This window comes from Oryzias melastigma, linkage group LG12 (genome assembly GCF_002922805.2).
Source record: "Oryzias melastigma strain HK-1 linkage group LG12, ASM292280v2, whole genome shotgun sequence".
Lineage (NCBI taxonomy): Eukaryota > Metazoa > Chordata > Actinopteri > Beloniformes > Adrianichthyidae > Oryzias > Oryzias melastigma.
The window spans coordinates 25,316,952-25,389,040 of record NC_050523.1 but is presented as its reverse complement, the minus strand read 5'-3'; the positions used below and the strand labels follow the sequence as shown (position 1 = coordinate 25,389,040).

The 72,089-nt window shown below is 40.4% G+C and overlaps 1 protein-coding gene across 3 annotated transcripts; it reads left to right on the top strand.

The window, feature by feature from the left end:
- Nucleotides 1–23,859: 23,859 nt before the first annotated feature.
- rab27b (RAB27B, member RAS oncogene family) lies at nucleotides 23,860–55,410 on the top strand. Of its 3 annotated transcripts, none has more exons than XM_024268496.2 (7): nucleotides 23,907–23,986; nucleotides 30,229–30,357; nucleotides 42,484–42,655; nucleotides 47,256–47,344; nucleotides 50,664–50,767; nucleotides 51,009–51,132; nucleotides 52,199–55,410. In XM_024268496.2, the coding sequence occupies exons 3-7, from the start codon at nucleotides 42,503–42,505 to the stop codon at nucleotides 52,383–52,385; spliced, it is 657 nt and encodes a 218-aa protein (XP_024124264.1). In that variant the 5' UTR covers nucleotides 23,907–23,986; nucleotides 30,229–30,357; nucleotides 42,484–42,502; the 3' UTR covers nucleotides 52,386–55,410. The 3 variants fall into 3 exon arrangements, with proteins under 3 accessions (XP_024124263.1, XP_024124264.1, XP_024124265.2); XM_024268497.2 differs by lacking the exon at nucleotides 23,907–23,986 and adding an exon at nucleotides 28,299–28,807; XM_024268495.2 differs by lacking the exon at nucleotides 30,229–30,357 and having other exon boundaries at nucleotides 23,860–23,986.
- Nucleotides 55,411–72,089: the final 16,679 nt, after the last annotated feature.

Sequence of the window (72,089 nt, the reverse complement as noted above, 5' to 3'; positions counted from 1 at the left end):
TAAAATTTGTTCTTTCCATTCACAGTACTTTACATCATCATCAATCCCCTTGAATTTCGGGAGCCAAGGGGCCCCGGGATACACCGGCATCATCATGATCTGTTCTCTAGTTAATTGTGGGCACTCTTGAAACCTGGGTCCTGCCAACAACGCCAAAATTATGTCGGGCCCCCACCGTTGCCAAATGGGGGGGTCCTAGCAAGTGAATGCGGGGAAATTATAGATTCAGGACCAGGGGAAGAGCACCACACAAAAACTAGGGAAGAGAGTGTTGTTAGTCCACTTAAGATTTAATAAAACGTGCAAATCACAGCAAGCCAAAGTTAAAATCAGAACAGGTAAAATTAGTAAAAGATAAAAAGATAAAAGCTGTCAGAGGGGAACCCCATAAAATCTTGTATAAATAACTAAAAGAAAATTGTCCATAAAAAGGCAAAGAAGAGATCTTGCAGGCCGCCACAGTCCAGTCTTTATCCTCTCTTCATGTCTGTCCTCCTGCCCTCAGAAGCGTGGCAGGTAGCTCCTCCAAACGCCCACCTGCAACATAAAGTTCTTGCCAGTATCCAAGGTTTGGAGGAGTAGACAGGACTGACTCTTTGCAGAGTGAGGGGGGCACTGTACAGGACAAGGGTACTCACACACTGGCAGGGCTCCTCACCCTTCCGCTGTGTGTACGTCGCAGTCCCTTGTCTCAGAGAGGACTCTGTCTCTGCTGCAATCCCTCCAGCCACAGCAAACCACTGGGTGACGTCGCCTCCTCCAGTCGCTCTCAGCTGCCCCTTCTCTTCTGCTCGCTCCTCACTGCCGGTTCCAGCTTTATAGGCCGGGCTGTCACCTTGCTGATTGAGCACCAGGTGTGTAATTGAGCACCAGGTGTGTCCAATCTGGGATTCAGTCTCAGAGGTGAAACAACATAAAACCCAAACAAAAACATGCAAATACAACCACAAAAAAAGTAATGTTTCACCTCACAACATATATAGCGCTTTCTACCTTCCTTCGAGGACCCAAAGCTCTGCACGATCACAGACCCATTCACATACTGATGGTGGTTCTGCTGCTGAACACTGGCGCCAACCTTCCACCAGAGGCAATTTGGGGTTAGGTGTCTTGCCCAAAGACACTTCGCAGCGAGGGCGGCACAGATTATAAATTTACAATATAACTGAATAGCTCATTCAAGACTTCATTCATATTCCACACCGCGATCACGTTGTTCGTTTTTAGAGCGCAGATTTTGACATGTTCACTGCCCAGACAGAGAGGCTGTGTGTCGGTATGGATCTGCAGCTGAGTTATGGAACGGTGTGAAAACTATTTACGAGTCCCAGAAGTGAAGTAGCTTGCCTAAAAGTCCAGAAGTAAGTTGACAAATGTAGCATTACATCAGTTCCATTAAGCTACAATTAAATGTAACCTGAAGTCACAAAAAAATCTCACATAATAACCACAACATTAAAGAGGGAACACAGATTTATGGGTAGTAAGTCAAACTGAAAAATAGTCAGTCTGCGCATGTGCAGTAGGAGTACCTAGGAAGGATTTAAAGATCACCATGATTGGAGCTTTTATTGCAGCAGGGAGCACAGTAAAAATATAAAATAGTACATTCGAACATCCCCTGCTTCTCCTCTCTTTTTTAAAATATGCATTTTCCCTTTTTTTTAAAGATGCCATGTTTCAAATCACTGTTTATATGGGCATTCTCAGGAGTTTTTATGTTTAGATATATCTTGAGTTCAAAGATGTTATTTGAGTTTTGCTTATATATATATATATATATATATATATATATATATATATATATATATATATATATATTAACTTGTCCTGTCCAACAGCTGAGCAAACAGATACGGGCTGAAAACCTCTAGTGTTGGGCAGATTTTACTTCACAACAGGAGTTTATTGTGAATAAACCCCTGCTGTATTTAATGCTAAACTTTATTTATATTGATTATGTTTTGTTTTTGATTAGTTGGAATGGACGGAAAAGAAGAAAGAGGGGTGGTTTAGAGAAAAAAGAAGATGGCAACAGAAGGAAACAACATCATAAAACATCCAGGTCTAAATAGTAAACTAGAATGGGCGGGGCCTGTCTAAACACAGTTTTGCTTTTAAAAATTGGCCACAGTGAGCGAAAATTTTAAGTGTGTTTATATGTGTCTATACGTTTTGAAATATTTTATACAATACTTTAAATACATGTTTTAGAGTTTAAACAAATATTTGCAGACTTTTATTTAGTTTTTTGTTGTTGATTCAGATTTCCAACTTCATTTGATTTAATCGTGTTTTAATGCCAGAAACAAATGAAGGAGAAAAGCTGTATGATTCATTAAAGGCTTAATAAACTATTGTCTTTATTTTAGATAGAATATAGCTTAACACTTCAAGTTTAAAGCTAATGATGGTTAAGACTTATGTTTTACATTCAGACGATGTGTGACCCAATTAGTCGACTAATTGAAAAAATCAATCTGAGATTAGTGGAACATTAAAAAGGTTTGTGGCAGCTCTGCATCCAGAGGGTTTTACGAACAGCCACACGTCAAAAAATGAGGAGTTGAGGACATCCAAAACATCAAAAAGTGACACGGAAGGATCCTTAGACAAACGTTAATATATGATGAGTTGAGGATGAGAATGTGTTGAGAAAACAATGTGGGTGTGAGCATTTTCCTCTCTTATGCTAAGGAAGATGGAGAAGATTTTTCCATGTGTGCTTAATGAATGTTTTTGAATTGGTTGATGGTATTTTTTTGTACTCTTTCACAGGACTTTCACTTTTGCTGTTCCCTCTCATATCAATGTGTTGGAGTGGATCCCAGCGGTTGTTGTGAGGGAGCAGCAGCTCAGTTGCACTGTAGCCAAGTCGCCCCCTGAATGGCAAAGGAGAGGGGCTCACGGGGCAGGGCTCCTTCACATCTGTAACTACTCCAAAAGTCATTCAGGAGCTCAGACACATCACCAGTAAAGTGAGATCGTAGTTCATTTCATGCAACTATTCCCAACTTTTACTACTTCTTCTTAGCTCTCAGATCCAGGAGCCCTGCACCGTTCCTGCTCTTTTTGTTACATACTTGTCTTCCATCTGTTTTTCTTTATCCCATGCTACTCCCATCACCTCTTCATCAGCCTCCCTCGGGCTCTTCTGTCACATTTTCTGCTCTATGTGCTCCGTCTCCATTTCTCTCTGCCTGTCTGCTTTGTTCTCTTCCTCCACTTCATCCTTTTCTCTCCTCTGTCGTGTTTCCTCCTCCTCATTTGAAAACTCGTGACTCATTCTCAAAGAATCAGCTGACTGGAGTTTATTCAATGTTAAACAGAGGCGCCTCTTTGTGTCACATACCAACAGCAGCAGTTTGAAAAACGCAATCAACAGGCAAATGCAGCACACTGTGTGATCGCTGTGAGACCTGTGGTCTTTCGGCAGCTCAGCCAGGAACACCTGAGCTGCTTCATCCAAAACTGTTTCTTCTCTTTGTACTCTCCATTCTCTAAATGCCAGCGGTTCACACTCACATTCCCAGCTCTCTGCTTGAGGCTAGAGCCTCATCCATTTTTAAAAAGCCCGAGTGCCTGCAGCCTGCTCTTCCTCTCCTCACTTTCTTTCATCGTCCTTAAGTATCTTCTTCCACCTGAAAGGTCACATGGTGTCATTTGGATTGATGAGTCGATGGAAATGAACTGGGGACAAATTACATCAGTATAGTCTGTAAAGAGGCCAGAAAAATGTCCTCAGTGTTTCCTTAAGTGAGGACGAGGCAGTCAGACTGGTCAACCGCCTTGGTCCTGTCGGTGGCTGACCAGAGCTCTCATTGTGGCGGTGCTTGGCTCCTCTCTTGTGCAGGCTGAAGAGACTTCAGGCCCAATGCTGGGGGGTGGTGTGGGGCTGTTTCATCAACCAGGGGTTAGTCTTGAAGCTGTCCCCAGACTTCCCTCCTTCCTCAAACAACAACTTCTTATGGTGGTGTGGGTGGGGGTGTAGTAGTAATCAGCTCTTGGTTTAAATGTACGTTAAACATGTGGGGTCGCTTGGTGAGGGGGTGCGGACGTCACTGTGAGCAACCAGGAGAAATCCTCACAGTGCCCTACCCACCAATTTTAACTGCTCCCTCTATTACACACATCCTTTTACCTCACAACATTACACATTAGAACACACACAAACATGTTACGCAAGGGAGGTGGTGTCTTTGATCTACCCCATCCCTGGTGGGGGACCAGGCCCTCAGCGGTGGTGGAAGTGTCCCTTGGATGCTGCCTTTTCAAAATTTCAACACTGGTTGGCCCGTGTTTACCACACTCGTCGGGTTCCCCCACCTCCTGGGTGGTGCTGTCTTCCTTGGGGGGCTGTGGTTTTTACCTGGGCTCACGATTCCTGGGTGGTGGTGGTGGGATGTTTGTCTAAGGCTGGGGAGGGATGAGACCTCGCGCTTGACCCCCCTGGCGTGGCAAGAGAGTTATACTTATGGCTTGGCTGGAGCTTGCACTGCAGATGCAAAAGTACCCCCCCCTTGCGTTCTTTGGTTTAAGAACCTGTTTTTTGCACCTTCTTAAACAGGGATCAGATGTCCAGTGTGTATGGAACTGAACAGAACAAAAGAGGAACTCTAAAATAAGATACTCTGAAAACCTAAGAAAGAAGCAGTTTTCTATCTTGAATAAGAGCTTGCATAGAAACAAAATCAATCCTTTTTTTTTCTAAATGCAGGGTTCCTGCGGGGTCTTAAAAAGTCTTAAAGGGGGCAAACCATGAAAATTCTACTTTTCGAGGTTTTAAGTGTAATATACTGTTCACTCCTCTCTTTAAAGAACCTCAAAGCTGTATTTTGATCTGTTCATGTATTTAAGAGTAATCCTCTAAAAACTTGCGCTCTCAGCAGCAGCCCCTCCCATACCCATGAAAACGAACATGTCCTATTGTGCTGACGTCAGCATGTTAACCGCCCCCTCCATATAGAGTCTGTGCTGCTAGCTCCGCTCTTTGGGAGCGTGCTACAGCAACTCTTTGTCTGTGACCGCCACTTCACAGATGACTGTTTGATAAGGTTGGCGTGTTTCAAAGGGGATTGGTCAAGAGACTGAATCTCAGAACTGGCGCCATTCCTACAATCAAACCGGATGAAGAGGCCAGACCCGTAGGTAAATTATGCAGTATAGCGTAAGAATATAATGCTCCAGCTAACGCTACAACTTCCAAGCACGTTGTGCCTCGCTTATGGACGGTCTTGTATTATTTTGTTAACTATGAAAGTGTGTGGATGCATGATAACAATATCAACGTTTTCTGAAGTGTCATTTGCCCTGCGTGTAAATACAACTACTCAATGTGTCTTCCGGATCGGATTGTGGGTCAACAGTGTAAAGCTCCACAATCTGCAGATCCAGCTTTTTTTTTAGTGTTTTGAAGGTAATATATGATCATATATACAGATATAGTTTAATCTGAAAGGTTGAAGAAAATCATGGTATAACCCCTTTAAAAGCCTTGAATTTGAAAATTTGGCAATATGGCGTTAAATAATTTTAAAAAGTCTTACATTTTGATATCTTGGTCTTAAAAATCTTGCAGTTTGAAACTTTCTCCATAGGACTTTTCTGGTCTAAAGTTTATGATGCCAATGTGACAATCGGGCCTAATCATAAACTGAAAATAAATAAATAAAATGTTTTGCTTGGAAATACATGAATGATTTTTCATAAATTTCTAAGTGAAAAATTTGTCCAGTAGAGTCCAGATTTGGCTGGTAGACTTTGAATGTTGCCCCCCACGGGCCAGTAGCAGTTCACTTAGAGCCCTGCATACATGTATAAGATGTGGTGGAGATACGCACGGGTGTGTCCGGTATTTGCTGCTTTAACTCTTGAGATTACAGAAGCAACTACAGGCTGATGCTGCTAAAGCTGAACCAGACTGCACTTTATCTCATCATGTTAGCGTCCCTGTGGGTTTAAAGCCTTAAAATTGCTACAAAATGGTATTTACGTCTCTGTCTCCTCTAACATTAACCATTACTTCTGTCTCTTCCCTAAGCAAACACATCACACTCGTGTGTGGTATGGGGTACGTTTGATTTGTTCTCCAGGGACGCTTAATCCATTCAAAGTCAAGTAGGCATATTTCTATGCAAATTGGAAGTTGGTTTGTTTTTGTTTGTTGGTTAGTTTGCAATGGAAAAAGAACACACAATACATAATTCATACAGTTTCTGAACACTATTGTGTTTTATAGTTCGAGATAAAACAATAATGCAATGTTAAAAGTAAAACATGTAGGTAACAAATAAAATTTTATCAGTAAAAGTCCTTGATAAAAGACAAATGCAAGAAAGATTGTTCAAGAGGAAGATTGGAAGTGAGGATGAAGATGTATAAGCTAAAATTAGAAGAGAGGAAAATAAGTAAGTAAGTAAGTTTTATTTGTATAGCACCTTTCACAGACAAAAGTCACAAGGTGCTTCTCAAGTTAAAAGTATAAAAACAAATACTTCAAAAGAACACATAAAAGTCAAAACATAGCTAAGAAACAGCTAAGAAAAACAGCTAAGAAACATAAAAGACAGGAGCAAGGACAGCATAAAACAATCGTTACAAGCCCAATTAAAACAGACTCAGTTAAAATGAGAAAGGAGGAGCATTCCCTGCATTTATCAAGTTCTTTAGTACAACAATCAATTAAATATTTGCCTTTGTTTTCAACTAATTGGAATAATCAGATATATTCCGTTGCTGAATGCCCCTAAAAATGTGTCCTTGTTTATAATCTGTTAATCTTTGACCAATCTCAAACTCTGGACTAGTATACACGCATCATCACTCTTTTATTTTTAAATATTATTGCTTTTATTATTTTTATTAATATCTGTTTTGTTGCATTTAACCAAAAGGCAACATTAGAGCCCACTATTTACACAAATTTGGTTTATTAGTGACCAATGATTTTACTTCACCAAAATGTGATGAAGTAATGAAATGATGTAATGAAGGTTTTCTCTAGTCTAGTAATTGTAATTTAATTACTGAAATTTGAAGTGTTGTGTTATGTTACTCCGTTACTGACAATAATTTCGTTTTTTTCTTTGTCCACAGTGCTGGGAATGAGGCAGAGAAATTGTTCTTAATTTTTCATATACAAGGTCTTAAAAAGTTTAACTCGAAGAAATGTGTAGGGACCCTGTTAATAAACAAAACACGGCTATCTGCTGCAGTTCTTTTAAATATAAAAACACTTCGGAAGGGTTTATGTTGACCTCCAAAAAAGGGTAGAATCCTTTTATTCCTTCTATTTATCTATGACGTGCACAGACCTGGTTAATGTAGTTCAAGTGATACGTGTGTTTGAGGTTTTCAGCACCGAGTTTTCATCCTCAAACTGTCACTAAACCAGGCTTTGCTTCTTACATCCTCAGTATGTTTTGTCCAACAACAAAGGGAAACACACTGTAATGTTGCATGAAGTTTAATTTGTTAAAAGAAACTAGAGGTTTTGAACAGATGAAGATGGAGGAATTAAATCTACAGTTCTGCCAAATATGGGGAATAAATTACACTTTTGAAAGCTTAAATTATCCTTTACCCACAATGCATAGCGCTGGTTAGACGGATTGACTTGGATGGAAAGGAAATGTTAGCTTTTTTTGTTCAGTTTGATTATTTCAGGATGAGCTGGAGTTCTGTAGTGATATTTTTAGAAATCCCTCAGATCCAAAGAACATTTTCCTTAAATACATTTGGCTGGCAGAGTGATGTAACAGCTGGAAAAACCAGAAGATATATTCAGTCAAGCATATTCTCTTAATTTGTTTTTTGCTTTGTGATCCAGACAAGACGATTTGATCTAAATCCTCTTTAAAATCAGACTGTGGCAATTTATTCTCATGCAAATACATTCATTCCATTTCTGAAGGTGAAACTGCAGATATGAATCAAAGTCTCTTATACATTTAACTTGAAGAGCAACATTCAGAATAGTAGTAAAGTGAGTTATGGACCTGTGGAACTCACTGGCTGTTTTCTTCTCTTTGACACACCTGGTGTTTAGCTCTTCAGCTGTAGATTGAAGTGGAAATCTTAGAAAAATAAATGTCATCTTTGAAGTCTTGATGAAAAAGCAGACGTAAAACTGATTTGAAGATGAACTTCAAATTAGGAATAATAATGTTGACAAAAACGGCTCCATCTTTTTGTGAATGTAATGATATTTCGTCTACTTTAAACACTTTATGTTGTAACTCTCACAACCTCCTTCTTGGTGTGTTGACATCAGAAAGTAAATAAGGAAAAAGGCAGGTTTTTATTCTGGAGGGACTTTCACGCACAGGCCAGAGAAGAGTCCCTGTTTTGAACTTATGAATGACTGATTTTAACTAGAAAATTATGAAAAACACCACTTCATCGGGAGGAGCTACTGGTTTAAATCCCTCCGGGTTCTCTCTGTGTGGAGTTTGTGTGTTCTTCTTGTGCTTGTGTGGGTTTTCTTCAGGTACTCCAGTTTCCTCCCACAGTCCAAAAACCCGCTCCATAGCTTAACTGATGATTCTCAATTGTTAGTTGTGAATGTGAGACAGAGTGTGGTTGTATAGCCCTGTGATGGACTGGCATCTTTACCCATCAGTGGCTGGAATCAGTTCCAACAACCATTTGCCAGCATAAACGATTCAGTGGGTTTGAAAATCTTGTTGATCTTTGCAGATGTGACATAACTCTACACATGGACGGTGACTGTCTGTGTCGTTAGGCTTGCACAATAAATCAAAAATGTATCGACATCAAGATATCAGCTTTTGCAATATGCATAAGACTGCATAAACAACAATAAACAGTTAGCTTAAATGTTCACACGCATTCATAAACAGAGACCCTCTCCAGTTTGCGTACAGAGCTGCACGCAGTACGGAGGATGCCAGCCTCACACTCCTAGACAGAGTCACCAAATAACAGGACTCCAAGCTCCCAAACACAAGGATTTTATTCATGGACTTCTCATCTGCTTTTAACACTGTTAACAATAATACACTGCTGGAACATCTTTCTTCACTGCAGGTTCATAAAACACTGATTTTATGGATCAGAGAGTTTTTATCTGACAGGCCTCAGAATGTGGTGATGAACAATGTTAGGTCCAGCCAAATGATTTTGAAAACGGGACTTCCCCAGGGCTGTGTATTGTCCCCAATTCTTTTTTCTGTGTAAACAAACGGCATCTCCTGCGACACAGAAGGCCTGACCCTCCTGAAGTATGCAGACGATATGGCCCTTGTAGCACACGTGACAGACTCCCATGCCCTGGAAAAATACCAACAGCAGGTCAACACTCTGGTCTGCATGTTCACGCAGAACATTGCAGAGCTTTAGCTCGGCAATGTAAGTGGATTTTCGGCAGGATCTGGGAGGGTGCTGTGGGTGGTGGTGAACACTGCCTACAGCTTTCATGTATTCTATTTTGAAATGTAATTCTTAAATCAATATTTGTTGTGTATAGGTTTCCCTGAATTTAATTGCAATACTTTAAGTTTGGAAGAATTAAGGTTAAATATATTAAATGTGCCAGCATTTTTCACTCTGTGTTGTTTTGGTTCTGTTGATTATTACTGTGGCTTTTGATATTTTATTTTTTATATACTCAACATGTGGTTTCCAACTAAGCGGATGGTCAATAATGACTGCATTTATGAAACAAACATTTCTATTCCATCTAAATTAAGTCTTATATTGTCATTTACTTTATCTGGAACAAAAACCATGCATTATGTTTTATTTTCATCTTTTCATTTAAAAATAACTTGTTGATCCTAAACCAATTTTTAAATTCAATTATTTCCCCTTTTTATTTCTATAATTAATGTTTTGACCTGAACAATGTAGATTTGTATCATCTTCTAAAATAACAACTTCTAATGTTGATACCTTGGAAATATCATTTAAGTAAAGTATAAACAATTATGGTCCTAAAACAGAGCCTTGGGGAATTCCGCATGTTATAATCCTTTGTTTTGAGACCTTACCGCCAAATTCAGTATGCAGAAATCTATCCTTTGGGTTAGGGTTTGCAACCAGTTCTTAACCACCCATCTAATACTGCAATGCTCACATTTTTGTAGTAGTAGTAGTAACCTTTATTTAACCAGATAAAAACCCGTTGAGATCAGGATCTCTTTTTCAAGGGTGACCTGGCCAAGAGGTCGGCAGCACACGTCTCATAAATATGGTTACAGTGTATAACAAATTAGCACAGATATGTAAAAGTAGTGAATTATTATTTTTTTTCACAAGCTTTGTTTTAAACAATAAAAGCACCCAAAGCATTCTCTTCATCAATTGCTGTTGCAGTATACTCTGTGAAATCAATCACTGTTTACAGGGGCCACACCATGACTGATTCTTGTCATACCCAGAAGTAAATCGACTCAATCTATGAAGCTCCGCCTTTCATGACGTCATTCTAGAGCCAGCCTCATTGGTATGTCACCCAAAAAAAAACAAAAAAAAATCTAATTTAAAAAAAATATATCAATGTACCTACAGTGTAGCTCAGGCATCTATTCCTAAAGTTTGGCACAGACAGAATGCTGATGGCTGATGGTTCATTTTGAAATTTGGTCGAATGATTTAGACAACAACACCAGAGGAACATTTCAGGATATACTGAAATGATGAGAACATTGTTCTGATTAGCACTGGCTGTGAATGTTTCCTTTCTCTTTGAAGCTTCATTAATCTCCCTATCAAAAATTATTTTCAAGCACACTTTCCTGCCTTTGATCAGTAGTCCATGTTCAAACCAGTTCTCCCAACTCTGGTTTCTCCACCAGGAAATAGTCTGCTCCCTTTTTCCTGCTGTTTTCCTAATATCTCATGTCTGCTTGTGCTATTCTCAGATTTTTTCAGGATCCATCATCATGTGGTGCAGATTCCTCACCAGAAGTTTCTTCACAAAGTTTGAATGCTAACCGAATGAGCGTTTCTTTGCCATCATTAAACTGCCTCACAACACAGACAGCTGTCTCCACATCTGTGCCGGCGGTGGGGGTGGGGGCAAAACTAACTGATCACCACTAGATTTGCGGAGACGGTTTTTGTGTTAGCCTGGGGGTGGAGCAGACTCTTCCTGGAGAGGCGGTTCTCAACCTGTGATGTAAGCATGTGAGGACCCGCTCGCTTTCATGGGTATGGGAGGGGCTGGTGTTGAGATTGCAGGTTTTTTTGAGGATTACTCAGAAATGCCTGAAGAGGTCAAAATACAGAGTTAGGGTTCTTAATAGTGAGGAATGAACAGTAGAATACAATTAAAAGCTCAAAAAGTCGATTTTTCACGTTATGGCCCCTTTAAGATGCTGACCTATTCTCCTGAAAGCTGTACTCCTGATCACTTAATATGTTGTGTTTTTCAATCAAATTGTCAAGTTGCTGAAGAAACCGTTTTTTCTAATACTATTAGTTGTGGTAGCAGTGATACCGGTCCGTAGTTGCTCACCACCTTTTTGTCGCCATCTTTATGAAGTGGAATCATTTGAGCGAGTTTCATTCTGCCTGGAAATGTCCCTATTGCGAAAGACGTGTTACCATGTATGTGAGAGGTTTAACTGTACAACCAATGTGTGACATGTCAATGAGGAGAATGTATTTAATCACTGCGTGTGCCCTTTGATTTTTTTCACCTAAATTTGTCACAACATTGACAACAAATTATTTACAACTCATTTACAACTCCATGACTTTCTTCAACTGCTGAGCCATCGTTTCTGACGATATGTGATGGTAAATATTTCGATATACGGTGATGGATCACTTTCTTGATCACATTCCAAGTTTTTCTGGTATCAGATTTGTACTTCTCAAGCAATAACCTATAATTCTGCATTTGCACTATTAGAATTGTTGTCAACCTATTTTTATATATTTTTTTATTTCTCCTCTTTATCTTTGGTGGTCAGACAATCATCACTAATGTCAACGTTAATGACCGTTTGACCGCACGATTAACCAGCAAAGGTTTCTGGTTCATGTGTCCATGTTGGGAACCGCATTATTCCTCGCTGTCATGTCTGCCTCTGTGGAGTTTGCATGCTCACCTTATGCATCCGTGGGTTTTTTCCAGGCACTCTGGTTTACAGCTGGCTGTTTTTGTCCTAGACCTCTAGTCTGTCCAGTATCTTATAAATTCAATTATATGATCTTTAGTCCGGGTCTTTGGGAATTGTTGTGACTGTTTTATCCCTAGTTAGCACTCTGATCTCACCAGTTCAGCTGCCTTTGACAAGACTGCCTTTTTATACTTGAAACATAAGTATACCTACACGAGTAAACACGTGAATTCTCCATAAGGATGCAGACAAAAACAGAAAGGCTGCATTGATTGCAGGGATGTGAGAGCTCTCGTTGCCCCGGCAACCATTGTTGGGTCCGGTGGCCTTTGGTGGGTCCTCGGAGGGTTTTCTTGTTAAACACATCATGTGGAGCAGAGAGAGGCGCGGATGTCAGGATCCTGCTGCTTCTGCTGTCTTCAAACACAATGAGAAGGGAGACACTGTCATAACCTCTACTTACAGGAAGAACAGGGAGGAATAAACATGTTTTTTGAAGGAGCAAAGTGTTATATATGAATCACAACATTATTGAGTTTGTTGAAAAAAAAAATGTATTTTTATATAGATAAATTAATTTAAAAACAATGTCCTCCACAATACTTGATGTTACCATTTGGTGGCAAGAAGATTAATGATTACCGGAAAATAAAAACTTTAGTTTATTCTTAAAATCTTCTTTTCATTTTTTTCTTAGAAATGGGAAAAAATATATGTATTCCCCTTTAAATCACATCATAAATAATGTGCTAAAAAACATTGCAATTTTTATTTTCTAAAAAGTAATGTGATAAAGAGACTGAGACATTAGGATCCATCTGCAAATGGTTTAATTGGACAGAGCAAAGGCAGAACATAGGCAGTGTCAAAAAGGCAGGCAATGTTCAAAAACACAGAGGCGAGGCAGAGGAACGAGTAAACAGACGTGGGTCAAGAACACAGAATCAAACTAGGGAAAACTGCTCAGACTGAGAGGTAAACACGATCAAGACTTCGCACTGATGGTACGGCTGGCAAGGGTATATATACTGGTGGTTCTGATGAGGACGATGATGATCCGCTGTGAATGGAGAAGACTGAAGTGGTGGCTGACGGGAGTTGTAGTGAGGAGGGGCTGAATGTTGTTGGTACTCAGGAGAGGGGTCCCTCTGGTGGCCAGACGAGGACATGGCTGAGTGAGTCCTGACAAATATCTTGTCTCTTTAAAGTTTTTTTTTATTGGTTTTATTCCGATAGAAGATCTCTCACACACAATGTTTACTTTTGCAAATAAATGAGAAATTGCTGCTAAAATGTATAAACAGCCCCTTTTTACAATAGATCTATTCTCCAACGTATGGACCAATCACGCAGCTCTGTATGCTGAAAAATACCAAGAAAACTGCTCGTCATTTACCATGAGAAAAAGACGGACAGATCTCCTCTTCCAGTTAGCCTAAGTCGTCTAAATTCAACCAACTTTGTGAGTAGATCCCAAACGGCTCGTTGTTCATCTGATTGGTCATTTGCCTCATGAACTGCCTTAAAAACGCTTCAGTAAAAACATACACTTTTACAATTTTCCAGATCAGATATCATCCGTGTTTCCTGTACTGAAAGCAAATGTTTGATGAAATAAAGGTCTTCTGCCAAGGTTTCAGTGGAAATAAAAACACAGATGATGGGGTTCTCCTGAGAGCTGCTGACAGGCCGTGTTTGTCATGGTAACTGTCTGTGTTGTGGTTAGTTGGCCTTTAGTGCTGATTAAATGTCACCAACAGGAGCCGCAAGCTTCCTCCCTGTCTGGATGTGGCCAGGCTTCCGGTTGGAGACAGAAGGAGCTTTTCCAGCTGGTTTCCCCTCTGTCCTGTTAAAGACCACTGCTGCCTCCTCCCGATGAGACCTGCTGTAAGATTGAAAATTAAAATATTTAGTGTTATAAAGTTTAAAAATTGTCCTAAAAATTTAGATATTTTCTCTCCTGCAGTGCTGCTGCTGTTGCTCTAGTTGTCATAATTAGGTGTCACATTTCCCAGTGATTGGGGCGATTCAGTTTCATTGGCCGAGCAATATATGCAACCCAAGCGATTTCAAATCGTTCTGAAGTCTAAACCTGTCCTAAGAGGTTTACCAGAGCAGTAGCAGGGATTTTGGCCGGTTTTGGGTTGAAAGTCAGTGATTTCATGGTTACCACTCACTTCATGAAGGTCGGCTCTGTAGGTTTTAGACCAGCGATCAAGAATGATCTAAAGTGATTCCAGGCTTCTGGTATTTGGGTAAAACAAGGATATTTTTTCCAGATAATTTTCTGATATTAAAAATTAAGTCTTTACATAAGGTTTGCAAAGAAGGAAAGGCCTTAAATGGTTTAAGGGTGTTGAGGGAGCAGAAAGGCAGGCTGGACTAGAGGTGTGCCAAAATATCGATACTCCACTTTATCACAATGTTTAGTTATACAAAATATCAATTTGGCAAAGTCTCGCAATATTTCAACTCTTGAATGATTACCAGTAATCTCTTTTCCTCAGTTTCTTAGAATATTACCAAAAAAGCACACCAGGGTGGGCTATAGGCTAAATGCCTGAAAACATGATGGTGCGGATACACCGCGAACATGGAGTTCACTTTCTGCTTTTCTACGTGCAGCTGGGAAGGTAGGGGCTCCTCAGCTCTCTCACCACCTGACAGGAAAACGCACATGGATGGCAGAGCGGCTGCGAGCAAAAAGGTCCGAGCTGTGTCTGTATTTTTCTAAAGTAGATGCAGACAGCGCTTGCTGTTTCTAATGTAACAAAAACATGGATTGTAAGAGCGATAACAGCAGTAACCAGTCCAAACACCGCATTAAAATCCATCAGACTTAGAAGGAGAGGTGTGCAGCATCTGACCGTCTTAATGAGACGTCTAAAGGTGTTATTGATCCATCAGGTGTTTATGCTGGCGGTACACACGTGGAGCATGTTACTAAAGTGTTACAAGAAAAGTGCAGGAAATTTGAATAAAAGGGGGGGAAAGTGAATATGGATACCGGCACTGTAAAAAAACAATCATATAACTTTAACAGGCGGAACATTAATAATTTGCCTCAATAATAATACATTATCTGACATAAAATTAATTAAAATGCACCAGTATGATTTTTTTTTATTTCCACATTTGTTGCTCTGTGAAGTGAGAAGGTTATTTGATATATTCTGCATTTTGGTTCTTAAATGGAGCTTTGTTTATTAGTCACCTTAAAATGTATGTTACTATTGTAAAGACACGTTAATAATTATTGATTATTTATTTTAATGTTGGAAAGGGCGTTAAACTGACATACTGTGTTTTAAATTGATCTAAAAAAGGTTTTGAAAAAAACAAAAAGATATATTTGTTTTAAAAATAGTTATTTATCATACATTACCACGGTAATATATTGATTACTACAATGTTTGCCATATCAAGATACTGTTTGTGAGCCATGTATCGTGAGTTACCCTGAGATTCCTAGCTCTACTGGTAAATAAGAAATGAGATTTTGTGGCGTTTAAAAAAAAAAACAGAGCTCCCAATTGTGTAAAATTAAACATTACAAATCATCTGTAAGAGGCGAAACAGGAAAAGTTAAGACTTGAAACCTAAACTAAGAAATGAAAACCATCTGAATTTTGTTTAATTTTAGCTGCCCTCTTTTGTTGCATTGAAGCCATCACATGGTCTGGTCGTTTGCACTGGAGAGTCATTTATACTCACAGAATCTTAGTCTTTGCTGAAGCCAGACAGTAACCTGATGCTTTGAGGTCTTGGTCTCATTCATGGTGTCTTTAGGCTGCATGTGAACCTGCTAAAGATCCAAACTGTATCTGGTGAATCACAAAAGCTGTGACTGTTTTACAGCAGCGCTGCCACCTTGTGTTCACTTTGCTAAAAAAGCCTTTAGATGAGATCGTTACCTGGGCTTGAGTGTGCTCAAAGGTCCAGTCCTAACCGGACCGGGTTAGGAAGCAGACAGACACCCTGTGGCTTGAAATCAAATAGAAATCAATGAGATCAAAACAGAACAACTACATAAGGACTTTCTTCTAAAGCAGGGGTCACCAACACGGTGCCGGCAGGCATCAGGGTGCCCTCAAGGACCACACGAGCAGGTCTCCTCTAAAAATAACACGACTCACTTGTGAGCTGCATCTAAAATTCTATTTTATTTTGTTGCTATTTTTTTAAATAACACTTTCAGTTACATAGATTTAAAAATGAAAACATCTAAAAAATATGTTGATGATACATAAACTGTAGATAAATTTAGGTGACCTCTGACCTACTTCAGTTTATAGATCATTAATTTAGATAAAAATGCTGCAGATTTGGTGATTAGTTCAAAATGTGACAAGATTTGATTAGAAATGTGTAAGTTGATTTTTGTTTAACATTACATAGTTGAGAAATTTGGTACAACATAGTGAAAATGGGACGTTTTCCCATGAAATGTTGTAATGTAAGTGTTCAACTAAAAATATGAAAATTACTAAGATTAATAAGGTGTTGAATATTGATATATGTTTCCTAGTTTGTTGTCATTATTGATAATTATGGTGAGAAATCAGAGTCTTTACATAGAGGAGTAACATTATTCATTATTAATAATGTATAACTAAAGGCAAACTGAGCGAATTTGATATTTCAAACTAGTAGCCCTTCGTACAGGATGACTCAGTTCCCAATGAAGTAGCTTTCAGTTTCAAAAAGGTTGGTGACCCCGTGCTCTAAACTCCTTTCAACTGCAAACGATAACATGAATAATGAGGAAATCATTTAAAAGATTTAGAAGCATCTGATTTTTATATCCCTACGAACTGAAGTTATAAATAAACCAACTTGAACAATTATTTACACTGCAGAGTATGTATCTTCTTCTTTTCCTTTCGGCTTTTCCCTTCAGGGGTCGCCACAGCGAATCAGTTTCCTCCATCTAAGCCTGTCTTCTGCATCCTCCACTCTAACACCAGCCACCTTCATGTCTTCATTCACTGCATCCATAAACCTCCTCTTTGGTCTTCCTCTAGACCTCTTTCCTGGCAGCTCTAGACTCAGCATCCTTCTACCAATATATTCACTGTCTCTCCTCTGAACATGTCCAAACCATCTCAGTCTGGCCTCTCTGACTTTATCTCCAAAACCTCTAACATGTGCTGTCCCTCTGATGTATTCATTCCTGATCCTATCCATCCTGGTCACTCCCAAAGAGAACCTCAGCATCTTCATCTCTGCTACCTCCAGCTCTGCTTCCTGTCTTTTCTTCAGTCCCACTGTTTCTAGTCCAAACAACATGGCTGGTCTCACCACAGTCTTGTACACCTTTCCTTTCATTTGTGCTGAAACTCTTCTGTCACACATCACACCTGACACTTTTCTCCACCCATTCCAACCTGCTTGCACTCTCCTCTTCACTTCTTTTCCACACTCTCCATTACTCTGTACTGTTGACCCTAAATACTTAAACTCCTCCACCTTCTTTATCTCTTCTCCCTGTAACCTCACTCTTCCACTCTGGTTCCTCTCATTCACACACATGTACTCCGTCTTACTGCGGCTAACCTTCATTCCTCTCCTTTCCAGGGCAAACCTCCACCTCTCTAACTCCACCTCCACCTGTTCCCTGCTCTCACTACAAATCACAATATCATCTGCAAACATCATAGTCCATGGTGATTCCTGTCTAACCTCATCCGTCAGTCTGTCCATCACCATTGCAAACAGGAAGGGGCTCAGAGCTGATCCCTGATGTAATCCCACCTCCACCTTGAACTCCTCTGTCACCCCTACAGCACACCTCACCACTGTCTTACAGCCCTCATACATGTCCTGCACTGCTCGGACATACTTCTCTGTCACTCCAGACTTCCTCATACAATACCATAGTTCCTCTCTGGGCACTCTCTCATAAGCTTTCTCCAGATCTACAAAGACACAGTGGAGCTCTCTCTGACCTTCTCTGTACTTCTCTATCAACATCCTCAAAGCAAATGTTGCATCTGTAGTGCTCTTTCTTGGCATGAAACCATACTGCTGCTCACAAATGTTCACTTCTGCTCTTAGTCTGGCTTCCACTACTCTTTCCCACACCTTCATTGTATGGCTCATCAGCTTTATTCCTCTGTAGTTACCACAACTCTGCACATCTCCCTTATTCTTAAAAATGGGCACCATCACACTTCTCCTCCATTCCTCAGGCATCTTCTCACCACCTAAGATCCTGTTGAACAACCCGGTCAAAAACTCCACTGCCATCTCTCCTAGACACTTCCATACCTCCACAGGTATATCATCAGGACCAAGAGCCTTTCCACTCTTCATCCTCTTCAAAGCCCCTCTCACTTCACCTTTACTAATCTTTCTTACTTCCTGCTCCACAACCGTCACCTCTTCTACTCTTTGTTCTCTCTCATTCTCTTCATTCATCAACTCTTCAAAGTATTCTTTCCATCTTTCCATTACACCACTGACACCTGTCACCACATTACCATTCCTATCCTTGATCACCCTAACCTGCTGCATGTCCTTCCCATCTCGATCTCTCTGCCTTGCTAGTCTGTACAGGTCAGTCTCTCCCTCCTTACTACCCAACCTAGCGTACAAGTCATCATAAGCTCTTTGTTTGGCCTTTGACACCTCTACTTTCACCTTACGCTGCATCTCCCTGTACTCCTGTCTACTCTCCTCAGTCCTCTCAGTGTCCCACTTCTTCTTAGCTAGTCTCTTACTCCGTATACACTCCTGCACCTCCTCATTCCACCACCAAGTCTCCTTATCAACTCTCTTTCCTGATGACACACCAAGTACACTCCTACCTGTCTCCCTGATCACATTAGCTGTAGTTATCCAGTCATCTGGGAGTACCTCCTGACCACCCAGAGCCTGTTTCAACTGTTTCTTAAAAGTCATGCAACAATCTTCTTTTTTCAGCTTCCACCAGTTTGTCCTCTTCTCTGCCTTTGCCCTCTCTTTCTTCATCTTCTTCACCACCAGAGTCATTCTACACACCACCATCCTGTGCTGTCTGGAAACACTCTCACCAACCACTACTTTACAGTCACTGATCTCCTTCAGATTACACCGTCTACACAAGATGTAGTCTATCTGTGTGCTTCTACCTCCGCTCTTATAGGTCACTCTATGTTCCTGTCTCTTCTCAAAGAATGTATTCACTATCGCCATTTCCATCTTTTTTGCAAAATCAACCACCATCTGTCCTTCTATATTCCTCTCCTGGATACCAAACCTGCCCATCACCTCCTCATTACCTTGGTTTCCTGCACTAACGTGTCCATTGAAATCGCTGCAGAGTATTTATAGTTTCTTTATTCACCTGTTGTTAAGGAGAGACTGACGCACACAATGAAGATCTAAATGTTTGGTTTTGCTTTAAGGTTCAGAATGAGGTATGAGTTTGGTGGAGTCATGCAGAGCAGATCAAAAATGTCCCGCTGAAAGTCTGTCTTTGTGCAGCTGCTTTCATCCCGCATGAAGTCCTGACCTGCATTCACACTGGGGCTCAAGTCTCACATGCAATGAACCAGGATTTGTCTGTAAAACTGGAAGCTTGTTTTCTTAAACATAGTTTCTGCAGAGCAGCAGGAGATCATTTGAAATTCACCTCTGAGTTGGTGTGGAATTAGTCATTCATCCTCCCATCATCCTTCTATTACACTTTCTCCTGTTAGCTTTTTGTACCTCACAATCCAAAGCTAACATTACCAGAAATGGTAAGCAATATCAGAGCTTTTCAGTCGTACAGTTCTGATCCAGATTCCAGCTCAGACAAGGAAAACAAAGACGTTCATGAATCTATTTGTCTGCAAGTGGATGAATCAGAATGGAGCTGGGCGGAAAGCTTGTGGCTTCCCATTATAACTTGTACATCCCACTTGGAGCTATACAAGTATACGCCATTTACTTACAAATGTTTTCCAACTGCATTTTTTGTCTGCTCCTGATTCACCACAATTTGATCAAGCAAATACTCAGAATTGCAATTTTATGTGTATTTTCTTTATAAATGATCTACATCATAAAAACGCCACAAGAACATGTTGAAAACACCAAAATCCTTTTCACTGGAGGGGGTCTTTAAAACACAAAGCTCTTAATAAAAATAGCACTGTCATTGTTGAAAGAACCCCCATATGGAAGCGTTTGTGACTCAAAAATAAAAATAAAAGTCAATACTGGAAATGTTTTTTCCTTTTCAAAATGTACCTGCATCATTTGTCTCTTAAATGAAATTAAAAAGCAATTATCAAAACTGCTTTTTCATTTTCTTCTTCAACTCCACTCATTCTGTGACAGAATCAAAATGACAAAGCCAATTAACATTGCTTTTTCTTTTTTCACATTCTGGCGCACAATAAGTGTCTCAAAAATCTATAGGAGGTCTGGAACGTCCCAAGGGCGCACAATGATGACGTCAGAGCTCCTCCTGCTCTGGTTTAGTTTGTTCTGTTGGGAATCTACATGCCGTTCTCATTGATTTATATAGAGAAAATGGGGGAAAAGGGAAGCAAGAGGGGAAAAACGAGTTCAAAGCTGAGATTTATAATTTCCAATTAACTTGTGTTTTTTTTTTAAACACAGAAAAGCGGGATACTCTGTGGATAGTTTGACAGTCTGTTACTGACGCCGCGTTCTCTGGCTGCAGCTCGATGGAGCGACGTGTCCAGCGGAGCTCACGCCATGAATATGCCGGCAGACAGACCGCTATGCTGGGGCTGGATCACGCTTAAACCTCCAGAACTTTGGGATATTTTGCATATTTTCATGCGAAAGAGGGACGGGCCACACACTCAAAGCTGAGATTTATCTTTTCATCTACAAATAACTGGCGTTGTTTAAACTACATTTAAAACGTCCCCCAGTGCGCTTGCTGTTCGAAACGTCGGGTCTGCAGCTCTCGGGACGCGGCGCCGGACGAGGCGTGGTTGAAGTCCCCGCAGATCAACAGAAGGGACTGTAGGTGACAGGTCTGAGTCCGGGCCACCGCGCCGTGGAGAAGCCCACATGCAGAGCGCATAGCTCGATGTTCACAGCAGAGCCGCCCTCCAGTGCAGATATGCGCCTGGCCGCATCACCTGTCGTTGCCGCGAGCCCCCGCCTTTCATCTTTTCACTCTCCGCCTCACTCCCATCCACACACAGAATCTCGAAAACCCACAACGAGACAACCGAGTCCAGAGTTAGTCCATCCAATGCCACGTCTCCACGAAGCACACAATGCTGCACTCCCCGAAATCTGCCGCAGCCGGGCAAGTTCACCGATCTGGAGCTGTCGTCCAACTCCGGAGCTCCCGTCCAGTTCCGCAGTACCCTCTTCTCCCCCGGATCTCCCCGGAATGTCCAGTGTCTCTGCGCAGAGAAAGGCAATGCCGCGCAGAGCCATGAGCCGACCACGGGCGCAAAACGGGAGCCGTTAACGAGCAGGGCCAAAAAAATCCAGACAAAGTAAAAAAGAAAATCAAATGAAAAAACCCCAAAAAGAATAAAGGTGTCAAAAAGTAATCTGGGCCGAGTCGGACCAAGACAGTCAGGCCAAGCTCCAGCGAAAAAAACAATACCACAAAAGAAAGGATGCTGGGAGAGGCCACAACAGGCCGCTGCTTGAACAGCGCCAACGGTCCAAGAAAGAAAAAGAAAGATTACGGGTGGGTCTACAACCACCAAGCTGCGAGCTAGAACCGGCCCGGCGCCAGGACATGGAGAGCACCGGCACCATAGCCCGGTTCGGGTCCAGTACCACGTCTGGTGGTACCGGCTCGCGTCCGGCGCCACGTCCCAAGAGCTGCAGACCCCCGACGTTCCGAACAGCAAGCGCACCGGAGGATGTTTTAAATGTAGTTTAAACAACGCCAGTTATTTGTAGATAAAAGATAAATCTCAGCTTTGAGTGTGTGGCCCGTCCCTCTTTCTCCGCATGAAAATATGCAAAATATCCCAAAGTTCTGGAGGTTTAAGCATGATCCAACCCCAGCATAGGTGTTTGTCTCCCGGCATATTCATGGCGTGAGCTCCGCTGGACACGTCGCTGCATCGAGCTGCAGCCAGAGAACGCGGCGGCAGTAACAGACTGTCAAACTATCCACAGTGTATCCCGCTTTTCTCAGTCTTTAACTTATGTTTTTTTTAAAACATTAATTGGAAATTATAAATCTCAGCTTTGAACTTGTTTTTTCCCCTCTTGCTTCCCTTTTTCCCCATTTTCTCTATATAAATCAATGAGAACGGCATGTGGATTCTCAACAGCACAAAACAGAGCAGGAGTGTCATGGATCAACCTGCTGCTTCCCTCTCCACCCACCAGAGGGAGCGCTCGCCTGAGTATTGACCATGCACTCCCTCTCCACACTCAGCCAGAATTCCTCAGCTGTTTTCCAATCCATCTCATCACCACCAGTATTTAATCTGCCTGCAGTCACCACCTAAGTGCGAAGTCTTGCATTGCCACGCAGTCATTTCTGAGCAGTTTACTCCTTGTTTTGCCTCTGGTTTCTGACTCCTGCCTGCCTCCTTGACTCCCTTGCCTGTGTCCTGACCTTTGCCTGTATTTTGACCTCGCCTTGCCTCAGCCTGTGTTCTCCATTAAAATCTGGTTTGCACATGGATCCACATGCCTCTGCCTCTTCATCACAAGGAGGAGCTCTGAGATCATCGTTGTGCGCCCTTGGGACGTTCCAGACCTTCTATAGATTTTTGAGACACTTATTGCGCGGCAGAATGTGAACACGAAAAAGCAATGTCAATTGGCTTTGATACTTTGATTCTGTCACAGAATGAGTGGAGTTGAAGAAGAAAATGAAAAAGCTGTTCTTGGAATTGCTTTTTAATTTCATTTAGGAGACAAATATTGCTGGTACATTTTTAAAAGGAAAAAGCATTTCTGTCAATCCACTTTATTTTTCAAATTTGATATTTCTGATTGAATTTTAGTACAAATTTACCAAAGAACTTTTTGAAAAGTCATTTTCTTTATCATTTTAATTAAGTTACAGAATGAGTGGAGTTGAAGAAGAAGATGCAAAAGCAGTTTTGATAATTGCTTTTTAATTTCATTTAGGAGACAAATAATGTAGGTAGATTTTGAAAATGAAATGGCATTTCCTGTATTGACTTTTACTTTTATTTTTGAGTCACAAACGCTTCCATAGCTCCACTCCATCTTAAGCTTAAAAACCCCAAACCTTTGTGATTGCATCAGTATAGAAAGAAAAACAAAGTTATGTTTACAGTATCCCACACAGACATAACTAGAGGCTGCGCTTAATAACTGTTTATGTGTGTGTGTGTGTGTGTGTGTGTGTGTAGGGGGTGTACGTGCGTCTGTGTGTGCACATATGCATGTTTTTAGCTGGTCTCTGTACTTTCTTTACTTCCTGAAACAGAGATGAGCTGCAGAGAAAAAAGTAGAGATGAAAACCGTGAAACATAAGAGAAACTGTCAGCTGATCTGTAAGTTGACACACTTGGACTTTCTTGATTATGAAGATTATTTCAGGTGACACCAGTCCATGAAACACTTAACGAGCAAGTTACAGATACTGGTAGGACTGTGTTGTTAGTCAAATATTTCAGGGAAAACCATCAAGCACTTGGATGTTAGCTTTTAAACTAACTTCCAAAATCACCCTTAAAACTGAAATGAGTTATTTGAAGTTTTTCATTTTAAAGTTTTCACTTGTTAGCTTCATCCATGCAGCTGAGTGAAGGGCGGGGCTTTCTGCCTTGTTGCCTCGACTGAATAGCAGTCATTCATCCAGTCAGTCAGTGGTCCCGCCCCCCGCATTCAGTCAGTCAGTCAGTCAGTCGGTCGGTGTTAACTGGTCAGCTGCTCGCACGCCTCGTGTTTTCCCCAGAAACTCTCCCAGTTGAATCAGCTGAGGAGCCGCAGAGGTAAGGAGCTCTACATGTGTGTTTCTGTCTGAGTCTGGAACTGAACGGGTTTCTGTGGGAATGTACAGGGAAGCAGGAAACATGTTTGTGGATGTGATTGGTTACTTTTCTGGAAGTTTGAGTCTTACTTCTGCTAATGCAGTCATAAACATGTCAGGGGTTGGTCCGATGTCCATGTTGAATTATCAGAAAGCCTAAGTAGCGCACAAGAAAACTGAGAAAGTTCTTTAAACCAGTCGAAACTCAAACGATCATTTATCCACAGAACACATGTTTGGTCTAACATCATAAAAAAGAGCAAATATCAGAAAGCCCTGCATTAAATGCAGACAGCAGGGGAGACAAAAAAGGATGAAAGACTGTTCTGTGCTTAAAATGAGGAGAAATCTTTTAGAAGAAAGGCATATATGTAACAATTCTGAGAAACAGGCTAATTTTGTGTATGTAGCCGAAAGCAGAGTTTTTTTTTTTTTTTTTTTTTTTTTTTTTTGCTTGTGTAAAAATAGCACAAGTCATAAGTTTCCAAAGCAGCCATGCCAGCATAAGGAAGAACTTTTTGTGTCTAATTTATGGTCCAAGTTGAAGACGACCAGCCTCTACGGAATAATCTCTTTCTAATAGATTACTTATAGTTACAAACAACAATCAAAAGTTAAACATTAGAACTTAAGTCCTTTTGCAAAGGAAATTTATACACATTTAATTTGCCTGTATTTTAAGACCCTCTAAGACAATTTTCTTTTTCTTTCAAAAAAACATTCTTATTAGTGTTTTAATAATGATTATGAAGTTTTTAACCAAAATCCCACAACCTAAATGTCTTAAAAAGACATTTTTTATATTGATCTGAAGCCTCTGTTTCTTAAATCTCCTCTGGGGGGGTGTGGCTTTTGGAGCTGAGCTGAGTAGCTCCACCCCTGATCCCTCCTGTCTGATTATGATAGCTCTGTGTCTCACTAGCATAAATCTTCACCGCTGCTACATAAAAACATCCATCAATCTGGGTAATGTCCAGCCGTATGGTTCTGATCCGGATGTCAGCTGGACGAGGAAGTGAAGATCTTCATGGACAGAACTTCCTCCAAAATCCTGATTCTTTCTCCTTCCAGTTCACCAAAGACTCTTTTAGCTAATTCTCCAATGTTTATTGACTGTGATCAATACATTCAATCATTGGTTTCTCAGAGTTCTTGATAAAATAATCAAAGCTAACATCAAAATGCTCTTTCATTGATTTACAATCCTTTCCAACTGCGGTCAAATGAGCCGCCGTTCACATTTCCGTGGTCACATCAAGAAGCTCCGTGGAGTCTGGTGGAGATTTTCCAGCGTTCTCAGTCCTGCTACCGTAAGTATTGGATGAAACTCACACCAAAAATCCAGTGATGCTGATTTGACCACAGAAATGTGAACGGCGGCTCATTTGACTGCAGTCAATGTGAAGATACCATCTTCTCTTCTCCAGCATCTTGCAGACACAACTTTAAATTTTAAGCTGCTTTGATTTCATGAATCCTGTAACACCTGAGGCGGTGGCGCAGACGCTTAAACATAAAATCTTTAACATACTGTAACTTTAACATGATAAATGTAATTCTGGGAGATTCTGAAGAATCTCAGAATCTCCCGGAATTTCGTTGATTGCGTGAAAAATAAAAAAATTATAGTAAATCAAAGAACATAAACACTGGAGCTCCTGTGTTAAAGGGTTAAAAGGGCCATACCGTGATTTATCTTAAAGTCCCCCTAGAACAATTTTTTAAAATTATTTTCTTTAAATGTTCCTAGTTGGGTTTTAATTAGGACTGTGAAGTTTTTAACAAAAAATCCACATCCTGAATGACTTAAAAAGCAATTTTTTCCTGTTGATCTGAAGCCTTCTTTTCCAAAAAATCCCCTCTATGTGGGCGTGGCTTATGGTGTTGAGCTGTTTAACCCCGCCTCTTCTCCCACCAGATATGCTAGCGAGACACAGACTCCGATAAGCCCATGAAAAAATGAAAATAAAATAAAACATGATCATTCAGGCTGCATTGTAGCAGCAGCCGCAGCTGGAGCTCATAACTGATTTCATGCTAGCACATGCTGATTGTTGAATTCACCTGAACAAGAAATCTAATCAAATGCCAGAATACAGAGAGGGTCTAATCGCGCGTCAGTTTCTAAATGTTTGCAGACAGTGTTGATGTTTTCATGAGCAGACGAAGGGTTACGTTCAGAAGAACGGTTCCGGTGTCCAGTTAAACTACCCGGTGGGTCATGAGCTAAGCTGCTGTTACAGCGCTGCCCCTTTCTAGCTGCTTGCGGCTGCCCATTGCAGCCCGCCGCTGCTCACGGTCGCCACCGGCTGCCCGTGGCTGCCTGCCACCATCCGCGGAGGAGCGCAGCTGCAGCTCGGCATTCCTCCGCGGATTGGATCAAACACAGTCAGCATATTTGTAAAATCAGATGGGATTTTACTTTCAGTTTCATTTTAAATATGTGAGGAAAACTTAAAAACTACCAGCGGCTTCACTGCATGGGGAGCAGACATGAATTACAATCACAAAATAATAAAAGCTAACATCAGTTTGGACCTTCACTGAATTACAATCCTTTACAGCACAGTGGTGGGACGTTATATTATCTTCTCCGGCCTCTACAGCTACATCCGGGTTAGCTAGCTACTGTGACGTAGGAAAGTTTCAGGAATTCAAACGTTTTTCTTTGGAACTTTGAGTGACAGCCACTTAAAAGGAGAAATACTTGGAAATGCAAACACGAAATGAAAAAAGAAATGAGGGGAATTTTATTATTATTTTAAAATATTGTTGTAGGCCCACATACAGTGCAGCTCGGGAGTTTATCCCCCAAATTTGGCACAGACAGAATGTTGATAGCTAATGGATTCATTTTACAGTGAAATTCAGTCATAAATGCAGACAACAACACCAGATGAACATTTAGGGATTTATTGAAATGATGACATTCATTCATTCATCTTCTTGACCGCTTTGTCCCTTTCTCCTGCCGTCTTCCCGATATCCCCGTCTGCTTGCTCCATTCTCAGATACGTTAGGATCATCCCAACATGTTGTGCAGATTCCTCAGCAGTCCATAAGCTCCTGTGCCACCACACAAGTTTAAAAGCTTAAGAATGAACGTTTCTTAGCCAGCAGCACAAACTCACAACACAGACAGCCGGGGTCTGCTGTGCATGAGCTGGGGGGGGGGCAGGGAGGGGGGTTGATTACCGCTAGCTCGAGCTGTTAGCTTTGCAGAGAAGGGGTTTCTGTTAGCCTGGGGTGGAGCAGACTCTTCCTGAAAGGGGTGGTCTCACTCTGTGACATCAGATCGGGAGAAACCGCTGGTTTTCGTGGGTATGGGAGGGGCTGCTGCAGAGAGTGCAGGTTTTTAGAGGAATACTCAGAAATGTGTGAATGGATCAAAATACTGCTTTGGGGTTCTTTATAGTGAGGAGTGAACAGTATAATACACTTCAAAGCTCAAAAAGGTGTTTTTTCATGATAAGACCCCTTTAACCCTTGTGTTATCCTAGGCATGTTTACATTAAAAGTGGGGTCATCTGGACCCCACAAGGCAGTTGTGCTAAGCTTTTTTGTTCAAGGATGTTTTATCTTCACTGGTGTCCGTGACAGAAATGAAATCCTGTCCACCTTTGTCATGGGACTGATCACACATCAATTTAAGGGTGGGGTCATCTGGACCCCACAAGAGAACACAAGGGTCAAAGCTCATTGACTGTCTTATTCCCATCTGTTTGAGGAATCAAGGACAAATAGGGTATTAAACACACAGTTAAAAGTTGTCTTGCCTATGTACTGCATGATAATTGTTGAAAAGCTTCAACTGAAGCATCATTTCAATGCATAAACGCACTATGAGAGGAAATCTCATTTCTGCTGCCAGAATCTATGATCATTGACAATCCACAGCTACAGGTGGGGGTGGGAATGTAGATTTAGAAAATTAGATTCTGAGTTACTTCACAAAGACTCCTCTGACAATAACCACAAAGTTGCTGTGGATGTTTCAAATTAGTTTAGAGTCGAAGAGAGAACTTTGTAAGGACCTGCTGATCATCACAGTACTACTTTGTGTTTCAGGAGTAAAAGTATTGTTACCAATTGTTCCACAGGTTTTGGGTCACAACACAACAGTCAGTGGTGTAAACAAGTGTAAAGTGGTTGAATCATGCATTGAATTTATGAGAAACTGCTGTGTGAGGAAGACATTCAGATTATGATGAACAGGGTTACAGTTTTTCAGTAAAATTTTTTGTAAAATATTTGTAAAGTTTACTTTTGTACAGAGTTTTTGGTTTCTTAAAGCATCGTGTCTGTTTCACCAAATGTCACAATACGTTTTTGGATCAAGGAAGTACTGCATTGTTCTGTACCGAAGGTATAATCCACAGACTCCATGTGGAAGGACACACATCACGCATTCTTCTCAGGACAATGGGTCAAGAGAAAATTGTGGACAGTCATATTATCAAAGGTAGCTGCCATTCCAGGAAATGATTTTGTTGCCCTTCCTAAAACATACACACAACCGAGTATTCCTGTGATAAAATGTAACCTACCGCTGCAAAGTGATCTGCAAAATTTGCCTTATCTCAGAGATATTCGCCTGCCAAAAATAAATGAAGAGATTAAGCTTTTAATAGGTGTCAATGTTCCCAAAACTTTGTATACAAAAAAAAAAAACAAGAAATTTACAAAAACTACAAGAAGGAATAAGATCCTCCACACAGCAACAACTCAGAGCACCACAAAGACAGCACAACAGCGGGATAGGAAACAGAACATCCAAGCCGGGGTAAGCACCCAGAAATGACGGGCACTCGGTCAGGAACCCGGCATAACAAAACTCTGAACAGCTTTCTTCTGAAAACCAAAAGTTAAACAGTGTCTGTTGATCAAAATCAAACATTTTCACCACAAATTGTGACAAAGCCACAAGTAGTCAATTCCTCATACCAGAGAACCTGCTCAGAAGTATTCGCTACAAAAGAATATAAAGATTTAAACAGGTGATTCAAGGCTACAGGAGTGACCCTTCTTGAGTCGTCCAATAACTGAACCCCAAACATGTTTATTCCTGTCTTTTGGCTGAACTTAAACACTATTTATATGTTTTCACATCAAAACTAGAGCATTTTAAATGCTGGTTCACATATGGATTAGGGCTGGGAATCACTACCTCACAATACGATGCGATGGATCATGATATCGATGATATTGTGATCCTGCGATGATTGGTAAGCATAATCTCTAATAACTCACGTTATAAAGAAGAACACATGGATGAAGGGATGATGGTCTTTCTGTCTTTAAACACCAACTTTCAGAGATGATAAATCAACTAGAACATCAAATGTAGTTTTGTTGGGCTGGTTTCCTGATGGGTCATCATACTTTTTAAACTTGAGCATTTGAAATTGACTAAAAGAAGTAGTTTTTGTGTCATTTCTTTTTGCTAAGAAATTATTTACTAAGGATCGGGTGAAAATGTTTTTTTTTTTTTTTTGCTCTTTGGTCTAAAGAGAACAGCAGCTTTTATTGTTGGTTTGCCTCTAGAGAGAGTTCACATAGGCTTATAAAGGACTTTTAAAGTTGTGTTTTAATGACCAAGAGAGGAGTTAGAATCTTATAATTAGTCAAAATTACAAACTGTTCAGTATTGATAAACAACATGGGATGAACATGTGACAATCAATGCTGAAAACCATACTGTAGATGGCCTCAGTGAAGCTTTTTGTAGTAAGCATCACCTGCACAAATTGTCATAATGTTGGTGGTTCCAAAGACTTTATATCAGTAGCTTTATTTTAATAGTATGAATTGTGAGGAAAAACGTCTAGAACTCAAACACTACACCATCTAACTTTGGTGATTACTCCATGGAGGTTGCCTGTGACGTGTTTGCTTTGAGCTTAGTCGCTCCGCTTCAGGACACATCTGCAGATAATGATGCTGTGTTCTTACTGTCCTGGGGCGAACTGCACCTCAAACCCAGTCAGCTGACTGATCACATGATGACCTTCAACACGATAAGTAATGAAAGGGAGGCGTTACAAATGAGATCATGTTTGAAAGACCTGCAAAAAGAGAAGAGCTGAGGGGAGGCTTACAAATGAGGGGCTGAAGGATCCATGAAGCAGAGCAAACGTGACATTCTAACCTGATTTTTTTCCCCCTCTGATTTCAATTTAAATGTCTCCCTCCTTGTCCTTGCAGATCAGCACTGGCTTTGTTGAATTGCAACTTTTTCACTGTATCCAACAAGCCTTCGGACTCTTCTAGCAAAACAATTTCAAGAATACAGTTAAGACTTTTTGAAGACAGGACACAACTGGAAAATATACGGTATTCTGAATCTAAAGTGGAAGTTTTTTACTGATCACTGATAAATACATCTATATCTGTTTGTCTGTCTGTATATATATATAAAGATATATTTTTTTCTTTGACCACTTTTGCTTTGATTTTTCAAATGTTCCCTTCAATATTTAGTTTCTTGTCTTTAAGGTTCATTGTTAAATTTCCAATTTTAACCTGATGGATAAAATCCGAAGAATATATTGCATCCTGTTCTATAGTCGATCTAAAATATTAGAAATAAGACTGTGGGGGAATATTCATGCCAGAAAATACATTTTAGTAAGTTTTCTTATTTATCTGATTTAAACATTTCTAAAAATATAATTTTTAATGTCTGAATCAGTCATTACCCATCATGGTTTTCTGCATAGGAATGGCATTCATATTCTTCGTCTTTTTTGCTCTGTGTTCCCATGGCAACAAGTCCTAGGAGAAGACCTATTTTCTATAGACTAGCTTCCTTGGGCGTTGGTGGACTACTATTTAATATATGAGGATTGAAAGTTTTAATGATATGAAGTGTTCTGATCTGAAAGCAGAGTAATGATTCTTTTTTGTAACTCTACGTGTTTTGCATGAAGCATGTGAAATGATGTAACCCCAACAAAGTAAAAGCTTTGCAACTATTGGAGTCATGCGGGAAGGATGCAACACAATGTTCAGTTTTATCTCTCCACATTAACTTGAATTCTGTAGTTCAGCCTCTATTTGATCAGGTTTCATGAGGCTGGCTGTAATCAAATTACGCTCCCTCCTCCTGAAAGGTTTCATTTATTTCCAAAGGGCTGGAATGTGATGACTGCCAGCGCCTGGACCAGCATAATGGGACTGACGGGTGTTTTCAGTCTTCACTGCTGAGTTGTTTTCCTGTTGACATATATATTCAACAAATGGAAGGTCTGTCATGAGTTAGTCATCTTCTTATCACCCTTTCTGCTGTGCTGTTAGCAGCTCATTGCTGCAAAACAGACCGTTCTAGTCACAAAGCAGCACTATGTAAATACCCTCTACTCACCCCAGTCCTCATGGGGAGCCAAACGCACTGAGTTGATGACTTCTGGGTAGAGCTTTAATTTTTCTTAAAACATGTTTTTTTAATATTCAGAACTCTTGTGTTAGGTGGTGTGAAGAATCAGTTAAATAACTTTATTTGGGAAAGACTTTGTTTGCCTGTTTATACTGCTTTTAGAAAAAGTCCAGAAGTTCTAATGTATTTTTCCATCTTTTGCTCATGTGATCTCTCTCTGTATTAAAGAAAGACGTACAAAGAAACCTCAGAAATGCATCTAGTTTTGGCTCATCTCTGCAGCCACGTCCGTCTAAAACTAAAAGCTCTTTGTTTGAGGTGGTGTTTTTTTTCTTGGTGATTTCAGTTAGTTGTCCTAAAGATGTTTAAAGTCCCACTCCGATTATCTTTTGATTTATTTCCAAAGTGTTCTCAATGGTCTTTTAAATATGATGAAGCCGTTTTTAGCCAAAATCCCCAAAAACTGTGTTGTTTTCTAGGGCTTTTCTGCAGAGCAGCAGGATTTCATTAGAAATTCCCCTCTGAGTTGTGGGTGGTTGGCAGGGAAGTGTGCCGGCACACATTAATCAAATCAATTTTGGAAAAAAAAATATTCGCCAATTTTTTTTTTTTTTTTTTTAAAGCATAAAAACGCTTTCTGAAGCCAGGATTCGAACTCAGGTCTCCGCAAAGAGAAGCAGCGTTGCTGACGACCGAGCTAATAATTGTTGCAAGTGCTGGACGGTCGATTAGTTCAAATGCTTTCCTGGTGTTTGACATTCAATGATTTCTGTTGTTAAGGGTTTAAGATGAGGAAAAGAAAACTCAGTATTATTAATAGCGAGTCCCTGGAAAAAACTCACTATTTATATTATCTCTCAATTAAAAATGAATTGGAGAAACTGCATTCAGTCGACTCGTGTCCTCCAAATCCTCTACCGACGTAAATAACATTTCCTCTGGATTAATCAGCCTCCTCTCTACATGATCCTCTATGAATGAACATGTCATTCTGGTTTCTACGTGGTGAAAACGTGACGTCTCTAATGTGAATGTTCTCTAAATGTTAATGAGGAACTCATATCTGAACATCCTTCACTTTAAAAAGGGGCGGAGACCACAGAGAACTCTAAGTTTCCTGAAGAAAACCTGCTACCGACCAGGTTTCGTTCACAGACTCAGTTACCATAGTGATTGATTCTGAGTTAATCTTAACCCGCTTCTTGGAACAGCCTTGGTTTCGCCCACTTTCACGGGTTTGAGTTATCTCTCTTTCTGGAACCGAAAACTCAGAGTTTTGGTGAATTTGGAGTTCACGAACTCAGAGATCCAACAAAACCTGCTTCTTGGAACGGGCCCCTGGAGAAGCAGAACAATGTTTCCAATGTTAATGATCTGAACATTTTAGTTAGAACTTCTCCTTTAGAGAATCCGTGTAACACTGGATGGTAATAACAATCTCATTATTTCACTGATACATTTATAGTATGTGAACTGGTGGGTCGTCTGTCCTCCTGCTCCTGGTCGTGGACTGCAGTTCTGCTTCATCTGGACTATGGACTTAATCATCACTCGTCCCTCAGCTCTATATGAATGAACTCTACTCATATATGCAGTTTTAGCAGCTAACTTTTCTTTAACCGTTCTGGTATCGCCTGTCCGTCCTGGGATGGGATCTCTCCCTCATGTGGGAATCCCTAAGGTTTCTTCTTTTTTCCTGACTCGGGTTTTTTAGGAGTTTTTCCTTACCGCGAGGGAGGGTCTAAGGACAGGGATGACCTGTTCTTTATAGTCTGTTTAGTTTTTACCTATTGTGCATATTTTATGACTCCATCTGTGCATCTGTAAAAACTACAGGCATGAAGCCCAATGAGGCAAATTGAATTTGTGATATTGGGCTATATAAATAAAATTGAATTGAATTGAATTGAATTGAATTGGATCAGATTAATATCAATATATTCATAACATATAGTAGATTATTAATGTATTTCTAAACAAATGTATATAAATGTGTAAACTCAAAATTGAATTAATTCAAGAGGATCAAAAGATTTAAAAAAAAAAATCGTAATCTAATTGATCCAGGCTCTGGTAAATGAAATCAAATCTTTTCAGGAAATTATTATCAAGGCGGCCGTGGTGCAGCGATAGGGCGGTCAACTCCTGATCAGAAGTGAGCGGGTTCGACTCCCACCTTGCCCCCCCATGTGTCGAAGTGTCCTTGGGCAAGACACTGAACCCCGAATTGCCTCTGGTGGGAGGTTGGAGCCAGTGTTCGGCGGCAGAGCCACCACCAGTGTGTGAATGTGTGTGTGAATGGGTGAATGCGTGAATGGGTCTGTGACTGTGAAGCGCTTTGGGCCCTCGAAGGAGGGTAGAAAGCGCTATACAAGTATACGCCATTTACCATCGATACCCAGCCCTACTTTTAATGAACTCCTGCTCCTCTGCAGAAACTATGTCCTTGTAAACGACACAGGCATAATCATGATGAAATATACAAGCTTGAACAGGTGCCACCACCAAACTATTTATATTCATTCAAAACTTGATAGAAAAACGTGTTTACCTGTTAAGGTTAATGACAAACTTCTGTCTTTCGTATGCAGCCCACGGAGGTGAATTATTTATAGTTTTATCCACATTTTCTCACATTGCAAAACCCTACTTCTGGCTTTTTAAACCAAGTCATGGAGAAGTTTGACTATATTTCTATTCACTAAATCCGGGGTTTCAAACTCAATAGCACACATGAGGCCAAAATCCAAAACACACCTTAGGTCACGGGCCAAACAGGATAAACATCTATTAAACACTCTGAAACTACATTTTTTTAATTTTTAACTTTAAAAACATGTTTTTTGACAGAACTATGAATAAAAACAAGCAGGAATATTATTCCAGAATAAATCAATTTAAATCTTTAATACATGTAAATATTTTACTCTCCATAAAAATATATTCTGTCAAAATTATACAAGATAGAAATAAAAAAAAACCTTAAAAGAAGAAAAAGCTCAAATGTCTTTACTTTTATTTTATTTTATATAAAAAATTACACATAGATATCCCAAAAGATTTTGATCTCCATAAAATATATCCTGTTAAAATGATCCAAATATGAACATCCTGCAGAACAAAACAAACCAAACCTGGAAATAAAAATACAATGCGCTGTTTAACAAAAAGGCATTACAATAATAATATTATTAACAATAAAATAAAACCATCTGGAGGGCCGCATATAACTACCCGGATCCAGCCTCCGGGCCTTGACTTTGACACATGTTCGATAAATAGTACTCTGATTATAAATAGCCTTTGTTTGTTTATTCCGTGACATAGATGATTAAAAAACTTGAAATCCCAGTTAAAATTCAGAACTGCAAAAATCCACCTGGAGCAGCCTGGACTTTTGGTCGGCCCCATCCCTCTGAGAGCAGTTTTTCTCCTTTTCAGCATCCTTGCTGACCTTTCAGGTCGGGCTGTGTGAGCCGTCTCTACAGATGTTAGCTGACCTCCTACAGGGAGATTAAAGAGAGGATGGGCTTCTCTGTGATGTGGAGAACACACTCATACCTGAGCACAGCAATGATGCTGATCTTGATTCTAAGTATAGAATAAATTCAGAATCTTCAGAACATGTTGGTCAGCAGTCAGAATGACTTCAGTGGTAGTTCTGCTCGGTACACCGGCATAAGCATGCTCAGCAATTTGAGCTTTCTGCTCTGGTTCTTCGTCTGAAGTGCTAACTGCTCCTGATGGAAAGGGCCTGTGGACGTGTGGGCAGGCTGAATCACTTTATGTCTATCTTCATCCAGGTTAGCAGTTATCGATCAAGTTCGACAGAGAAGAGCTGCACAAAACAAATCAGTTGTCTGAGCAGCTTAAGGAAAGTCTGAGGCCATTACAATCTGAAACGTTCCAAACCCATTTGCTCCAGAAACGTCCAAAACGCTTGCAAGCAAAGAGGGTGGATCGGCCTTCATCCTGATGATTAGACAGTCATCACATCGTCCTTGTGATTGTTGATAAATTCAAATGAAAGGACAGAAATGTTTTCAACATTTTTAGTCGAAATTTTTTTCCTGTTTTTTGGTAAACATGATTTTTTTTTAATTGAACATGCTAGTGATGTTAAATGTGTTTTTTTTTTTGGAGAACCATAAGGGGTTTGTGTTTCTGTAGTGCCAATGCAGGACAAAAACGCCCAAGATATTTTAACATAAAAGGTTTAAAGTCTCCTATGACATTTTTTTTTATTTTAAAAAACATTCCCAGTAGTGTTTTAATTATGACTCTGAAGTTTTTAACCAAAATCCTTCAACCTAAATGTCTTAAGAAGCCATTTTTCATGTTGATCTGAAGTCTATGTTTCCAAAATCTCCTCTGAGGGGGTGTGGCTTTAAGAGCTGAGCTCAGAGCAGAGTTCTTGATAAAATGATGAAAGCCAACATCAAAAAGCTCTTTCATTGATTTACAATCCTTTCCAACTGCGGTCAAATGAGCCGCCGTTCACATTTCCGTGGTCACATCAAGAAGCTCCATGGAGTCTGGTGGAGATTTTCCAGCGTTCTCAGTCCTGCTACCGTAAGTATTGGATGAAACTCACACCAAAAATCCAGTGATGCTGATTTGACCACAAAAATGTGAACGGCGGCTCATTTGACTGCAGTCAATGTGAAGATACCATCTTCTCTTCTCCAGAACCTGAACTAGACACTAGGAACAGATGAGGGTTTAGTGCATGTGCAGCAGAGCTGTTGATGGAAAGAAGATCATTCATTCAGACAGAGTCTGTCCAAGACAGTTTGATTGATTTAAAAGGAGAAATACTCAGAAATGAAAAAAACTAAATGATTTATTACATTTGTTCTCTTTTAGAAGAAAAATGACACACAGACATGTTAAAAACTCTAAAAACAGGATTTTCACCTGATGGTTCCTCTAATGGTGTTACAAATTTTCTACTTTTTTAAATTAAATGTTACTGCCATATATCAGGTTTTGTTTTGATTGAAAACAAAAAGTTTCAAACATTTTTGATTTTCTCAGAAAAACCTAAGTAGTTTTCCTACTTTGTTCTGGGTTTGTGTGGTTTGAGGTGCAGTGTGTGATGCTTTGTGAAATATTTCAAGAGAGAAGACTAAGTCCAGATACCACGATTCAACTTGAAGACGGAATTCAAGGTGACTATATAAAGGAAAATGCAAAAATAAACAAAGAGCTAAAACTTTCCTTTGCTTAATTAAAGGTCTTCTAGCGTTTGCACTGTGGTTGTCAGGTACCTCCTGTGATTATTTGCAGTGGTAAATCTTACAAGGTTTTTGCCTAATTAAATCATGTTCATAAGACACATCTGCTTTTGTTGATGTGCTCTGATCAGTCTGAGGTTAGAATAAATGAGCAGTTTATGTGTTTGTACGGTGCAGCACCAAAAAAAAAAACAAAAACAAAAAGAGGAAATCACACTCTTCGCTGTGGAGGGGCCGACTCCTCTGGTGATGGAAACGATTGCCGTCAGCTCACTGCATGGGCCGAACTGCTCATAAAACCCAACACTGGAATGCAGAATTGATGTTCAGTTCTGCATCTATTACTCACTTGAGGAGCGAACAAACCGGATGGTGTAATGAATAGGGTTGGGCACCGAAGTTCGGTTCCAAGTAGGAACCGTTATGATTTGCGCGGTTCTACCGAAACCGAAAGATGCGGCTGCAAACGGTGCCGGATTTCGGTTCCAAAGTTCATTGAAGTTTCATTTGTCTGTGGACATGTCAATCACTTGTACTCCCTTCTGATTTTTTACGATTCAGCCTATCTATTTACTTTCTTGTGTTCGTGGGCGGGCTCATATAAAACCGCCGAGATGGTCGGCTTCCGCAACGTCGGTGGGCGGGACTTTCGCTGTGAATAGTGGAGTTTCCGCAATTTTTAAACAACGCTGGAGCCCCATCCCAAAATGAAACAATGAATCGTTTCCTCCTTGTTGGGCTGCTAATAGCAGAAAGCTCGGCTCGGCTCCGCCCACCACCACAGCGGGTCGTCATCATCTGCTGCGCTTTGCAGCCGTGTGATTGACATTTATCTTCCGCCTTATTTTATTGAAATAAAATATTGCTTTTGCCCAAAAACAACTGCAAATAAATGCCACATTAGTGATTTAATTCAATAAAATGTCAGGCTAAAATTTCAAGGACGTTTAAGTTTATTTAAGATGGAGTTTTATATTATGCTTTATATTACCTTCGCACAGCTGCACGGCAGGAGGGAGTCTGCGCTTGTTTGAAGCCGTTCTGCTTTGGATTTAGGACGATAAAGGCATTATTTTTTATTACTAAAGTACCGCAATAAGCACCGAAAGGGAACCGAAACCGAAACAAAAGAACCGCGGTAGCACCGGAACCGCATCAGAACCCATCGGTGCCCAACCCTAGTAATGAATGAGACTTCAGACCAGCCTGTTAGACTTGGATCAGAAAATATTCAGTTGCAGCTTTTTTGGTATCAAATGCTAGAATATGACATAAAAGAATAAATCTTGTAATCAGTCATTTTTTTTTTGTAGTAACAATGGCTCAAAGCAATGAATCTTACTTGAATGGAAAGGCTCTTTGTTTCCTTTAATGATGCCACACCTGTAAGGAATCTGCATTTGTGGGATGAGCAGTAGAGTTGAGTCTGTAGGTTGTTCCCATAAATACTTTGACAAATCTTCTCTGCCAAGCACCCTGTCTTACCCTGATTGGATGATAGAAGTTTAAAGATTTTGTCCATTTGACAGCTAATTCCCTGAGGTTGTGTTGGTCACTCTGCCCTGAACAGAACTGCTGTTCAGACCATCAAACAGGTGTTAGATAGGGTTGAGGTGTCCTAAACAGGTGGTCCATTCCGGCCTCTTCACTCGTTGGTGAAGGACAGAGTTTTGTCTTAGACTGTGGAAATCATTACTGCTTGCAGAATCTCAATTCTCAATCTTAAATCTCAAACATCTCTCTGAAATGAAAATTGCCTCCAGTAATGATGACCCTTAATTTTCCAGAGTTGCCGTCCCACATTATGACACTGCCTCCACCTAAAGATGTAACTCTGGAGTAATCAATATAGCATCATCCTACTGCTTTGACCCTACTATCCAGTTGAACCTATCGTTCTTCTCACTGACTGGACAGAGAACCGGGCTGAGTGACCCCCCCATGTCACGTAAATACTTACAAAAATAATATTAAATTGTTGTAAATACTCAATTGAAAATTCTGTTTAAAACTAAAAAAAATATACCACAAACATTATCTCTACAATTTAGATAAATGCTGTGTATATGTATATTCATTTATGTATTGTTGTTAAAATTTTTACCAAGCATTACTTAAAAAAAAAAAAAAGGTTTGCACCAGAATAAATAATTCCCAATTGTGACTTAAAGAAGAGTCATTGATACTTTTTGCTTCAGTAACAAATGAGAAATTCAGTTTAAAGACATTTTCAGAATTCCCCATTGAGTCTCATTTACCATGTTACAACTTAATGTTTGGACAAGCTAAACATTCTTATAGCAAAGTAATTGAAACTATGAAAAACCTGCCAACAATGTAATGTGTTGATGAATGTACAGAGGAATTAGAGAAGACTGTGGAATGTTTTAGTACTTAAGGACCCACTCTGATGAAACTGCTGTTTTTGGTGTTTTTAACATGTTCTTTGTTCTGATGATGGATGATGTATATAAAGAAAATTAAGTTTAAAATTGCATTTCTGAGTATTTCTTTATTTAAGTCATTGTGAATAGGGAGCCGACGAAGAAATGTTGTTTGAAAAAGATAATATTCATGGCCTAGAAAATATACTGAGTGGTGCACAGTCTCTCTGCTCTGCTTCATTCTGATCATCACTTACAGACAAATAGATCCATGTACGTCTTTGTTTTCCTGGTCTGAGCTGGAATCTGGATCAAAACAGAACGGCTGGATAACTCTGCAATTGCTCGCCTTTTATTTCCACGGGTAATGCTGGGGTTGTGAAGGACTGTAGAGCAAGAGAGAGTGGACATGGATGGATAAGGGGAAGTCAGAGCAGGGTTGCTCCGAGCCAACAGTGCCACCCACAACTCGGAGGAGGATTTCTGAATTCCATGCTACTTTGCAAAAACTATGTCCCAATAAATGATACAAGTTTTTATGATTTTGGCTAAACATTATAAAAATGGATCATGAGATGATCAGAGTGGGGCTTGAAAATAAGAAAGACGAAAATATTCATACTCAGGACAGCATTGATTAGACAAGCACACACTTTCTCACATGTGACAAATTTCTGATAACTTGTCATAAGAAAAAGGAGGAAGTGGCTGGAACCCCGCCCCAATGCTAGGCAGTACCCACACATAAAGACTTGGGCCCGATCCGAATTCTCCCCTCTCCCTTCCCCTTAGCCCTCCCCCTTCGTTTATCCCTCCGTGCTTGATCCAAACGGGGGGTAATGAAAAGATAGTGTCTAATATTTTGGACATGAATTTTGTTCAATGACGCCATCAACATCACAGGTCTGCTAACGATAGCGCAGAGCTTCCAGCGCTTGAATATACATAAAAACAGCGGTTTTATAACATTAAAAAGGTCATGCTACAACATAAAGTCATTACTTACATATAAATGTTAATTTCTGTGGTTCAGAGCGCACCAAAGGGAAGAAAAACGCTTCTTAGCGTGACGCAGTTTACTCTCACAATAGTGGACTTTGGATCCCTCTGTTTGGAGAGTCAAACTTAAAATAATCCGGACACGACTTTGACTTCAACTGCCACTTCAAATCAGGGGGGAGGGAGAAGGGGAGTATTCGGATTGGGCCTTGCTGTAGTAGCCCTACCCTGTAAAGCTGCGAGGGATCATGAGTGATGGTTTATTAGCATAAGAATAAATCAACAAGAATTTTGAAAGACGTGAAATGTACCTTGAAGAGGTCTTAAGAATGATGCGATTAGTTCTGTACCGTTTGGCTGCTGAGATGTTGGCAGTGTCAGTCAGACTGAAACCTTCTTATCATGATGTGAAGCATTAGAGAGGAAGAAGACAGAAACACTACTTCCTGATCATCATGATACAAACACAGCAATGGTCTATTTATGATAAGATGTGATGTAAACTCACAACCTTGTTTCATTTTCTTCAGAGTCAGAGTAAAAACAATGCATCCACATTTCGTGAATTTGTCTGGGAAAACCATAACAAAAATGAATCTCTTCAGATGGGTCTATTTTTCTTAACTAAACCAAAACAAAACACATATTTTGGGGATATCCAAAGAAATTTGGAAATATTTATTATGGGATGGCCACAGAACCTACAGCTCATCAGCCAGTTTGTGGTAGAAATGTCAAATTTGGCTATTTTCACATTGTCATCAGGAGATGGTAAAAAAAAGAAAAGACCTGTTTGAGCCACCTTCACAAAATGTAATAACTAGCTTAAATTATGTTGGTCATTTCACAATAAGAGAACAAGATGAAGATGGCCCTGCAAGGAATCTAGATATACAAGTTGTAAAATGCTTTAGGCTACTTTACATAGGGAAGACAGAAAGGAGACAAAAAGATTTCCTGTAAAGATGGTGAAGAAAACGTCCAGGTCATTTGAGATGACAGCAACCGAGTTTGTTGGGGAGGTTCAGGTCAAGAGGGTCAAGTTGTTTCTTGCACTTTCCAAAAGCTGAACTTAGTTTTGGGGACGAGGTTAAGAACTTTTTTTTATTATTATTATTATTGTTCTAGTAGCATAATGGAGGTTCTGCAACTTTTGCTAGGAAGTTGTAAGAACCCCTCAGACAAGCTTCATTGTAATCAGTGTCACAACATTGAAGCTAATTGATTGAATTCTAGGTTAAATGTCAGTTCGCTATTTTTGTCCTAGTCTGAATGGTAAGTGACGTTGTTAGCGGGTCTGTGTGTGCAGCTTTAGTTGCAGTGAGCTTACTGAAAGCAAGAACAACACAGGCTGGAACAAAGCCCAGTGTTACACAGCTATCCTGTCAGCTGACTCAATTGGCAGTCTTATGATTCTGAATACTCTACATATGGCCAAAAGCAATAACAGTTTGACATGTAGCTTGAAATTGTGCTTATATGTTGACCTTATTCATAGTTTATTTATGTCTGTAAAATATTTAGAATGTAAATGTAATTGTGATATATCACTAAAAAGAAAACTAAAGAAAGCTTTGAGAAAATTAAGGGTGTTTTTCCAGCTTGTTGGCCTGGGTCCTTTATGGTTGATTTGTCATGTTTACTGGGGTTTCAGAATAAAAGATGTGCTGTAGTACAAACAAACCTCATTTTTAGTGGTAGTAGAGTTTCAGAGGTGGGATTCAGAACGGATGAGGCTTGTGATAAGCTTTCTCTCTGCTCTAAAGCTTTTTTCTCTTTTACACTCTGGGGTCTTTGTTTTTTTGTGCTTTCCCCTTGTCATGAATTACCCAGTCTTGTTTGATCAGAGCAACTCCATGGTTCCCAGCATTTTGTGCTCAGTGTTTCTGTCACTAACAGGCAGACAGCTGGTTCCCCCTGCAGCAGGTTTATTAGTTCAGATGGGAACCAAGCACAGCTAAAAACCAACTAAGTTAAATCAGAGTCAGACTGGCAGAGGTCGATCACAAGCATGAGATCATCCAAGAAGAGATTAGAGATGTGAGAGTCCAGGTGAGGGTCAGGGCAGGCAGCAGGCAGTCAGAAATGAAGCAGAAAACAGGAGATCAGTTCCAGATAGAAACGCTCAGTAATGCAGGCTGAGTGGCACCAACAATACTTCACACTGAGATAGGCTCTGTGCTGTGCTTAAGTATCCTGTGAGTAATTGGCAAATGAGAGTCAGCTGAGCGACATCCAGAAACTGTGTTCTGGGGTTGCTGGGAGATTTAGTCAGTCAGTAGTCTGGAGATGGCTCCTGCCGGTGACCAGAGGGGGAGACAGAGAGCTGACTCCTGACAGATTCAGAGTGTGTTATGTCATTACCTTTTATCCCACTTTTTTACCACTTCATCATCCATTTCTTGCAATATCTTATAGTGCTATGGACGCTGCAATGAGTGGGCCTTTCCGTCTGTTTCTGCAGGTTTACTGTAGTCATCACAATGACTGATGGGGATTATGACTACCTTATAAAGCTCCTTGCCCTGGGGGACTCCGGTGTAGGGAAGACCACGTTTCTTTACCGATACACAGATAACAAGTTCAACCCCAAGTTCATCACTACAGTCGGCATCGACTTCAGGGAAAAAAGAGTGGTAAGTCCTCAGTCTTCTTGTATTGTAATTTCTAATAAACAAAAGGTTCAGTTAATGCAGTCTAGCCTTATGTTCCACCTGCTTCTGTTCAACTATGATATTTCTTGGGTTTCTTCTCAAGTGATTCACCTTAGAGGTAGGTGATGGAGTCTTAGTTACTATAGTTACTGTGGCATTTGTCTCCACATCCTTCCAGGGGTTACTTAGGCCAAACAAACTTTAGTTTTGTGTAACAATTTTAACACATTGTGGTGCTGAGTCACATCTCTGATATTTTAACTTCAAAAGAGCCTGATATATATTAAGATAAATAATCCAAAACATGATATCTAGGAGGAGGTCAGATAACTAATTAGTTTCAAATGATGTGGCACTCTTCCGAAAAATTATTGTTGGTACTCTCCAGGTACTAATTATCTTCTCTGTGACTGAGTGGATAGTGATTCATTGTCAAAGGTTAAGTCTGGTTAATTCCCAAATTTAAAAAATGATGACATACTGTAGATGACTGCATCGTTGCCAGATGGAAGCTTTGCTTAATTTCTAAAAAGAGAAAAGCTTGTGGAAGAAAGCCAGCTCACTAGCTTTGGAGTGCCGTCACTATCTCCAAATTTTTACATTGTAACAAACTCGACAGAATCATGACTCTTTAAGGGTTTTGGAAGGATTGCAGACACATGTCTTAGAATTATCTGCTTTTAGGAAATTTAATAGCAAATATTTAGAAAATGTTTGTTTATTAGACTAAAATAGAGTTGTGCTCATAAGTTTAAATCCTCTAGAATTATGAATATGAATATTGAAACGAACACTTTTTAAGTGGTTGGATTAAGCCATTTATTGTTAACTATTTTAAAATCATAATGACAACAGAAACCTCCCCAATGACCCTGTTAAAAAGTTGACATTCCCCAGTTCATAATACTTTGTACTTCCTCTTTTTGAATCATAAAACTCCTTGAAGTCTCCTGTGGTCGTTGTAGATGAGGTTCATGATTTCCTTTAATGGCAATGCATAGAATTCTTCTAGGCAGAAAACCTCCAGTTCCTTTAAATTCTTGCTCTGTCAGCTTGAACTCCCCTTCTGAGATCTCCCAGAGTGGATCAATAATATTGAGGTCAGGAGACTGAGACAGACCCTCCAGAACCTTCACCTAATCCTGTCAGGACCAATGACAGCTGGACTTGTGTTCTGGATCGTTGTCATGTTGAAATGTCCTAGTGTGTCCCATACGCATCCTCAGAGCTGCAGAGTGACAGTTTTCCTCCAGGATCTTCTGATAACCTGCCTTGTAGCTCAAAGATCCCAAACCATCAGTGATCCGCCTCTGTTTCACAGTATTTTTCAGGCCTTGTTTACTCCTCTCCAAATGTAGCGGTTATGATTGTAACAAAAAGTTCAATCTTGGTGTTATCACTCCTGAAGTTTGGATATTTGTCTCTGTGCTGTTTGGTGTATTGTAAGCGAGCTATTTTGTGGCCTTTTTTGCAAAAAAGGTTTTCTTGTGTTTCCTTTTGTTTCTTCACAAATTGATTGCAGGCCAATGAGTTCCAGGTGAGGATGGTTACCTTTATCTGTGATTCAAACCCTGTTGTATCATCTTGTGTTCATGTTTTCATAATGAAGTCATCAGGGTATGTAAACTTTTGATTTATGTCATTTGGGAAGTTTCTGTTGTCATTAGGATTTAAAAAGAGCAAACAGAATTACTGATGACAATAAATGGCTTCACCAAAACACTAACTGTGAGTGGAAAAAACTTTTTGTGTTATCATTTATATTCTGAGAAAAATGACCAGAAAATTTATAATTTCTTCTAGGGTATGTAAACTTTTGAGCACAACTATAAATCTACCAGAATGTTATTTTTCCTGTATAAGAACATTTAGACTGCTTTGGCGCTAAACCTTTAACACCAGACATGTAGCCGACAACATCTAAATAAAACGCACTCTTCCACCATTCAGGCAATCAACATGAATCAGCTGATTCTGACGTGAGGAAAAACAGCTATTCTCCGCGTCAGACTCAGCTGGATCACATTGATCGTTTAAACAGTAGAGAAGTTACGGCATGTCAAAGAGCGTGTTATTTAGATGACATCGATGACATCTTCGTCTAAAAGGGTTCATGTATTTAGGTAAACTGTTAATGAGAATGAAAGTTTGTTTCATCTACTCCACTTGCTAAATCTGTCACAGTAATAGAAATAGCATAAACCAAAACTGTTGCTTCTCTGAAGGGTTGCCCTCGTGGACCCAGGAAATGTGATGCTGACACTTCCTGACGAGTTGACAGACGGTCTCATTTAAAATTGTTTGGGGCAGAAATGTGGTTGCAGGACTCTATCGAATCCTCTAAGCTGGGTAGTGGGGGAGGCAGGGTTTTTTTTTTTCTGGGGTTTGATTGACAGTTTGCAGGACTTTTTATTTGCCTTAAGTCTGTAGATGTTTTTTTCTGTCTTTGAATTTATGTTTCAAATGTGACTGTGCTAAATGTATGTGTGAAAATGCCCTGAAGAAGACTTTGGATAAACTGAATAACAAAAAGTACTAAAAAGAAATGATAAAAAACAAGTGTTTAATCAACAACAGTTGTAAGAATTGTCTTACAGACTGCATTGTTCCAATACTAAACATCTGACATAGAGGCTTCTGCACACAAATAATAATAATATTCTACATGTTTGTTGCGAGGTTTCTCAGTGGATCATAGCTGAGTGCCTTTAAGTAGATGAAGACAAAAACTAAAAGAAAACGCTCAACTTCAGACGAAGTCTAATAACTTTGTAGTGATGGGTCGGAGCAGCTGGGGGGGGTTGTGCTGAGTGGGTGTGGAGCGTCGTCACATGGAGCACAACATGAACAGAGTATGAAATGGTTTGTGATAATTTCAGTGTTATGTATAATTGTTTATTTGTATTGAATCATTTCTGTTAGTAGGAAAACTAAGTTTGATGTAAGGGGAAAAAGAAAACATACTTGGCTTTAAAATACCTTTAATTCATTGTATTGAAAAATCTTTAAATCAAGGGGGTGTTTAAACTGTGAATCGAATCAAGTCGTGTCTTGATGGAATTGTTACATCCCTACCAGCTGCAGCTTCCACCAGGGACACTCCAGCTCTTCGCTCTTTCAGTCAGGCTTGAATGTCACAACACAAACATTCAAGAGCGGAGAGTAACGACAACATCTGACAACCAACATAGTAGTTGGATGTACCATTCCTTTATATTAATTGCAACAAGTACAACTAAATTGCTGAGAAAAAACAGGGAATAACCTGATGGAGGAACAAAGACAGTGGTGGCCAAAAGAAAAACTGGGATCTGCACTCTGCTCTCATTGGGAAGAAAAAAACACCCCCCCACTCGTACAGAGCAGGGCGACGGGCCTCGCTTAGAGCAGCTGCTGCTTCCCAGGTCGCCACCAGCTTCAGGCTCTGTGCAGGATGGGGGTCGAAGCTTCAGCTGAACTGGAGACAAGATTGCCGAGCAACCAGGGATGTGTATCCCAGTTTGCTCCCGTCACGATCTCCTTCTTAAAACAAATTCATTCATCATCTTCTTGTCCGTTTTTTCCCTTTTGGGGTCGCGGGGGTGCCAGAGCCTAACCCGACTACTGAAGGGCGAAGGCGGGGTACACCCTGGACAGGTCGCCAGTCTGTCTCAGGGCCTCAATCACACACACATTCACTCTCACATTCACACCTAGGGGCAATTAAGAGTCACCAATGAACCTATGAAGCATGTTTTTGGACGGTGGGAGGAAGCCGGAGTCCCCGGTGAAAACCCACGCATGCACGGGGAGAACATGCAAACTCCACACAGAAAGGTCCCAAATCCCCCAGCCGGGATTTGAACCGGGGCCTTCTCGCTGTGAGGCAAGAGCGCTAACCACTGCGCCACTCTTCATCTAAAACAAATGTGTTTTTAACAATTCATAGACCTTAAGATTTAAGTACTTGATTAAGACTTCGGTTTTACTGAAATTTAGAAATAATGAAAATGACTTCATGAGGAAGCTACTGGTTTTAATGTAGAAAGTGCCCTCTATGCCCATACTTCTTGATTTATTTATTCCCAGTTTTGGTTTGCGTTTGGTGACTTTAGATTTATATATATTTATTAAATCAATTAAATAAACGTCTGTCTGGTTTTTTGTTCAGTTTTTATTTGTGTCAAAGACCTAATTGTTCTAATACAACAGACTGTCTATAGTCTGTGAGACAAATCAGCTGTATGAGAGCATGATGAATGACCTCGATTCCAGCCTGATCCAGGTAGAGAAGGCGTCTTATCCCTCAAACCTGAGTAGGGAGCTGCTTTGATTAGAAGGGGATATGGCTGCTGCTTTTGTCCAAATGTGGAGTTAATGAAAACTGATGTGATGATCGAGTTTTCCCATTTAGACCCTCAATTTGAGCAGAATGTTTTTATTCAGATTTTTTTTTATTTTTTTGAGAACAAAAAGGTAACTGAAACAGTAGAATTTTGTTGATCAGCCTAATTCTTAGGCAGCATATACTATGGGCTGGCAGGTGTCCAGTCCATTACAGAGCCACAAAACTAATTTAAGCACCCCCCACCCCCCTACGCAGGTCTACACAGCATCCAACCCCAATGGAACGACAACCGGAAAAACCTTCAAGGTTCATCTTCAGCTGTGGGATACAGCTGGACAGGAGAGGTGGGCTGTGGTTTCTACTCAGAGGAATGTGTATCGTACTAGTACCATAATGCTATGATGACTTCTGTGATGTTGTTTTGATCACCTTCTAATATAAGTGATGTCTAAAGCCTTTAGGTAGCTTTAAAAGCTCTGGAAGTCAGAGTTCTGAGCCCGAGCAAATGTTTTAATTGAACTCAGTTTGATATATTAAGGAATTTGTCAAGTAGTTGTAATGCTCACTGATGGCAACCAATTTGGCTTTTTGGAACTAGTTGCTTTTTTATCAAGGTACTGAAGGTTTGCTGTAAAATCTCTGTTCACAAAATTGATAAATTGTTCAGTTTCTCCCTGACTAACTCTTTTTGAAATAACCAGCGTTTGCTTATTTTAAAACAGGGGTGTCAAATACAGCCTGAGGGCCGTATCCGGCCCACCAGATGGTTTAATTTGGCCCAGTCATGAGGAGAAAAAAAAATAGTAGGATGTTGGAAAAAAAAATCAAGTTTCCAGCCCATTCCTGTGGCAAGTTATGATTACTTCAAAGACATGACCGCAGTACACAATTCCACCACTAGAGGGAGCAAATAAAAAGCAAGACTGTCATAACAAGAGATTAAGAAATAAACTAGAGACTTCCGGTGATGTCATGCTAGTAACACCAGCGTGACAAACCAAGCTCCGTCAGAGAAAAAAACGTAAATTGTGACCTTTGATAAATGAAAGGGACCTAACTATGATAAAAAAGATAACAATAGGAAACGATGACTTCATCATTGAGACCCAGAGGACCTGGCTAACAAGGTGCCCCGAAAGACTCAGACGACAACTTGCTGAATAGCAACACATCAGCGAGGGAGGGTAAATTATCGCTAATGGAAGACATGAGGAGAATGCGTGGAGGAAACGCACAGGGACACCTACAAACCACACAGACTCTTACACGCATGGAAAAATCATTAACAGAAATTAAAGAATAATTGAGTGATCGTCTGAAAAGGATTCTCGAGCTGGAGGAAAGAGTAAACGGGATGAAAGATACGGAGTCTGAGCAACAACGGCTGCTGACGCACCTACTCCAACAGGAACAAAAACTCACAACGGAGTGTGAGGACCTCCAAAACGGACTGAGACGGAATGATATAAGAATTTCTCAAGTTCCAGAAGAGAGTGAACAAGGTAATGTCTCTACGTTTGTTAAGGATTTGCTACCCAAAATGCTGAGACTGCCTCCAGAACTGGATATTAAAATCGAAAGAGCGCACCGGCCGCCCCAGCTCAGAGCACCAGATACGACGTATCCGCCCAGACCAATAATTGTGAGATTCGTCTACGGAGCAGTGAAAGAAATAAACATAATAAACAGTGTAATAATAAGTGATAAGGGTACTAAGTTGGTAGAGTTTTTTTCCAATTGAGAAAAAAACAGAACAAACTACAGATAACAAGTCAACAGCTAATTTTGCTTTTATGTTACTGGTACGGCCCACTTGAGATCAGGTGGGTGGAATGTGGCCCCTGAGCCAAAATGAGTTTGACACCCCTGTTTTAAAATTAAAGACAGAGGAACTTGTGGCTTTGAATTCAATCCAATTCAATTTTATTTATATAGCCCAAAATCACAAAGAAAATTGCCTCATTGGGCTTCAAATATGAACAATAGTTAAAAACTAAGACTAAATAAACTGGTTACCCCTGCCCTTAGACCCTCCCTCCCGGTAAGGAAAAACTCCTAAAAAACCTGAGTCAGGAAAAAAGAAGAAACCTTAGGGATTCCCACATGAAGGAGAGATCCTATCCCAGGACGGACAGGAGATACCAGAACTGTTAAAGAAAAATTAGCTTCTACAACTACGTATCTAAAAGAGTTCATTCAGATAGAGCTGAGGGACGAGTGATGATGAAGTCCATAGTCAAGATGAAGCAGAAGTGCAGTCCACGACCAGGAGCAGGAGGACAGACGACCCTTTGCTCTTTATAAACCCCACTGCAGACGCAGCCTTCAGTCTTCACCAGGTGATCGCAATGGTAACCAACCCTGCAGTTGACTGAACTTCCTCCTCCTCCTCTGCTGGCTTTATCAGATTCAGAGATGTCTTCACAGCACACCAGCTGAACTGTCTCAATGCATGCAACAGGGTGTTGACTGTTTGCCGTCACTGGTCACAGTAACTCCTTCACCACTTGTGCGCAGGAATAGTTATTACATCAGCTGGTCCACTGGGTAGGGATGTTTACTCCTTCATCCAGACATGTCACCGCTTGCTTGCGTCACAAACATGCAACCATTTATGTTTGGTTCCATTTACCTGAAGCTCAACCAATACTTAGCTTCAGCTCCTGTCACAATAGACCCCTTTGTCATTTTGCTTGTAGTTTTTTGCTACTAGTTAAATAAGGTCTCAGGGCCTATGTTTTGCCTTTTTAGAGGACCAATAGTTTGCAATGTCATAGTAACCCACTAACACATTTCAAACGCCATGGAAGAGTGAGATGGCTCAGAGTTGTAGGGCTGGATCTGGTAGAGTGGGTAGTGTCACATGCAAATGCATCCTCACAATTAGACTAGGCTTTGCCATGTTTGTTGAACACATGGATAATATAAAAATGAGTTCCCTTTTCTAAGGTGATTTGAGTTTTTGTTTCTGTAATTTGAACGTGTGTAGGTTTCAGTGCTACCTTTTGTCATGAATATAAGTTGCCTTGTATTACATCTGGTTCACACTGGATGCGGAAGCGCCACAAAACAGCGTGGAACGGAGGTCGCTTCCATTCGGCGCTCTCACTGTGGCTCACACTAGATGCAGAGCACCACGGTCCTCTGCAGAAGGCTCGCACTGTGCAGCGGATCGTTTAGTCTAATTCTGGCAAAACGTTGCATCAAGATACATGAGAAAATCGAGTTTATTTTCAAAATAAAACACAGATTGACAAATGCGATCATGTTTTTGTATCTAAACAGACTGTAGAGATGAAAATAAACAACAACACACACAAAAAAAGACACACAGACAGACACAAACACACTTTTCTCTGTGTGCCTCAACAGCAGATAAATTAAAGAAGTGTAGGCCTGCTAACTTCTTGCTTCTTCTTACCACAAACTTGGGGTAATATTTTTAGGTTATTAATTTAACCATGATGGCAAAAACAAAAAAAGCTCTAGCAGAAGCCCCTGTCGACTGTCAAGGAAAAATGCGCGTCTGGTGTGAAATGCAGGAGAGAGCAGATGCTGCTCGCACGCCGCTCCGCTCCGCGGCACTTCCTTGTCCAGTGTGAACCTGGCGTTCGACTCTGTGTTGTCTGTGTTGCTCCTCACTTTGCCGTCTTCATGCTGCAGGTTCCGCAGCCTGACAACAGCATTCTTCAGGGATGCCATGGGGTTCCTGCTGATGTTTGATCTCACAAGCCAGCAGAGCTTCCTGAACGTCAGAAACTGGATGAGTAGGTTTCTGCCCGTGTACACAGATGTGGTTGACGGTCACTTGGCTGAGATAAATCAAGAAGATGTTGGTGTGAAATAACAAAACCATAAAACTTCATTCTGTTTGAGCACAGAAGCTTCTGGATATTTTACAATATCATCTCTCATTAATGCAACTTCAAAACAGTAGGAATTCAAAAGTTCACATAATGCATCTTCTAAACCTATCATGATTACTGGTATTGTTTCTTCTACTTCTAGGCCAGCTTCAGGCCAATGCTTACTGTGAGAACCCAGACATTGTCTTAGTGGGGAACAAGGTCGACCTGGCTGACCAGCGGGAGGTTCAGGAGAAACAAGCCAAGGAGCTGGCTGATAAATATGGGTAGGTTGAATTGATGCCAATGGTTACTGATGTGGTGGTCTGTGCTGTCAACCAGAAATCAGACCTGCCATCCTGCATGTTTTCCAGCTCTCTCTGAACTTCTTTCTGCTGATAAGCAACATTCACACCAAACGCAGCAGGCGTGTCAAATTCCCGTCTGCTGCCTCTCTTTTGACCCCTGTCAAATTTACCTCTTATAGCTTTGATGCGCCTGCCGCTGAGCAACCGGCAAAGTTGTTCTGGAGTTAAGTCATTCCCACATCATAGAAAACATGGAGGATGTTGAGCGAGTAGCTTGGGTTTATATGATTTGGAGAGCTCTACAGAGACTCTGGCAAGCACATCACTCTGTTTGTTTTCACCAGATCTTTTAGAGTCTCTCTGGGTTCTGTGTACTGTGTACTGCACCTGAGGGCCAACGCCCAAATCGCGCCGCATCAGATAACGTCCTTACATTGACTTAACATTGAAGCTTGATGCCTCCACCGTGCCTGCCACGTCGGTGTGATTGCACCATTAGGTGTTTTCATTGTCTTCTGGACTAAGATGTTTGATCCAGGTAATCAGCAGCAAGAATAGCAGGACGAGCTGGAAAACAGTCAGTGGTAGATCAGAGCACTGAGGAAAAAGGACGATTGTTTTTATTGTGTCTGCACAGCCACAAACTCAACACAAGAAACTTGAATGTTAATGCTGCGGCAGTACAGTACAGTGTGAGGTCACAAGTTTTTGTGTTAACCAGCAACAGTTAGATGATTATTTCTAAAAACAATTCAAATCAGATTACAGAGTAAGATGATGCGGATGAGAGGGTTTATAAATGTTTACAATGCACAAGATCAGAAGAACAATTCAAACACGTTTTGGGTTTACCAACAGAGGCTCTTTTTTTTTTTTTTAATGTAAAAATGACTAAATAAAAAATTCCCATTTAAAGAGACTGTGTTTCATTGGTTTTATTGTGAATAAAATCCTGGATTGTGTGCTTGGGAAGTTTTTATTTTTCCTTCTATTTGAGTTGTTAAAGGTTGCTATGGAACTCTATTTAAACTTCTTTTCCTCACAGGATCCCATATTTTGAGACCAGCGCTGCGACAGGAGCAGAAGTGGACAAGGCGGTGATAACGCTGTTGGATCTGGTCATGAAGAGGATGGAGCAGTGCGTCGACAAACCTCCGGCAGAATCAGCCAATGGGAACGGGGCTACCAAGCTCAGTGATGCACAGCCCATTGATAAAAAATGTGCGTGTTAAGTCTGGAGGTTTTTCAAGTCATCCACCAGTCGATTCGTTTCTGTTGTCTTCTACTGTTGCATTCTTTACAGCTTTTTTTAAATTCTCCCTTGTCTCCCAGTCAGTTTGTGGCCGCATGTTTCTTCATCTCCCTGTAACTTTTTTCTCTGAAAGGATTTATTGTGTTCTTTAGCTCTTCCTTTTTTCCACTGTGGTGATCGATCTCCACAATGGTCTGCAGCCCCAACAATGAAACAACTCCACCTCCCTCTAGTGGACATTTCTGCTGTTACAGCATCGAGCTGTGGAATTCAAGAGGATGGGACGGTTTCATCACCGTCCCAAATGAACATGCCTCTTTGAACACACACAAGCTGGGAATAAACCTCAGTTCTCTATCTCTGTGGACACAAAAATGACTGCAAAGGACCTAAACACTGAAACCTACATTTACATGATACTAACCTGTCTAACACTTTTAGTAACATGTTCAAAACCAGGGAACATAGAAGCTTATTTGAGTTGCAGAGTTCTATTTTAGTTTCTGTGCAGCTTTGGTCTCTTTCTCATAAAGGTTCTCCTCTCAGAAAACCGTGAAGAATCACTTGTGTTTCTCCTGGTTATCTTGTGCTCCACAGCGTGCCAAAAGTGTTTTGTTGAAGTGGCTGCGGTGCAGGAGCAGTTTCAAGCAGAATTCTGCTCTGATATTAAGTTCTTGTCTCGTTATCTTTATATTAGGTTTGTTTTTTTGTTTGGAGGGGGGGAATAACAAAAGTCAACAAATAAGTCATCCAACTTAACTTTTGAGTTCACTTTCAATATTTTCAAATTTAATATGTAGCTAATTAGTTTTATACAGACTCTGTCCCAGCCCCAAAACAATCTGTTTGTCTGACGATTCAGAGCTTTCTGCCCTCATCACCGCATGACCACAGAGATCAAAGCAGTCCAATGTTTGATTACAGGTGAACACTTTGTGAAAAATAAGATAAAATGATTCAACAAATACTTTCCTTCTGCCACGACTTTTATTTACGTTCTATTTTTCACATTCTGTCATTTCATTTATATTGAGGATTTCCTCAAAGATGCAGGAATTTCATGAGTTTTTAGAGATGATTCTTCAATAAGGTGCATTCACACTGAACGCAATTCGCACGGCAGAGGCGGCCAGTTTCGCCGCGTAGCAAAAGCCAATCAGGAACTCAGCTTTAAGCACATGACGTTTTCAATGACTCGATCAGTGGGTAGAATATTATTCCAAAGCATACGTTTTTGTCCTGAACTTTCATCGTTTCCATTTACCCATTGGAGCTGCAAGTTCTCAGAGCTCCTCGAGCTACTTTGGAGTGAAGGTGGGATACACTCTGGACAGATCGCCGGCTTTCTCTCCTGCAGCGGAGCTCACTCACGCGACATGCCGGCAGAGAGAGAGAGACACTGAGGGGTGAAGAGGCTGCCAGCTCAGGCCTCTTTCAGACATTGAGAAAAAGGAAAAAGGTCTCCTAATTTTATTTTCCCCCCTTTGGTTAATACGAAACAGAGAGCCTTCGAGCTCAGCCACAGAGACACAGAAACACCGTCCTGAAAATCTTTAATAATCAAATAAACCCAAACATAAAGACATGATTACTGATGTGTTTGTAGAACTCTTTACAATAAGTAAACCTGATCTATTTCTCAACATCATCTGTGTCTTTCGTACACTCTAATTGAGATATCTACAGTCACCGTTCCTTACAGTGATCATCTTAAATGCATTCAGCTGGTAGCTCCTCCCACATACGGCTGCGCAGCGTCAAGCAGCGAATTTGTTGCACTAAGCGCCTTCAGTGTGAATGCGTCTTAACACTTGAGGCATCGTTGGTGATGGTTAAACACAAAAATCTTTAACATACTGTAACTTTTCAACCGTCAACACGATAATTCCAGTAGATTCTGAGGGAACTCCAATAGAAAAGCGGCATGAGCCAGCATGAGCATGAGCCGCTTTTCTACTTGAACTCAATTGATCAATCGTCCTAACATTTATTAAAAATACAGTAAATCAAAGAAAATAAATTGAGGCGAAAGTTGCAGTCTGGTGAGGGAGGCGGTCCAAAAGTCCCACCAAAATCTGATGGTCCCTAACATATCAGTACTTATGTTACTCATAAGGTGACAAAAATGTTAAAAACTCCAGCAGAAGCAAAGTGCTGCCAAAATCTCTTCATTTTTTTGTTTTAAATAGATCTTAAAAGTTCCTTTTATGGAGACTGATGTTTAGTCACTCTGACCAGCTGTTGCAAACTCTTTTTATGAAGAGTATGTTTAGCTAAAGAGAAAAGTGGGGCTTCTCTGGCCGAAAATGTGCTTCAAGACTGAATTTCAGGGCAGAAAATGCTGAAAAGTTGTGTTTTATGTGGAGTAGAATGCTGAGTTTTTACAAGTCTTGTTAGCTGTAGTAAATGGAGAAGAAATGTTTGTCTCACAGAGGCCTTTAAGCAACAGTTTTAGTGCTTTTGTTCAAAGCAGTTATCCACAAACTAATACAACTAACTGCGACAATCTTTTGAAGCTAACTGATGCTTTTTTTGTTCACCTTTTCCTTAAATCTGCTGAAATATTCATTCTCTGCAGCCACTTCCATGTCTGTTCTCTGTGTAATACTTTAGCTGCTTTGAATGAGATTTGGTTCTTAAACCACGTCTTACTTGTAGCTTCTGAATTAAAAGTTTACACTGTTTGCTGTTATGCTGTGCCTGTTGAAACTCTTCTGCTTGAAGTTTATGAGCTGCTGAATATTTATAAGCAAAACTAACTCTAGTTCGCAGAGCAGAGGCAAACGGGAGCAGAGTACCTCCAAGAGCTTTTATTTTTGAAAACTCCTCTTTGTGTGATTCCCTCTGACGTCTGCAGATGCACTTGTTTGTTCAGTTGTAACCGTGTGTGTTGATGACTGTGTGTGTTTTGCCCTGTCAGCATGCTGGACACACTGAGGATGGAATGAGCCACGATGCTTTAGTGTTCAGGACATAGAGCTGCAAATAAATGTCAGTTAGGTTTATGTTGATGTTTTTTTTCCTTCTCAGAATGATGTTTTAACTTTAAATCTTGTCTTTACACAACATTTACACTCTGTCTCCTGGAATTCCACATCTGCTAGGACTACCATAGCAGTCATTTTGAATGCTCTGACATTATTTGTAGATAATCAGGATTATATTGAAAATATCCAATAGTATTTAGGAGAATATGCAATGTCCCGCTAAAGGGGTGAAGATGAAGTATTCAATCCCAAAGGTGGTTGAAAAATATAAATTTTATTAAACTGAAATTTAATAAAATTATCCTCGGGGCACCACCTTCGTAATGAAGGAAACATATTACTGATTAATGATCAGCCGCTACTTCTAATCAATAAAGTAATAATCATTTAATCAGTCTCTCAACTTTAGGTCGTTCTTACCCTTTGAATTGACTTTACCACAAAGAAGAAAATAATGGTATCTGAACAACGACGTCCTTTTGAATATTTATTGAATAACATGAGGTTAAACAAGCAGAAATACTGGACATAAAAGCATGGAAAGCAATCAACATATGTGGAACATAGAATATAGCTTTAACTAATAACTAGAAATAGATAAATGAGAAGAAAAGACAAAATATTGAGGTGAGTAATGCTAAGTGTGTGGATGCGTTAGGTGTGTATTGTTCATAAAATGATGTTTCGTTACGGAGCTGAGGATGTTTCCTTGAAAGGAGGAATTCAAACGGGGCAAAGATGTTATTTTCGCAAGGATAGAGTTGATCTTTACTCTAACCACCAGCAGTTGACCATATGAGCGAAGTTTGACTTCTCACCAAGCGGTCTGGATATCTGGGTCTGGTCGACTCGTCCAGGAAGGGTGGTTGATCCCATTACTGGCTAGATGCTTCAGGAGGGCCGTGGAGGCGAGATCTTCAGCCAGGTGTAGAAGTGAAGGAGGTCTCTCAACAGAAACCTGCGGGTTCTGCTCGGTTCAATAACTTAGCTTCTGGGGTGGTTGAACGATTTCTCTATTCCGTTTTGTGACCAAAAAGTATAAGTTGCAAAGCTGGACGGACAATAAAACTTATCGAATGGTCTAGCATTAAAAATCAGTTTCAAAATAAAAGCATCAAAAATGGTAAAAAGTTGGAATCAGTCTATGAAATAAACTGGAGACCAAAAGGTTGAAAAAGGAAGAAAGCGCGCGAAAAAGATTGATCCTAAGACTTGCAGAACTTAGAGGTAAAGAGGGTTTGGTTTCTTCTAAAAAACTAAAAAAAATGGGAATCTTGGAAATCGTGTTAAATTCAGCTTTATCCCTCTCTCTCTCTCCCTCGTGTCTTTTTTCTTTTTGTTTCTGTTAGCTTTGAGGCATGCAGCTGTTCTGAAGATGGACTGAGGTGTTGTTCTCAAGTTCGCCTCTAGAGGGCGTAGACGTTTTCTAAGTATTAAAAAGGATAAGTTGAAACGAAAGTAAACAGAGCAGCAGAACGGCAATGTTTCAGAACAGTTTGGTTTTATAATCTCAAGTGGAGGATAAATCTCCTTGTTAATGAGTGTGGGCATTTTCTGTCAACTTTATAAGCTTATCTAGTTTGTTGGAATGTTTTACAATGCTAGATTTAGCTTGTTGCTATTGTGCAGAATTATAAATATGAATGTATTTGGTTTATTTATTGTATTGCTTGTTTTCTCTTTTTCTTTATTCTGTTGTAGAACCACACACACTCACACATGAATGCATAAAACCACAGAGATGTTTATAGAGAAGAGTTGCTGTACATTTTCCTGCAATTAAAGAGGAAAAGAAGATAAAATCCTCATCTGAGCTGTCATTCCTGGGGATCATAAGTTGTGCACTTGACCCGTGCACACTCTGCAATTACCAACATACGGAACCCAATACAGAAGTCTTCAAAACAGATGCCAGGGTTTGAATCTAGGGCTGCACCAGTTTCACCCAATCCATGGGGATTTGAGGTAATTTGCATGTCACAATGAGCTCTGAATATGCAAATATCTGTGGCGTAACTTTATTTTAGTCTCTGGATGTGTTTTCCTTACGACTGGATTAATCAAAATTTGGTTTCTATCAAACAAAGTTTGGACAAACCTATATATTAGTGTTGCATGATAATATCGGTTACCGATAAATATCGGCCGATATTGGACATTATGAAGTCGAGACGATAATTCCGATAAGAGAAAAATTTGCTGATAAAATGAACCGATAATTAAAGGGTTAAATTGTTCACACTTCCTCACTCCCCACTCAGTATTTACTTGTGTTACAGCTTCTCTGCTCACCCCAAAAGTTTCAGCCTCATCGGTACTGCTCAACAGTGCTAGCATAGCAGCCCGACAACAGCGCGGACTCCGCATGCACACCTTTGTTTGAGGAACCTCTTACCTTCTCTCTCCTCCACTGCAAAGGAGGGGGTCTGGTCTGGCGGTGCGCGCTCATACAGGCACACCCACCCCCTGCGCTCACACAGACAGCAAACGGATGGCAGAGCTGGCACTGGCAAAAAAATCCGAAGCTGTATTTATCCAAAGTAGATGCAGACAGCGCGCGCTGTCTCAGATGTAGTAAAAATGTAACAGAGCGGGAACAGCAGTAACCCGTCCAACTACCGGGAAAAATACGCCGGATTCTGGCGGAGAGGTGTGCTTGATTCTAATCTGTTAGAATCCAAGCATATGCATATGTTTTTGAAACGTTCATTTTAATGAGCAACCATTTATTTTGCACATCAGTTTCAAACAAAGCAGTAATTTTTGCACTTTGAGATTAAAGTATTTCTTTTGCATGTTATTATATTGGGCATTATTTGTATTGAAAAATGTCCTTGTTACATTGCTATTTAAGTTAAAGTCTTCACATTTGTTCTGACCATTAAAATGAACTTTCTCCATTTACAGATGTATGGCAGACTGAAAAAGCTGACAGTGTTTGTACATCCTGTTGTTCAATTTATTTGCAGGTAAAAGAAGTTCTGCAAATTTGTTGGAATACAAAAGAGCCATGCACTCTTACTTTGTACTTGCAAATATTTTTTTTCTCAAGTTAACTTTTTTTTATTATTATCTGTATCGTCTGCAAGAGGCTGGAAAGTCAATATGGTGCATCTCTACAATATATGTGTGTGTGAATCCTACATGTGGCAAAATTAAACACTTCCCAAATCTACATAAACTCAGAAAATTAATTCTCCAAGCTTGGTTACACATGATTATTTCACAGATTTTAACCTCAAAGTAGTTATAGATCTTCTTCTGTTAGGAATAAAGATTTGATTATACACATTTAATAACACAGCATTTCTTCTGGAGCTGCGAAGAGATGTTTTACACGTTAGATCCAATTACCAAAAGTTCTGTCTTTTAAAACATGATAAAAGGTTACGAAGGGTCACATGTTTCCCACAAAGGATCTTGAATGTCCCCTGTCATGGATTCCTGCAGACTCCAGAGGGGGTCGACCTGCTGGGACCAAAAGGGACTGCAAAGATGATTACAGAAGAGTGAGTCATCCTTTGAAGGGGACATGTCGATGTTTTGGCCGAGTTACAAGAGTTTAATGACTTGATGTCCGAATGCGAAATAGCGGTTTGAGGCAACTTTATTGCCCTTTCATTGGGAGAGGCTGTTATCTCGAGGTGATGTGCTTCAAGCAAAACTTGGCTGACCAAAAGGGTCAACACAGGTTATCACAGCTGTTTCCAAGGGTGGAACGCTACAGTAAAAAAAGAGAAGATCAGAATACTAAATATAAACTATAATTATTGAGTTTTTATTTTTTTATGACAAGTTCAGGTCTTTCACCTTGAAAACTACAAATATAGATTGGAGCAATCATATCCAGTGACCTTTTTTCTCTGACTCTGTGGACCCATTGACTGTACAGAAGAACTGGACTGAATGGACCCACCCTGATGTTCCAAACAGGAAGTGCCTACTGGTTCCAAGAAGCAAAAATCCCATAGGCTTCTAAAGAGAAATCAACAGCTGTTATTCAATCATTCTATTGGTCTGAATAACCCTTCTTACTCTGATACCTTTTTCCAACAGGTTATTACTACACTGTAAAAAAAGCAAAGTTAGGTGAACTCAAAATTGTAAGGCAACAAACAGGAGATTCAGGAGATTTGTAAGTTGACCACTTAAGCTCAACATTTTTCGTTATGCTTTTAACTTCGTCTTGTCAATTCTAAGTTTTTCTAATTCACATAAAAGTTGTACAGACTTAAAATGTTTAACTGCAGCAACTTTGAATCCTGACTCTATCTAACTTAAGCTAAAGTTGCAGTAACTTCAAAAATAACTTTATACTAACTTTGAATCCCAAGTTCTTCTTACTGTAGGTTGTAGAAACTTAGAATTGTAAATGGTGTTAATTTTAAATTCTGATTATTTTTAACGGCACTTGCACGTTGCAGTAACTTAAAATTGTACAATGCATTTGTTTTTAATTTGGACTTTCTTTAACTAAAGTACAATTTGATGTAACTTTTAATACATTTCATAAACTAATAGTGTTTAGTTACTGTGTGTTTCAGTTGTGCGCCTGTAAACAATGCTTACACAAATTATCTTATTATACATTAACATTTTTACATTTTTACCTCAGTTCATGAAAGAACATGTTGGAATTCCCAGCAAAACTTAAAAAAAATCACATGCAGCATCTAAGTTCAAGATTTAACTGAAATATTTGACTGAATTTCCCTGCGGGGATAAATAAAGTTGATCTTGAATCTTGAATCTTGAATTTTTTTTTAATTAAATAAACTTTGGTTACGTCCCATCAAACAGGACATCAACTGACATAGATACAAGGTTGAGTATGTTTATTAAATGACACTAAGTTGAGCTTATGAACTTAGCTGTACCTTAGCAGGTAACAATAGTTAAAATAGAAACATAATGCTGAAAATGTTTAAAAAAACCATAAGACTGGTGAAGGCCCATCAGAAACATCAGATGAGAACACTGCTCAATAAGATTGTGATAGGTCTTCATCTCACACACATTGGAGTACAGAATCCTGACAGGCTAACTGGCTGAGAAGCCCACAGCCCAGATAACTGGCTGAACATCACTTAAAAACAAACTTTCTAACAGACACAAGAAGTGAACTCACTGAAACAGAAATATGCCTTAAGGCTAACATTGTATCGCACTACAAAAAAATGAACAGTTTCTTTTTTACTAAAAGGGTTTACTGTGTAAAAATAGGGGATAACTTTATGCAACATGAAACTGAAAAACAGGAAAAACCAAACCAGCTGAGATAGATCCAAACACAATGGCTACCTTACTGGATTTCCTCAAAGAGTCTGTTTTTAAAGGGATCTTACCCTTGGAGAGAGAGAGATCTTTTCCAAGTCCCATAAAAATCTTCTGAACTGTCTCAAAAGTATACCTCAGACCTTTAGGGTATTGGATGTTTGAAGCGTAGATCAGCCCAAAGAGGTAGGCAAAACCTGTTGGCAGGTCAGAAAGCTCCTCGAGGATGATGGTGTCCTCCACAACAACAGCAAGATTCAACACATTTGCACGAGGTGAAGACCTGTCATCCTCCAACACTGTAAGGGTGCCCACACTGAGTCTCTTTGTCTTCTCCTCCTCTGGGTCAGTGTCCTTAAGAGAGAGAAAAATGTTTAACACTTGAACTGTACACCAAATCGAAAGACATGTATATGATCACTTGACAACCAAGGTACTAAAGTGCTGTAAAGATAAAGAAAAGTAAAAGCAGACTACTACACATAAACAGGATAGAAAACATAATATTCAATACGAATATTAAAAAAAAAAAATTCAAAAGTTAAATTGTCTATAGAATAAAATAAAATATATAATGAGGGATGGCTAAAAGACAGAGTATTACATGAAAAGTGATTTTGAGATGTTAAAGTGTTTGCAATGCCTTGACAAGTCTGTTTCACATTTAACTCATGCTCAGGCTCACGTGTGACAAAGTCTTGATGAATTGGCCCGTACGTGGTGAAGCTGGAGTCCCACCTACTGTTAGTTTTCCTGCCGATTGGTGTCAGGTCCTTCGGCCTGTGGCAGGAAGCACACACCCCGTGTCCGCTGCTCAACCATCCGGGGGTGGGGCTTCTACCCTGAGATGACCTGCGGCTGGGTGTTGCCCTTGAGGGTCCTCTTGATAATGCAAAGTCTCGCAGTCAGGAGAGTGACCCTGATACCCATCCCAGGGTGCTCTCACCTGATATCCTCTTTCTCTACAGGTGCAGCTACAGCGGCCACGTTTATCCGAAACACAATCCCTCAGTCTTTTGTTGTCGTCATACAACTCCTTCATTTCCGTTCTTATGTGGCACATCTCATCTGTTAAATTATCCAAAGCTTTCTGAAGACCATCCGTAACTGACACAGACTGCACAGGTAATCCTGTCCCATTGGCATGTGCGCTCATGGCATGTGTCCCTCTGTAGAGCTTCTCTGGCATTCTCGCATCTTTCTGCAATGGTCAGGGGTTCCTCCACACCCGTGGCCCCCTGTTCCAGGCACTTAGCTTTCAGAGCAGGTTCCAGTCCAGCTAGATGCCGTCTGAATATTTCCACTCTTAGCGGCGCTGACTTGTACTCTGGGAACGCCTCTGCCACCAACCAGCGCATATCGGCTGCATAAACCTCCAAACTTTCACCGGGAACCCAGATCTGAGCAGACAGGCTGGCTCTGAAACAATCCAAAAATTGTCTTTGTCCTAACGCAGCACCAAGTCTCTCTTTCACGGCATTGTAATCTGATTTAATCACATCGGGAAGACTGTCCCACAAAAGGAAAGCTGACTTGCTGAGGCACGTGGGAAGGATTCTGGCTATTTCATCAAACTGTGACCGCCATCTCTTCCCATTGCTCTTGTTAATGTATGTTAGTTGTCCACTGGGGGGTGCTTGCACCTAGTCCATTCTTCCTCACTTGTACACATGCGCATATTGGACTAAAATGGCGACAGGCACACAGGACTTTTGTGGAGAGAATTGATCTCTAACTTGCAGCCCTTGGAAAGCGGAGTGAGGTGTGTGACTTTAATTAAGTAGCCTGTGGACATTAAAAATGTATTATTTCTTGTACATTTTGCTTTTATGGATGAGTTCATATTTTGTTGTATTGGGGAAAGAACATTTATGCATGTGACAAATCGAACTCATGTATTCTGAGTGTTCCAAACCAAGATTTTTGTTAAATTGTATATTATTTTTGTGTTTATTTACAGTTTTCATGGTGCTATTTGTAAATGAAGATGTCTTTTGGTCACTGTAAAACAAGACAATCAACAACAGTACATTTCTGCGCCCATTTGAAAATCTCTGTCTTGTTATTGTTATTCCTTCCTGTGGACTGCAACAGCTCTTATGGCTACCTCAAGCTGTCTCGCCCAGCCGCCCAGGCGAATGGAGCAGGCAGATCCACTTTGACATCCCGGGAGGGAGAGTCGCCAAATCGGTGCATCCCCGACTTTAAGGGATCCTCGTCCCCACACCACATGTTACAGGCAGGAACTTTTAACTTCACTAGCAGTGGCTAATGCAATTAGCAGAGTATGAAAGTACTTACAAGCAAAATAACTGCTAAACTTGCCTTCCCGACGAGAGAGAAAAAAAAAATAGGTGTATTTTACACCCATATATATATATATATACCGTATTTTCCGGACTATAAGTCGCGGTTTTTTTCATAGATTGAATGTCCCTGCGACTTATACTCCAGTGCGACTTATATACGAATTTTTAATGAGATGAGATATGGACCGTAAGTCTAAAGTGCCCTCTTATGGTGATCTATGCAATTACTTTATTTACTTTAGTTATTCAGACGTGACACAGAGGACGAAGAATTTAACGGATTTAGTGATATGGAGTGAGATTGCGTGCAATTAATTACAGTAAAGATACAAAGTTGATGAGTTCTTGAGGCTATAGTTAAATAAAACTGTTATGTTATATAAAAGCTACACCTTTTCGTTTTTGTGTTGACACATATTCAGCCTGTTTTCTATTCACTTATGAATGTTATAACTTACCTTCCAGGATGATGTAATATCGTTTTTTTCAACCAGTTTGTAAAATAAATTACTTGAAAAAAATGCGACTTATACTCCAGTGCGACTTATGTATGGTTTTTTCTTCTTCATTATGCATTTTTTGGCCCCTGCGACTTATACTCCGGTGCGACTTATAGTCCGGAAAATACGGTATATATCTTCTTTTCCTTTTAGCTTTTCCCTTCAGGGGTCGCCACAGCGAATCAGTTTCCTCCATCTAACCCCGCGCTTACACCGCCAGCGTCACGGCTCAGTTCCGTGCGCCGTAGTCTTTTCGTAACATTAAAAGTGCGAGAGAAACTTCCACTGCAGGCGTTCACGTCCTGCGTCTGCGGACTGACCTCTGCGTCGCTGCGAATCCTTTTCATTTGGTTCAAATTTTGACGGACGCCGCAGCTTATCGTCATCACTTTCTGTGAAGTTGGGGCTATTCACGACTTAAACCGGAAACCACGCGAGCGAATGTAAAGTGTATCCGGTACATTTTCAAAATAAAACAAACTTTCCACTGAACGTGCCGGTTTCAGCGTGTCGTAAACATTACGTAATTTTCGGGTTACTCAAAGTGTGTTGCAGCACAGCGTTGTCAGTCATAACCACGGACAACGAGAAGCTGATCATAGAGATCCAGCACTACTCTGTCTGAGCTTTCACAGGCTGTGGCTGGAGCAGCAGCCGGTGTAATCGGCTGTAGCTAGTCCACTCCTGCGACGCAACAAAGCCTTGATGCTAGCGGTGTAAGCCCGGGGTGAGCCTGTCTTCGGCATCCTCCACTCTAACACCAGCCACCTTCATGTCTTCATTCACTGCATCCATAAACCTCATTCTTCCGGCACTCACCAAGAGCGGACGCTCCCTTATCTATCTCCCTACCAAGGCTCTTTGTCTCGTCTCCCCAGTCTTTCTGTGACTACTCTCAGTTTTTCTCACTTTCAAGAAACATGGATCTGATCTGCTGGGCTGCTAATGCGATTGACCAAACTTTTTCCACCATGCGAGGTGGGAAAGCGGATCCTACCTGCCCAGGGGGCACGTCTGCGGCTGGATATGTGAATGATCCTTGGGGCAAATGGAGAATTTTCTGCCTGTCGCAACTCTCTCTGGAAGATGTTGAAGATGTTTACATCATTGGATTACTGGTCTCCTTTCTGGTGATTGGAACTGGTGGAACCTCGATGTACCGTAACGTGGCGAAGTGGCTCTCAGACAAGGGCGGACTGGGAGTGCTTTGCGCTGGGACGCAGAGAGACGTACAGACTCAGACTGAGAAATTGAATGGACTGGAGGCCAAGATCGATGCTCTGTCTGCCCGCGTGTATCGCATCGAAGTCTCCCTTGGAAGGCTGGAAACCATCATGGAGCGAGTGTCGGCTCGACTTGGAGGGAATCAAGAAAATTGACCAGATCTGTGAATTTTCTCCGTCATAACGCAGCACCTGGACTTCAGCAGGCAGACAGAAAGCTTTGTCTGTCTGCGAGAAAACAAACATCTCTAATCAGGAACCCTCCCCAAAACAACTCCGCAGAAGGTGTGAGAAACTGAGCCCGTCGTCATGGTAATCTGCATTCCTCCCCTGCCATGACCTTCACCACAAATTCAACGCCTTGGTGACTCTTTTTTGTCTGATCTTGTTCGGGTTTTACTGGAACAAATTTCGTTGTCAGTGAAAGCTGTGCATACGACAAACATAATCACACACCCCCCACTTATAAAGGTGCACTGCTCACTGCTGCACCTCAGTCAACTTTGAACTGTATTGTGTACCTCTTGTGGACCTTTCATCTCGTGAAATTAATGTGCTTCAATATTGATGTATTTTTACTTGTACTTTTAACTCATGCCGCCCTCCTGCGACAGGGGCTGAAGATACTTGATTTTTGACATCTTTCTGTACCCTCATGTGTCGTTTCTGGGCGATAAAGCGCCGTCCAGCGGCTGCTGCCCACCACAATGAATTTCCCCCCAGGGATTAATAAAGTATATTTGATTTGATTTGATTTTGATTTGGTCTTCGTCTAGACCTCTTTCCTGGCAGCTCTAGACTCAGCATCCTTCTACCAATATATTCACTGTCTCTCCTCTGAACATGTCCAAACCATCTCAGTCTGGCCTCTCTGACTTTATCTCCAAAACCTCTAACATGTGCTGTCCCTCTGATGTATTCATTCCTGATCCTATCCATCCTGGTCACTCCCAAAGAGAACCTCAGCATCTTCATCTCTGCTACCTCCAGCTCTGCTTCCTGTCTTTTCTTCAGTCCCACTGTTTCTAGTCCAAACAACATGGCTGGTCTCACCACAGTCTTGTACACCTTTCCTTTCATTTGTGCTGAAACTCTTCTGTCACACATCACACCTGACACTTTTCTCCACCCATTCCAACCTGCTTGCACTCTCCTCTTCACTTCTTTTCCACACTCTCCATTACTCTGTACTGTTGACCCTAAATACTTAAACTCCTCCACCTTCTTTATCTCTTCTCCCTGTAACCTCACTCTTCCACTCTGGTTCCTCTCATTCACACACATGTACTCTGTCTTACTGCGGCTAACCTTCATTCCTCTCCTTTCCAGGGCAAACCTCCACCTCTCTAACTCCACCTCCACCTGTTCCCTGCTCTCACTACAAATCACAATATCATCTGCAAACATCATAGTCCATGGTGATTCCTGTCTAACCTCATCCGTCAGTCTGTCCATCACCATTGCAAACAGGAAGGGGCTCAGAGCTGATCCCTGATGTAATCCCACCTCCACCTTGAACTCCTCTGTCACCCCTACAGCACACCTCACCACTGTCTTACAGCCCTCATACATGTCCTGCACTGCTCGGACATACTTCTCTGTCACTCCAGACTTCCTCATACAATACCATAGTTCCTCTCTGGGCACTCTGTCATAAGCTTTCTCCAGATCTACAAAGACACAGTGGAGCTCTCTCTGACCTTCTCTGTACTTCTCTATCAACATCCTCAAAGCAAATGTTGCATCTGTAGTGCTCTTTCTTGGCATGAAACCATACTGCTGCTCACAAATGTTCACTTCTGCTCTTAGTCTGGCTTCCACTACTCTTTCCCACACCTTCATTGTATGGCTCATCAGCTTTATTCCTCTGTAGTTACCACAACTCTGCACATCTCCCTTATTCTTAAAAATGGGCACCATCACACTTCTCCTCCATTCCTCAGGCATCTTCTCACCACCTAAGATCCTGTTGAACAACCCGGTCAAAAACTCCACTGCCATCTCTCCTAGACACTTCCATACCTCCACAGGTATATCATCAGGACCAAGAGCCTTTCCACTCTTCATCCTCTTCAAAGCCCCTCTCACTTCACCTTTACTAATCTTTCTTACTTCCTGCTCCACAACCGTCACCTCTTCTACTCTTTGTTCTCTCTCATTCTCTTCATTCATCAACTCTTCAAAGTATTCTTTCCATCTTTCCATTACACCACTGACACCTGTCACCACATTACCATTCCTATCCTTGATCACCCTAACCTGCTGCATGTCCTTCCCATCTCGATCTCTCTGCCTTGCTAGTCTGTACAGGTCAGTCTCTCCCTCCTTACTACCCAACCTAGCATACAAGTCATCATAAGCTCTTTGTTTGGCCTTTGACACCTCTACTTTCACCTTACGCTGCATCTCCCTGTACTCCTGTCTACTCTCCTCAGTCCTCTCAGTGTCCCACTTCTTCTTAGCTAGTCTCTTACTCCGTATACACTCCTGCACCTCCTCATTCCACCACCAAGTCTCCTTATCAACTCTCTTTCCTGATGACACACCAAGTACACTCCTACCTGTCTCCCTGATCACATTAGCTGTAGTTATCCAGTCATCTGGGAGTACCTCCTGACCACCCAGAGCCTGTTTCAACTGTTTCTTAAAAGTCATGCAACAATCTTCTTTTTTCAGCTTCCACCAGTTTGTCCTCTTCTCTGCCTTTGCCCTCTCTTTCTTCATCTTCTTCACCACCAGAGTCATTCTACACACCACCATCCTGTGCTGTCTGGAAACACTCTCACCAACCACTACTTTACAGTCACTGATCTCCTTCAGATTACACCGTCTACACAAGATGTAGTCTATCTGTGTGCTTCTACCTCCGCTCTTATAGGTCACTCTATGTTCCTGTCTCTTCTCAAAGAATGTATTCACTATCGCCATTTCCATCTTTTTTGCAAAATCAACCACCATCTGTCCTTCTACATTCCTCTCCTGGATACCAAACCTGCCCATCACCTCCTCATCACCTCGGTTTCCTGCACCAACATGACCATTGAAATCTGCACCAATGACAACTCTCTCATTTCCAGGGATGCTCATCATCACTTCATCAAGATCCAACCAGAACTTCTCCTTCTCTTCCAGCTCACATCCTACCTGTGGGGCATACCCACTAACAACATTGAACATGACACCCTCCATTTCTATCTTCAGACTCATCACTTCATCCCTCATCCCTTCTTAAATATATATATATATATATTAGGGCTGTCAGATTTGTCGCGTTAAAAACGCATTAATCTGACATGTGCTTGACGCCGACAATTTTTTTGACGCATTAATCGCGGACTTTCTCATACGTGCCTTTCCATACCGCGCGCGCGGGCGTCCCGCCAACCAACTCACCGGCTGCTCTCACTAGTTCACGGGCAGGTCTCCAACCACCGAGCTGCGAGCTAAAACCGGCCGGCGCTAGGACCTGGAGAGCTCCTGCACCCTAACCCGGCTCCGGTTCACGTCCAGTACCACGTCTGGTGGTACCGGCTCGCGTCCGGCGCCGCGTCCCGAGAGCTGCGGACCCCCGACGTTCCGAACAGCAAGCGCACCGGGGGACGTTTTAAATGTTCTGGAGGTTTAAGCGTGATCCAGCCCCAGCATAGCGGTCTGTCTGCCGGCATATTCATGGCGTGAGCTCCGCTGGACACGTCGCTGCATCGAGCTGCAGCCAGAGAACGCGGCGGCAGTAACAGACAGTCAAACTATCCACAGAGTATCCCGCTTTTCTCAGTCTTTAATGTTTTAAAAAACCAAAGGTAAGTGGAAATGATGAATGTCTATTTCATTTATTACTGTAGTTCAGCAGAGGAGGAAAAGATTTGGTCCTGACAAAAAATGAACATGAAAGTGTTATGGAAATTTTATTTTTGATGTTTTTTATTTTATTTTACTGAACGTTGATTGAAGTTTAGAATTTAAAATGCCCTTCACTTGCACTTGGGCTTTTGTTAGGCATTTTATGTTACAGCCTTTTATTGTTAAGAAAGTTTATCTCAATACAATGTTACAAAATAAAGTATTTCTGATGAAAACTATTAATTTTGTCATTCTTGTTTTCATAATTAATGTAGAACTGCTAAATTCCACGAAGCACACATTTTTTTCCTTAAAAAAAGGCCACATGTAAATTTGCGATTAATCGCGAGTTAACTCTGGACAATGCGATTAATCGCGATTAAAATTTTAATCGCCTGACAGCTCTAATATATATATATATATATATATATATTTGTGTAAATTGTCCGACCGCTGCAACCAGTGTATGGGAAGGTTCACTTATCTGTCAACCCGAAGTAAAAAAAACAACACAGGACAAAGAACTCTAGCCGCCCTTGCCACACCTTTCCTGTCTCTACAGCAGTGGTGTCGAACATATGGTCCCCGACCCGTATCCGGCCTGCCAGATAGTTTAATCCAGCCCAGTTATGAAGAAAAAATATATAAGAATTTTCAAAAGGAAAGCAATTTTCTAGCCCATTCCGATTTATGGTTCTTTAAAAAAATGACCACAATGCGCTATTCCACCACTAGGGGGAGCAAAAGAAACTCAGCAGGCCAAGAAATAAACACGATGACGGCCAAACCATGCCGAGTTTTGAGAGAGAAAGGGAGGTTAACGTCAAAAATATTTACAAGTTCAATCCTCTGGAACCTAGGGCCTAAAATCAATTTTTGTTTACTTTTGAATTTACTTCTGTATTTTCAATTTAACATTCTTATTTGGTATCATTTTAATCAGCACAATCTCTCCTATGTGACATTGCCTTTATTTAGTCATTTTCCATGTTCCACTCACACATCAGGCATAAAATCATGCAAAAACAGAAGATTCTGTCTGAAAAAATGGGATTAATTTTGCTGTGGAAACCCCCAAAATCTCTAACCACATATATGAACAGTTTCTGTTGGTAGAGGAACATCCCGGCCCTTACAACTCCATGATGTGACCTTTCATATGTTATCATACAGACAATAATAGTACTTCAGTCTGCCTGTGTGGCCTCAGCTTCCAGGCAGCCCAAAAATAAGAATTTCTCTCCTAAGAACACTGCTGTCCATCTGATATTTTTCCAGGAATTCTCTCTTTTACCTTTTTTACTCATAAACTTCTCTTGTTGTGTTTGGGAGGAATAATAAAAAGGTTTATTGGAGAAGTTTGATCCAGCTAGACATCAGGTTGGCTCGGCTGGAATCTACTCCCAGGTGGGGGGCGTAACCACGGCGAGCGGGACTTTTGCAGAGAAACACAGAGTTTCTGTGATTTTTTTAACAATGCCGGTGGTTGATGTTGTAGTAAACTCATTTTGGACCCTGTCCCAAAGCAAAACTAAGATTGCTTTCCTCCTTGTGGGGTTTCGCTCCGCCCCCACCGCAGGTAAGCTGACCTGCATTGCAGCCATCTAATCAAAGTTTGTCTTCTGCCTTATTTATTAAAATAAAAGATTGCTTTTGTCAAAAAACTACAAATAAAGACCATATTCTGCTTTAATTGAATAAAATATCAAAAAGTTAATGTTTATCTTGATTGATTGATTGATTGATTGATTGGTTTATTTCAAGCATAGCATAGATTGAAAAAAATACAGGACAAAACACAATTATTTCAAACTCATTACAGAAACCATTAAATGCATTGATTAGAAAATAGAAAACGAAAATAAAACACACTTATGTCACATTTTCTTCATTCATTTTTGTGATAACTAACTAAAGCCAGTAGAGTTTGATTGATTGCTTGAAAAGAAGTGGGAAGAAGCGAACTTATATAATCCCACCCCTACTTAATTACTTAATTTCAATGTTTAGCATAACTATGTAATCCGGTTGTTGTTGTTTGTAATTCCCAATAGTAAAGTGAAGTCCTTGTTGATTATTGATTAATCTCAAACATTATTTCAGTAAACAGTAACATCAATCATACATCATATAACAGATATGTAATACTCACTGATTATCATCAAAATACAAATGCAGAAAAAATAATAATTACACTTTGAGATCAAGTTTTAAAGTAACAATAGAGTTCTTATTGATTATTCTCTGAAAGAATTCTTATATATTTTCAGTAAACATTATTGATTCACACAATTTATAATAATCATTGATTATCTTTAGAAAACATAATTACAATAATCCTGTAATCATTGCTACATATTTTGGATCAAGTAAAGAAAATGAATACCATAGTGATTGTAAACTTTTCAGTAATCATTTCTGCATATTACATAACATAAAACTCATTGATTGATTGCAAAAATCTTTGATTATTTCATCACATTCAAGTTCAGACATTTGGAATTCTTCAAACACCAGTTGATCTTTTCGTCTTATCTTCATATTGTGAGATTAGAGTTTCTTTATACATTTTCTTGAATGTATAAATGCTTGAACATTGTTTGAGCTCATTACTTAACTTGTTCCAGAGTTTAGTTCCACACAGAAACACAGAAACTCTTCTTTGTGGTTCTTATCAATCTGACCTTGAAGTTCCTGCATCCTCTCAGTTTGTTCCTCCTTCATTTCTAAGAACTGTTTCTGGATATTTATGGGAATGTTTTCCCACTAGCTCTGTATAGTAACTGTGCAGAGTAAAAATCAACAAGATCATACAGTTTTAGAATTCTGGATTGATAAAATAAATTGTTAGTGTGATCAAGATAACCGGCTTTATGTCTAATTCTGATGGCTCGTTTCTGAAGCATATAGAGAGGATGTAGTGAACTCTCATCATTATTACCCCAAATTTATTTACAGCAGGTGAAATATGGTAATAGGAGCAGTACAATAAATATCTACAATTGTATTCTAATATATATTTAGATTTATTTATAATTGAAATACTTTTTGAAACTTTAGTTTGTGTGTGTCTGATGTGTGGCTTCCAACTCAGTTTGTTATCAATAACAATCCCTAAGAATTTTATTTCTGTAACACTTTCAATTAAGTCATTATTAACTTTAAGTGAGAGCTCTGTGTTGGCTTTGTAACTACCAAAAAATGTCTAGATTCAAAGATAGTTTGTTGTAATCCATCCATGATTTTATTTTGATTAACTCTGTGTTCAACACATTGATAAGTTCCCTTTGATTGTCTGTAGAATAGAAAATATTTGTGTCATCAGCAAATAAAATGAGTTTTAAAAGTTTTGAAACATTTAATATATCATTGATGTAAATATTGAACAGCAGCGGGCCCAGAATTGATCCTTGTGGGACACCACAACTTATCCCTTTGGCCTCTGATGTAAATTCATTCAACTTGACAAATTGTTTTCTTCCTGTTAAATAGCTTTTGACCCAACTTAGCGCTACTCCTCTGATCCCGTACACCTCCAGTTTGTCCAGTAG

Coding starts and splice junctions, on each gene's coding strand:
- rab27b (XM_024268497.2), top strand. CDS start 28,662: ATGTTCCCAAAACTTTGTATACAAAAAAAAAAAACAAGAAATTTACAA. Junction 42,656..47,255: donor ACTTCAGGGAAAAAAGAGTG/GTAAGTCCTCAG, acceptor CCCCCTACGCAG/GTCTACACAGCATCCAACCC. Junction 51,133..52,198: donor GAGCTGGCTGATAAATATGG/GTAGGTTGAATT, acceptor TTTTCCTCACAG/GATCCCATATTTTGAGACCA.